The 72,089-nt window shown below is 38.0% G+C and overlaps 3 protein-coding genes and 1 pseudogene across 3 annotated transcripts in view; 3 read left to right on the forward strand and 1 right to left on the reverse strand.

Annotated features, from left to right (window-relative positions):
* The first annotated feature begins 7,635 nt into the window (after window positions 1-7,635).
* On the forward strand, window positions 7,636-14,177 carry LOC123640595 (liprin-beta-1-like). Its single transcript, XM_045555186.1, has 3 exons — window positions 7,636-7,772; window positions 11,182-11,321; window positions 13,923-14,177. Exons 1-3 carry the CDS (start codon window positions 7,652-7,654, stop codon window positions 14,175-14,177), a joined length of 516 nt encoding a protein of 171 aa, XP_045411142.1. The 5' UTR covers window positions 7,636-7,651.
* A 224-nt stretch (window positions 14,178-14,401) lies between these two features.
* Window positions 14,402-22,412, forward strand: LOC123640596 (liprin-beta-1-like). The gene is made up of 5 exons (XM_045555188.1): window positions 14,402-14,440; window positions 15,115-15,252; window positions 16,171-16,299; window positions 20,239-20,331; window positions 22,152-22,412. The coding sequence occupies exons 1-5, from the start codon at window positions 14,402-14,404 to the stop codon at window positions 22,410-22,412; spliced, it is 660 nt and encodes a 219-aa protein (XP_045411144.1).
* A 9,286-nt stretch (window positions 22,413-31,698) lies between these two features.
* Window positions 31,699-33,990, forward strand: LOC123640597 (annotated as a pseudogene).
* A 35,962-nt stretch (window positions 33,991-69,952) lies between these two features.
* Window positions 69,953-72,089, reverse strand: part of LOC123640698 (basic salivary proline-rich protein 2-like) — a 3,691-nt gene continuing 1,554 nt past the window's right edge. The window contains exons 3-4 of the mRNA XM_045555264.1: window positions 71,205-71,749; window positions 69,953-70,034 (exon numbers count right to left, since the gene is read on the reverse strand). Coding sequence (XP_045411220.1) covers window positions 71,223-71,749 — 527 coding nt within the window. The 3' untranslated portion in view covers window positions 69,953-70,034; window positions 71,205-71,222. The remainder of the gene's footprint in view (window positions 70,035-71,204; window positions 71,750-72,089) is intronic.

Genomic DNA, 72,089 nt, shown 5'->3' on the forward strand with positions numbered 1-72,089 from the left:
CAGCTTTCAAGACAATTCCACATATTTACTCTCCTCTTCTTTTCTTCTCCACTGCCCCCATTCCTTCTTTCCTAGAAGCTACAGGTTACCAGAATATTATTGAAATGAAAACAAAGTCTAGTTGATGCTCTAAGATGTAAAAGAGCCAAACAAGTTCATTAATGTACCATTCCTTCCTATTCAGTACTCCAAAGCATATGTGGTTTTGTTGACAACCTGGTATAGACATTATTAGGAGTTGGACCTTAGTCCTTAAAAAGCTTAGTCTAGTAGCGACAGCCTTCCTCAGACCAAGGAAAGTGAGCCCGCTTGCCAAAGACAGACCTTTTCCCTAGCCAAGAATAATATTTAGTAGCGATAACTAATGGTTCCTTACGGTACTTGGTAAAAGAGCTTGAGAGAGAGAGAGAAAATGCTTCGGGAGCACTTGATGTGGTCATGAAGTTTCCTTTGGTATTCTGCCATGACTTGTAGTTTTATGCATAAGATTCAGGTGTGTTGTCAGGTTTTAGAATAAAGGACAGTGGGGTGATGACTCACCCTGGATGATACTTTTACAGTTCCTCTTGTTCCTTTCTTTTGGTGGATGAAGGACATGCTTGTGATGCTCGGAGTTGGGAGTGGGCAGTTAGTGGCAGTTAGTTTCCTCAGTAAATGGCCACTCCATCCCTCTATGGTGTAGGCCACAGTCTTGAGTCTGTCCTTTCCCCCAAACACTATATCAATTTCTGTGAGCATTTCCATCAGAATAAACACAGGGTGATAAAAATGTGGATATCTTGTTAGGGGTGTGTTACTTAGATGTATGCATTTGTCAGAACTCATCAAACTGTACAGTAAATATCAATGCATTTCTCTCTCTACATTATTACGTAATTCATACACATACAATGTATCTCAGTCTACATATAGTAAGATACATTTTATATTTAGTTAATATATAATAATATACATTATATGATTATATGTATATATATTTTTTACTATATGTACAGTCACACATACATAGCCAGGGTCCAGTCACCACCTCCACTGCTCCCACTCTGCCCTGAGCCACCAACAGGACACCTCTCATGTGAATTATTGCAATGGTTTTCTGACTGTTCCTGTTTCTACCTTTGCTGCCCCTGCAGTGTGTTCTTAGGACTCATAGTTTTTAAAACAGAAGTCAGACCATGTTGTTCCTCATCTTCAAACCCTCCAATGGTTTCCCATCTCCCAGAGCTTCATTTCACTGTTTATATCACCCAACAAATAAGGAAACAAGGGGCTTCCTCAGTTTAAACTGTGACTTTGAACCCAAGATCCACCCTTTTGTTTTTGGTAGTTATTTTCTTTGTAGCTTTTTCTTCAGCAAGTATTCAAAGAGGTATGTATACATTAGCCATTTAAATCCACAAGTAAATCTTCTCCCTTGTAAGACTTGTTGGATGGTGAAGTTTTAATTTTCCAAATGGTTTTGTCTGCCCAAAAGACCAAATTATAAATAGCAGGTTTCTAGGTAAGTATAGAATGAGGATAAAGAGACCTGAATATTCTGTTATTTTGGACCTCAGGTACATATATTTGGATTATTCCTCATCCTTGATTTGTGACATATCATCATAATAGGTCCATGTGTGTCCTACCTATATTCATCCATCTATTTATTTAGTTCATTTTTTGAATGTGATTTTATTTATGATTTCTAATAATCACCTTCATTCCTGATGTTTCAAGTACAAAAAGTGTATTTCAAAAGTACTTGTAAGAAATACTGTTAGAGAAATGTTGGGAAGTAAAAGAAAGAAAAACTGATAAATGATGCATTATCAAACAAGTTACCAGTCTGAAAGGAGCTTAATCCTCTGTGTAAATCTGGCAAGTAGTGTAGATTACATGAATCAGGAGAAAATGTGCTCTGGGGTATTTAAAGTTGATGACTGCTCCCAGGGGATGGTAATTCCCTGGCATTTCAGACCACCATGTGCAACAGCAGAGGGCTCCCTGATATGTTAGTTAAAAGTTGGGCTGGTGTGCATGAAAATATGCATGGGGCACCAAAAACATCTGCCCCAGAAACTGAACAATGCTATTAATACATATGTTTTAAGGGAATTCCTGATTAAATAGACTGAGTGAATTTTATGCTTTCAACATTTAGCCAGCAACTAATGGTTCTTTCCCAGTTAAAATAAAGAATTTAGATGGGATTGACATTGGGATTCTTAATGCCTGACAAGTTTTAAAGACCATTGCTTAGTTTGATGAGTTGGAACAAATGTATAGACTTGTGTAAGCAATATCCCAATGAAGATATTGAACAGAAATTTCCCTAGTGTGTCCTTCATTCACTCACCCTTTCTTACAAGTAATTATTGTTCTACTTTCTATCATAGGTTGCCTGTTCTTGACTTTCTTATAAAAGGAATCATGCAGTACATAGTCCTTTGTGTGTGGCTTCTTTTGCTCAACCTATCGCTGTGTGTATTATTTGTTCAATCTTATTACTGTAAGATGTTATTCCATTGTATTAGAGTAATATTTCATTATGTTAATTAATTATGTGAGGAAGCCCAGGGAACTTCCTCTCAGAAATGTTTTTGAGGATATAGGAAGAGCATGGGGTTTTTTTGAAAGTTTTTTATTTTTATTTTTATTGAGACAAGGTCTCACTCTGTCGCTGAGGCTGGAGTTCAGTGACATCATCATAGCTCTCTGTAGCTGAAGGCTTTTTGTTTAGCCTTTTCATTTTAAAAAATGCTTGGACCTAGCCATGAAAATTGACATAGCTTTATCAACACAGATGCCTGCTAAATTAGGCTGCCTCTAGAATAGCTGAAGCCATGGGCAAGGCACAATTTTAGTTAAGTATGGACGTTCTATTCTTAGTATTAGTACTTTACCACTTCCGGGTATGGCCCTTACTCTTCTGTGTAGTTCTTTAAAACCCATTTGAAATTTATTTTAACTTAGCTTGTGGCCTTGTATACATACCTTATCCTGGTGAATATAACATGTGGACTTGAAAAGAATGTTTCTGCATTTGGGTGTTTTGTTCTATAAATTGAATTAGGTCAAGATGGTTGACAATATTGCTCACATCTTCTATATTCCTGGGTTTTTGTTTTGTTTCATTTTCTGAGACAGAGTCTCACTGTCTTGCCTAGGCTAGAGAAAAGTGGTGTCATCATAGCTCACTGCAACCTCCAACTTCTGGGCTCAAGCAATCCTGCCTCAGCTTCCCAAGTATTAACAGCTAGGACTACAGGTGTGTGCCACCACACCTGGCCTATTACTGTTTTGGTTTTTTTTCCCCGCTACCTCATCTACTAATTGAAAAGAAGGTTTAAAAGGAAGAACAAATGATAGATGGGACAAACAGTAAAAAATGGCAGGAAGTAGACTAAAATCCAGCTATGTCAACTATTATGTTAAATATAAGTGGACTAAATTTACCTAATTCTCCCTTAATTCTACTGGTATATGTATTTTGAAGCTTTATTAGTAGTTACAAAAACATGTATGTTTGTTATGGCTTATTGATGGATTCACTCATCATTATAAAATATCTCTCTTTCTTTCCTTCTAGTAATACTTATTGATTTGTAGTTTTTTCCCCTCATATTAATATACTTACTCCTGAAAAAAACCTACTTCTGCTTTCTTATGCTTACTATATGCATAGTATATCTTATTTTTCATCCTTATACTATTATATTTATTTATATTTAAAGTACACCTGTATAAACAGCATATAGTTCTTTTTGTAAAACTATTCTGATGATCTCTGGCTCTTATTACTCTTTATTCCATTTATATTTAATTTATTTATTTATATGATTTAGTTTAAGTTTGATATCTTGGCTTTTTATTTTTCTTCTATCCCAACCATCCATTGTTCCTCCATTACTCCATCTTTTGGACTAAATAAAATTGAAGTTTTTATTAATATTCCAGTTTATCAACTTAATTGGGTTTTTACTTATATCTTTTTTTTTTTTTAATAACATAGTCTCACTCTGTCACCTTGGTTAGAGTGCAGTGGTATCATCATAGCTCACTGCAACCTCCAGCTCCTGGGCTCAAGCAATCCTCCTGCCTCAGCCTCCTGAGTAGCTGGGACTACAGGTGTGCACCACCACACCCAAATAATTTCTTTCTATTTTTAGTAGAGATGGGGGTCTCACTCTTGCTCAGGCTGGTCTTGAACTCCTGGCCTCAAATAATCCTCCTACCTTGGCTTCCCACAGTGCTAGGTTTACCAATGTGAACCACCATGCCTGGCTTATGTTTTCATTTTACAGTTTTAGTAGGTTACATTATTTATTCTTATCACAGTCTACCATGAATTACTATTAAACATCTTTGTGTATAATGCAAGAATTTTACCCCCTTCTGACCTTTGAGCCAGTAAGTTTGGAGCCACTCTGCATTACATGATTTGGTGGTGCTCACAGGTAAAAGCTGTATAAATGTGAATCTTTTCCATTATGGTTCCTTTTTCTTAAGAGCTAAATTCCCTCTGGTTTCTACCTGCTTTTGGTCAATCTCCAGTTTCTTCAAAAAATGTTTTTGTATTTCATATTTCATCCACTGTTTTGAATCAGTATGTGGGGGACAGTTTGTCCAATAACATTTATTCTAACATTACCAAACTGGAATTCCCATTTTTTTATTTTTAGTAATGTTATAAGCACTTTTGAATTCATTACACCACTCAAAAACTTGGCAGTAACCTTGTTACTTGGTAAGTTGCATCGTTCTCATTTTCTTTTTCTATGGTTATATTGAATTTGTATATATTTATAAATTTTATATATATTAATATATAATTAATATATGTTTATAATCCATATCAATTAGCTGATATATAACCAATTTTTCCCATTATATTGTATGCATACTACACATATATTTCTTAAGTTTGTTTTGACATCTATATGTCATTCCATTGTGTGACTATCCCACAGTTTATTCATCCCTTCTCACGTGGATGGAGATTTGGATTGGTTTTATATTTTTGTTCTTGTAAAGAGTGCTTCTATGAATGTTCGTGTATTGCTCTTCATTGTACCTTGGAGTAAATATTGGCACATTGAAAATGAATGTGAATGTTTAATTTTAGATGCTAATACCACATTGTTATTGAAAGTGGTAGACCATCTTACATTCCCACCACCATTCTATAAGAGATTCTGTAAAGCTGAGCATGGTGTCACATGCCGGTAGTCCCAACTACTTAGGTGGCTGAAGCGGGAGATTTGCTCAAGCCCAAGAGTCTAAGGCCAGCCTGGGCAACCTAGTGAAACTCCATCAAAAAACTAGCAAACAACAAAAGATTCTGTGGATCCATATCCTCTACAATACTTGGTGTTGTCAAAGTTTTTTCACTAATTGGCTGGGTTTAAAACAATATCACATGGTTTTAAATTCCTCAATTATTAATGATATTAAGCATCTCCTCATATTTTTATTAGTTGAAAAATATTCCTCTTCTTGTAAATGTCTGTTCATATCTTCACTCCTCTCATTGCTTTTTATTGATTTGTAGGCATTCTACACTTGGAATACCACTGAAGTAGAACACCTATATTTGACTACTGTTAATTTATTAGAGAGATCTTTGGCCTTTGACTCTGTCACTGCTTCCTGGCCACCTATTGAATGTGCAGACCCCTCCAAACTGGACCCCCTTATCCTCCTCCATTTTTCTTCCCTTATCCCTACCACCTTTCCCATATTATATGTGTCTTTATTGCTTGTATTTACTTTCTTTTCTTTATTAGTACATGTGGGCTGCTGCATGATAAATATAGAGATTGAAAGTAAGCATTTATAAACTTTCATAGCAACTTAACATCGTCATCATGTTTTCCTTATGTTAAACAAAGCATTATTCTCTAATGAATTAGAAATTTTTATAAAAACTGGTTCTTCACTACTTTGAAAAGCATGGTCTAGGATATCTCATACCTTCATGTCTGAACATTTGAAAAGCTCATTGAACAGAACAGAGAAGAACTACTACTGTCATACTTGAAGAAGTGTTTGTACTTTACACAAAATATAACTGCTAACAAAGATGAATTTTTTTTTCTATTTTAGTGAGATGGTGAGTGTGTTTTTCTAATGTGGGTGTTACTTTGTTTTATTGGTATTCCCACGTTTAAAGCTGAGCCTGGTGTGTGTCTCTTTGTTTTCTCCATACACATATATCATGTGAAATCCAGCTTAATCATTTGTGCTCTCAATTTTTGTGTTTTGTGTCTTCCAGCCTGAAGTATGGTTATTAAATGTGTGCCCCACCTCTTTGGATTGTACACTGGCTGAGTGTGCAAGTCAATTTGTTAGAACCACCTCAGTTCATAACCTACTTGTTGATTCCTTGGTTTCGGGGTAACAGTAAATCCATACCTTGAGTATTTTTGTACAGTAGTATTCCACATAAAATGATATTTTATACCTTCCGAAGTGAGTAAAGTTCTAGAAAACCATTAGATGAAAGTATTCTAAAATCAAAGTAATATTTCCCAACCAATTTTTTGTATTTTGTTAAAATAAATGTATAGTAGAGAATTGAGTCAAGAAACTGATACCAGAACTATAAACATATTTATGAAAATAAAGTGGTAAGTGAGATCTGGCTGCTTGGAAACAGAGGGCAAAGGTTTCTGTTAAGCAGTGCGCCCTTTCTTTCCAGGTATTTGCTGTACTGCAGCATCTGCAAGGTAACGAGAGCCTCATTCAGGTCTGTTGGGAGATTTTACAAGGGTGCTTAGTCTGGTACCTGAAATGAGTTAATTAATGTCAAAAATCACATTATCTTATCTATTTCTTGTCTATCACCAAATGTTTTACAAGCATAATCTCAAAATATTTTTGACAGGTGAAACAATGAGTAGATTGTCACACAATTTCAGCATAGACCTGTCCTTCAGATAAAATCAGATAAGCAGAAATTCAGTGTTATACTGGAAGTCAGACAAACCTAGATTAAAAGCTAGTCTTTGCTATATTTTCTTGATGTGCTCCATGTAAAAATCGAACATCTTTGATCCTCACTTATAAAATGGAGATGAATGTATCCATTTTATAGGTTTGTTGTCATTATTAAGGATTATGGATAACTTACATAAAAGTGTAAGAATCACTATGGGCACTCAACTGATAGGTATAATTACATTACAGAATACCACTAGGGGTTTGTGTGTGTCTGTGTGTTTAGCATATATGTTAGTGAATCCTTTTATTAGAAAATTCTTAAAGCAAACCCTTATGCAGAAAGAAAAAAGCAAACAAGAGAGCAGAGATTGGTGGGGTTGGTACAGGGAGGAATGAGCCAGCACCTGTCATGCCCCCAGCAAGCTTCCACACTCATGCCGGGTGCGCTTCACAGAGTCCTAGAGCTCTGGAGTAGATAGAGCACGGAGACCATTCTACTGGCTGTAAAGGACCTTGAGGGCAAGAACTGAATCTTCTTTATTACCTGACACAGGTATGGCATGTGGTCTTGTGCTACAGATGATTGGCCACAGCTTACTAAATGGTTAGGTTGATTCAGCTCCACTACTTCTGAAGTTCTCTTTCCATATTTTACTGCGAAGTGTAGTTCTAATTGGAAGCTGAATTAGCAAACCCACGTGCAAGCCTGTGTCATTTAAAGGATACAATGACAACATCATTATTTTTTTCAGGTCTAGGTTGGAATTTGCTCTTCACATATAAGAAGATGAGTGATGAAAGTGACATGTTGGCTTCGGCACCAGAGAAGATGAATGGCATCGGAGCAGGTAATCTGCATCCTCTGAAAGACGGAATCATTGCTGGGCGTGGTGGCTCTTGCCTGTTATCCAATCCCAGCACTCTGGGAGGCCGAGGTGGGAGGAAAACTCGCGGTCAGGAGTTTGAGGCCAGCCTGAGCAAGAGCGATACCCCGTCTCTACTAAATAATAGAAAGAAATTATCTGGACAACTAAAAATATATAGAAAAAATTAGCTGGGCATGGTGGCACATGCCTGTAGTCCCAGCTACTTGGGAGGCTGAGGCAGAAGGATCGCTTCAGCACAGGAGTTTGAGGTTACTGTGAGGTAGGCTGACGTTACGGCACTCTAGGCCAGGCAACAGAGCAAAAAAAAAAGACGGAATCATGACATTTACTCTGCTTGCTTGGCTTTTTCATTACAAGTCTCTTATTACCTTTTCACTTTCTTACTTTCATTTCTTGGCTCTCTACAATGCCTTTGGGTTCCCATGGTTTCATTTCTTCATTTTCTCCTTGCTTTTGTTATCAATAATCTGGCAGAATTATTCTCAAACTTAATTTTAAAATATCAAAAATTCCACTCCCATCCTAGGTCTTGGGTCAAGGATAAAGTATCTGCACTTCAGGTGATTCTGGTGTAGATGGCCTGTGGACCACACTTTGAGGGACGCTGCACAATCCAATATCCATGAACGTTCTCATCTCTTCCCTTGAATCGACGTTCACTTTCCACCAATGACTCTCACACTTATTTTGTTATTCTTTAGAGACAGGGTCTTGCTGTGTTGCCCAAGCTGAAGTGCAATGGCTGTTCATAGGTGCGATCATAGCTCACTGCAGCCTCCAGCTCCTGTGCTCAAGCGATCCTTGGGCCCCAGCCTCCCGAGTGGCTGGGACTACAGGTGTGCACCACTGAGCCTGGCTTGTTCAATTTACATCTATTTACTATCCCAATTCTTTGCTAAGCTTCCAGTCCCTATTTCTAACTGACAACCAGATATCTCCCTGAAATGTCCTACAAGTACATCAGTGTTATCATTTAAAGCACTGAGCTCATTCACTGTCTTTCCTTGGAAGTTCCTCTAATAGTCTTTTTCTGAGTTCATTTCGTAACACTCCATCCACACTTTCCTAAGCCAGAAATTTAAATCATTTTAGACATTTTGTCCCTCATGTTCCCCATTTAGTTAATCAAGTTCTGCAAATTCTGCCTCCTCCCAGATTCTGCCTTTTCTTTTTATCCGCTCTAAAATCTGTCCTGTCTGTCCTACCATTATCGTTCTATGGCCAAGTAACCTTTCCACGTGACGCCCCTGAGACTCTTGCTTTCCTGCTCTAGTCCATCCTTCTCGACACCACCAGAATCTCCTTTCTAAAACACAGATCTCATCACATGACTCCCTTGTCAAGGATCTTCAGCAGGTGTCTATCGTGAAAGCAGAGCAAGGGCAGTAAACCAGCACAGCTTTGTCTCGCACCGAGGCAGACGGGACTGACTAGCAAGTGAACCCTTGAGGTCTCCAGGAATGCTGGCTACCTGAGGTCTCATGTCACATTACAGTTTTTGTCTGAAGAGAGGAACTTTTATGTATTTAGGAACCCATTATAAGGAGGAGAGGGATGAATATGTACCAGTAGGTGGGGTTGTCACCCCGCAATGGTCAAGGTCAGAATGCAGTTGAGCTCTACTCCTCCTGGATTCTAGTTGTGCTGGCCCCGCCTGCTTATATTCTCTGGTCATAAATTTAACCTTATTCTGTTTGGTTGTTCTAAGTCCCGTTCAGAAGGTTCTTTTTCTCCTGGGGGAGGTGGCATGCCATAGGTTGTTATACTTCTATGTGCTGGACACCCTACTTCAATTTAACCTCCTGTTTTGTGAAGGCAATTTAACAGAAGGGGCTGTCACGGACACATATATTTTTAATAATATCATCAGGTGATGCTAGTGCTCAAAACTGCCCGAAGAGAACACCGGAGACTCCCTGGGTTTTAATGCTCTTGTGTTCTTCCCTCCCCCTGACATACCCTTTTCAGCTGGTATTTTTCTGGGTTCTCATGTCAGCCTATGGGGCTCGTAGGGGATTGATTCAGAGGGTTGTGATGCAGCTAGCACTGTGCCTAGCGTGTCAGCAGTGACCATGATTAGAGTTTGGCAGATACTGGTCTAAATCATTTGGTCCAGTATTAGGAAGTTCAGTAGAATGGACTAGCTGAAAGAATTTCTGTTTCCATGGTCACAATTGATCAAGCCCGATGGCCAACTGGGGAGAGAACGCAGGCATTGGTTTGTGTGTATCATCCAATTGCAGCCCTTCAAACATGTGAGGTGATAACCTGACCATCACAGGACTGATCGGTTAGTATAAATGTAGTATGTATATCTGACGGACCAGAAAATAAAAATCAAAGCGATAGAGTTTTCATAATGGGTTGTGGGTCAGTCATGTGAATTTAAAAGTAGTGGAATGTTTTCTCCTTTAAGTCATACAAACAAAAGTGGCTGTAAAACTTTTTTTTTTTTGAAACAGAGTTTCCCTGTGTTACCCAAGCTAGAGTGCAGTGGCATCATCATAGCTCACTGTGACCTCAAACTCCTGGGCTCAAGCCCTCCTCCTGCTTCAGCCTCCCAAGTAACTGGGGCTACAGGCGTGAGAGCCACCATGCCCATCTAATTTTTCTATATTTTATAGAGACGGGGGTCTCACTCTGTTGCCCAGGCTAGTCTTGAACCACTGGGCTCAAGCAATCCTCTTTCCCAAAGTGCTGGGATTACAGGTGTGAGCCACTGTGCCCAGCATGTAAAACTATTTTTTAAGGCTAATATTAACAAGAGCATTTGATGCTGGGCTGCAAACGAAATCATAGGGGAAATGTTTAGACACACGTGCTTCACACATACATACACAAATACACACATGTAATTCTCGTAAGTTAAGTGGAAGGTGGCCTTCATGCCTTTGAACTTGTGCTATGCAGCTTCTACTTCAGTATAAATCCTTTTCAGGGATTTTTGAAGATTTTATGGTCTGTATATGCATGGTTCCACTTGGCCTCATCTGCCACCTTATCCATGGTTACCGTGAGGCCAGCACACCTCACACCAAAGCCCACCAGGCTCTTTATCTGTCTGTGCTACACAGTTGGCCGCCTTGCTAGGTATTGGACCATTGATATTTACCCCCAATTATATGGTTTTTGTTTTTGCACCAAATGGCTTTGACTTATAGAGATTTACATGATTGAATTATTGTTTTCTTGTTCCTTGTTTTGATTATTCCTCAGTGTGCTTAGACTGGTTTATCGCCTTCAGCTCTGGTATTTTATCTAATATAAATCCCATTGTCTCTCTCTGTGATTTTCCTTTAAGCTAGATTCTAAGGCTCTGGAATATTCCAATGGGTTTCTGATTGCCAGTCTTCCACTTCTCTGTTCACAGGAAGCTTGCGAGCTCTGCACCTTGTGGAAGACCTGCGTGGACTGTTAGAGGGGATGGAAACAGAGGAGAAGGAAGGCCTGAGATGCCAGATCCCAGACTCAACAGCAGAAGTGCTCGTTGAATGGCTTCAGAGTCCAATGGTAGATGTTACAGGCTGTGTTGTGAATCTTTTGTTGCTTATTCCAAAATTCAGAACATAGCATAGGTGACTACAAAAGAAAAAAAAAAGTTGTAAGGCAAGAGATTTACTCTGATTTTGTCCCTTAAGAGATTCCAATTTCATTTTGACTCTAAGGATAACTGTTTAAAAAGTGCTGTTAGGCTGCACTTTATGATTGCTGACAGGTCACCTGATTTTGCCCATCAAAATGGCTTTTAGACTGTGCCTGAATGACCTACAGTGGCTCACCACAAATAGTCCTGTACGAGAAAGAACCTTGCACATAACAGATGTTTTCTCAGTAATATTGGGAAGTTCACTCTAAAGCACCTGATGGCGATTCTGCATGGAAAGGGTAATGAACGGACACTTGAGAAAGCAGCAGAGGCTTGTGGCAGTGCTTGCTAGGAAGTGCCATCTAGTGGTTTGTGGCAATCATTTCAATTCTAGTTGTTGAATTAAACTGAGTTGAGTGTTACTCACTGAACAAGGCCTCTTGCTAGGCATCCTTGCCCCAAATTGATGGCATGGAAGAACTGCCCTTTCTCTGGTCACAGTGGTAAATACCACAGTTTTAATATGTGATGATCACATGAAATCTAAAGAATATCACAAAAACAGATTCGAAGAGAAGGGTAGGAATGATGTTATTTTGTAAGTGTTTAAAGGACCCTCAATTTTCAGTAAGATGCACTAATATGCTTGTGAGTTGATTGTGTTTATATAAAAACTAATGAACATTGTATGAAAGAATCAATTCTGATTTTGGATCTGTGGTAGAAATGAAGCCACTTGCTTTGGGAACCTTGATCGTACAACCTGTTTGCATGTGATGTGGCACAAATACTGGCGCTCCCAACCAGTCCCGTGCTAAGTTCTTATGTTCCCACCCAATTTACCTCTCCACTTCCGAGTGCAGATAGTACCATCCATCCTTTTATGCTGGTACAGCCATACCACCTTCACAACCGGAGATATTTTCCTTTTTAAAATATATGATAGCTTGCTATCATACTTTATATTTACTCTGCAAGTTTGTCCTGCAGAGATTTAAGGGGCCAGGTTTGGTGATTTCTTTGGGGATGGCCTCCTGCTCTGAACTTAGATGTTTCCTTAGCCCATTTTACATCCTATCTCACCCTTCTTTACTGCATGTTTTTCTGAATATTTTAGCATGTAGTGAGAAAGAAATTTACTATTGTTAGAGGAACCTATTCCCCTAGCCGACATCCAAAGGCCTCCAGTGACGGTAATAACTTAAGAGAGTACCTGTGATTAAACTGTTGACATTTTTTCAGAAATCATCAATGGCGCCAAATCTCATTCAGAGTGATATCCAAAGTGCTTACTGTAGGATGCAAGGCCTTATGGGATTGGTTCCCCATGACTCTCGGACCTCACCTCTCTTTACAATGCTTCCCCCTTTTCAATCCACTCGAGGCACTTTGGCTGCTTCACTGATTCTCAAACATGCCAGGTAAACTGGCCACAGGGCCTGGGCGCCAGCAATTCTCCTGCCTCAGCTTCTCGAGTAGCTGGGACTACAGGCAAGCACCACACCCAACTACTTTTTTCTATTTTTTCGCTTAGGCTGGTCTTGAACTCCCAACCTCAAGCAATCTTTCTGCCTGGACATCCCAGAGTGCTAGGATTACATCCGGCCTTGGTTGCTTTTTAAATTGAACTCTAGATGGCCCCATTTAACTATTTTTCATTCCAACTGGCTTTTATTCCTATTGTATTTGAATAAGGAATCAGGAAATCTACTGGGATCATATATTTTATGGTTATGAACCATTTAAAAGCTATTAAAAGGCACATAAACTACTACATGTTTCCAAATGATGTTTTTTATGTGTCTTTCATGACTTGCATATGACAGCAGAGAAAAGAAAAAATCTATACTTTCTTTCTCAATCTATATTTCCTGTGGCATTTATACCATGCATAAATATACCCAAATCATATTTAAAAGCGGGGGCAGGAGGGAGGGGAAGAAAGAGTGAGCATCAATATATGCAGATGAGCCAGGTGCTAGGGAGGGCACAAGACAATTTACAGGCTCTGCCCAGGAGCTGAACATGACATTGTACAGACAAGCAAACTCATAAGAAGTTAATGAGTTTAAGGCAGAAAGGGATAAAATGCTGATAAGCGTGGCTGGTCAGCGCTACCAGGGACGTCATTTGTGGACTGAGGGTTTGAGCTTTCTGGGGCAGAGAGAAGGGCTTCAACAGTTGTGGGTGTGCACCGCACACTCCCAAAACTTTGCCTGCTCCTGGGCGTGTGTCTACTGTCAGGGAAGAATATTACCAGCCGCTGTTGCTTTGGGGTCATTATTCTCTCCTTGGTCAGAAATTGTTGTGTACTTTGGCGAAAACATGCCTAAATGCTTCATGTGCCTGTCTTACCTATTTTGAGGTAAATGAACCGAATTCCATTCTCCTAATTTCTGTTTGGCAATGACAGCTGTGCTGAATTCAGTTCAGGCTCCTTGGATTAAAAACATGCGATTTTCATTTGCCCACAATACATGGATCTTAGGGAGGGTCAGCCTCACCCGTATTATTTCCTTTTCCAGACGAATGGACGCCTTCCTGGGAACGGAGACGCGTATCAGGAAAGGCTGGCACGTTTAGAAAATGAGAACGAATCCTTCGTTCGTCAGGCAAGTGATTTTAAAGTGTTGATCTTTCCTCACAACATACCTATAAAGACTATTTTCAATTGGGATGGCAAATTCAAATGCTTACAGCCCCCAGACTGGTCACGGCAGCAAGTGCGGCAGGGAATGGTGAGGCCTGGGGCAGCCCAAGGGCGTGTGGACGCAGTCTAGAGGGAGCCGCCCTGACTCAGCCTCAGCTCCTCCAGGGCCAGTCTGAATAGAGGCCCAGTGTCATCTGATGTCACTTTCTGATCTCATCTGTCATCTGATCTGATTTTCAATATATAGCAGGATTTCAGACATAGGAATATCTATAGTATAAAAATCTGAAAATTAGTATATATTTCTGAATCTGGATATAGACTTTTAATTTTTTAATTTTTTCAAATGATACCATGGGCCAGACAAAACACAACAGTGAGTGGATTTTGCTTGTGGGCTGAATTTGAGTTTGTTTCTCCATACTGTTTTAAAATGTTTGGCAGTTATTTGTCTTTTGTATTTTGAGCTAAATGAATTGAAGCATATTTACTAGGCTGGTGATGACTAAGGAAAAACTCAGAGGTTTGCAGTAAGCACTGAGGTTGAAGGAGTCACCCAATCGCTAGATCCTCACAGGCCTTTGAATGTGTTGAGTTCTGATCTGAATCATCTTGAAAGATCTCATGGAATTTGAATTTTCTGGTTTCTTTTCCTCATTCTTCTTGAAGTATCCAAATTGGAATAGTCCTTGATAATTTCTCTTTCAAACATTAACTTCATTTCCTCTCTGAACCTCTAATACTGTCGTCCCCTTCCCCCAGAAAGATAATTAGTATGCACACAGTCTCTCTCATAAATGGTTGAAATGGTCTTAACCTATAAAGCACTGTACATCCCTAATCAATGCTAACTTTCTCCGAAATTGTACAGGACTCTTTAGATCAAAAAGCTACATATAAATAGGAATGTGAAGGACCACTGTCACCTTGTTAATTTTCAGATTATTTTTCTTTACAACCATCTGAGTGGTGGGATCATTGCAGTGCTTGTTCCATTTAGAGAAATAAAGCATGCAATAGAACCCACATTCTTTCTAACTTGTTGCTGTATTTTACTCCAAATACAGATAAGTGTGTTAACAGACCAGCTGGAGGCTCAGCGAGAGAAGATTAGAGATTTGGAGTCTTGTGTCCAAGAGCACAGAGAGAAGTTGAATGCCACAGAAGAAATGCTGCCGCAGGCTTGTGCGGAAGCCAGGAACAGGGTGGGTTATTCCAGCTGAGTTATTTGAGATGCTACATTTCTGTGTTGTGTTTGCTGTGATGCAGGAGTAAATTTGGAGATTGACTTAGACCAGCACACTTTGTGCAAAAACCTAGAATAGCAGAGTCTCAAAACACACACACAATATAAAATATTTATGTAATTAGAATCTGGAATAAAATATTAATAGGATTGTAGGTTATTTTAATTTTTTTCTTTTTTTTTTGGCATTCAGGTGGTTTTCTAACTCTCATCAAAGAGCATATATTTTATGATTAAGAAAAAAGACAAGTACCACATATGACTTTTGTTATTGAGGAAAAAACTGATAATGTATACATACATGCGCCCACACACCCGGTGCTCACATATGAGAGGCTCTGTAATATAGCAGATAATGTACATACTGGAGCAAAACGCTCAGGTCTGAATTCCTGGTCTGCCATGTCCTTGCTGTATAACATTTGGAAAATTCCTAACCTTTCTGTTTCTCAGCTTCCTCATCTTTTGAATAAAGATAATAGGAATTTCTACCTCATAAGATTGTCAGGAGGATTAAAAGACTATAGTCACTATAATACCTGGCACATAGCAAACACAATGTCACCATCATCATCATCAATGTTATCATCAGGCTTAAGAACATATAAGGTTTATATATGTGTGTGTATCTATATAACATGTATAACTATGTAACTATATAACATCTATATAACTCCCCCAATAAACTGACATGTGTTTATTGATTCTCAAAGAAGGATAACTAAAGTTAATAATTTTTTAATTGTATATATTTAGTAATTATACTTTACTGCATCCTTTACTTGATTGGTGCTGGTTTGTAAACATAAACGAAATAAACTCACATGTGGCTGCTTCTAATAAAACAATTTTCAATGTATCTCTTAAATTCTAATAGGAACTTCTGAACAGGACTTGTTTAAGTACTGACAGACTGGATCTGCTGGCTGAAGTTTGTGACATGTTAAAAGTGATGGCTATGGAGAAGGTCAAATTGGATCATGAAGACAAGTCTAGAGACACAGAGGTGAACCTGTCTCTCTGTCTGTCTCTCTTTTCCCACCCCCACCTCTCACACACAGTCCTATGGCAAAGTTGAAATTCCTTGGAGGTGTGTGCAGGGGAGGTAGTTAATTACTCTATGCCCTCATCCTGCTTTGTTTTAAGAATAAACTTTAATTACATTGACATCTGATCACTAAATGCAAATGGCAATTTTTATTTAAAATTTTTTGTTAAGACTTTTGATATGCAATATTAATCTTTCCATTACCCTTTAAAAATACTCTTGACTTTAGGATATTTGGATCATCCATCCATCCATCCATCCATTTGTCCATACCGGTTTTCTTAATTTTGTAAATAATGCATTTAAATACATGGTTTTACTAGTAATTATTTAGGCATCCTGATTATTTACTAAGTCATTGGATTTTGCTTATTTGTATAGAGAAGATGCTTATATTATTAAAATCACAGAACTTTTTGGAGGTCAGTTAATTAGGCCTTCTACTTTTGGTCTATTCAACACACAAATCATTCCAGTTAAATAAGGCTTACTATACTTTTATTAATTTGAGGTGTATTCTACAACTTGAAGTACCCATTTTAGTGGCTAAACAAGCTTTTTATTTGTTCTCCCTATTTGATTGTTAATCTAGGCCTTCTAGTTTGTTTGTTTTGTGGGTTGGGGGAGAGAGCATATCCCTTTGAAATCTATTCATTTGAAATGAAATGTAAAGACCTGCAGCAATTCCTTCTGAGGGCCATCTTCTCTCCTTTTTTCTATTTCCTTTCTTTGGTTGGAATGTGGAGAGGTGTCACACTAGATTAGAAGATGGATACCAAGAAGGAGAGAGGAGAGGAAATGCTTTATTCTTCCTCTCTATCTTTATCTCAGACATTTATTTTATGCTGACTGTATGCCATCATGATACCAGGCACATTACCTATATTAACCACTCTATGAGAGGTCTTTATGGATTTGGAGATAATGAGGTTTACTCCATTGCTATTTTCAAAATCAAATTTTCTGTCAAAGGTCCACCTGTAATGGGAAGTCTTGGTATATGTCTTGCTTCCTCCCCAGCGAAAGGAAATCTCTTACTTGGTTCATGTTTTAATCTTAAAGCTCTTTGTCAATCACCTATATGAGCATGTTTCTCATCTGATTGAGACAGGAGCTGTTAAAATAAGACTTAGAAAGTTACTCAGTTTTAAAATTCCTGCTTTTGTGCTTTTTAAAAAATCTGCTCTGATGTTTTCCTCTTTCTCCTCTTTTTTGTCATTCCCTGATCCCTTAGTTGCTATAGAGGGAGTAGCAGAACTCAGTCAACAGATGAGCAACACGGCAGTGGGGCTAGCTCTGCTGCAGGGAAGAAATTACGTAGATGGGCACAGAGGTGGCCTTTCTCCGTGCGCACGCAAAGTCTGGTGGAAGTCTTAGCCTGATGACTGTTGTTAGTTTAACTTGGGTACAAGATGGTAACGAAATGTTTTTGGTTTTGTTTTGAGGGGTAAGTCTCCAGAGTGATATTTACATCCCTTGAGTTTGGCTGCCATTTGTATCAAACTTTTCCCCCACTGCTTCCTTACTTTCCCATGCATTCCCAATCACATGCAAAGTGATCTTGTCATCAAACTTCCAGTAAACTCAATGCCTGATCATTTTCTAATAAAAATTCAATGCTATTGGTAAAATGTAGTACGCATGTACTGGGAGATTATAGAATAGTTGATAAACTTTGTGATGTTATATATAAAAATAATTAAAATAGTCCTCCAAATTAAAACGGAATTGAATATTATTATGTTCCTGTTATTCTTTCCTTAATAAAAGCAACATATTTCCCTGGATATTTCATGAATTCAAAATATTTAACTTTGTCTTAGAATTTTAGATTATTTTGATATTAATTTCTAAGAAAATACTACCGTGAGGAAGAAGTATAGGCATTTCCAAAGGATTAGGAATAAAAGTCTTTAAACCTTGGAGAATTCAGGACTTGCCTGTCTCAGTTATTATAGATGGGAGATGGTTAGCGTCGCTCACCACTGCCCCCTTCTGGTGAGAACACACACGTCAGAGATGGAGTTCCTTGGGAGCTCTGGAGAGTTCTCTGAAAGGGAAAAGGGAAACTTCACAGGGATTTTATTTTTTCAAGAACTGAACTTTTGATAAGAAATTAATTAAAATAATTTGTCTTTTATTGTTAAAAGTTTCACATGAAGGTGCTATTTCCAGATTTTCCAGCTTGAGTTGTCATGGGCAGATAAGATTTTTTTTTTTTCAGGCGGGAAATCTGTATTCATGTTTAAAGTGTTGCTCCAAAAGATAATGAGGTAGTTTTTTTTAAATAGGAAAAGGATACCAGTTTATAACTCCATTTTCTTCAGTTGCTTTTTCTTTGCAAATTGTCACTATTTCGGAAAGTGGTAAAGTATAACTATATATGTATATGCAGTTGCCATACAAAGGAAAAATTTTATAAAATTGTGTAATGGCTATTTTGTAAATAAACATACAGCTAAGATTTCCCATTTTCCCTGTGTGTGGAGACCATCGGGACACCGTGTAAATATATATCCACACACCCCATATTGATGAAGGGGGATCACTAAGGACTCATATCATGCAAAAATGATTCATTTAAACAAGTGAGAGAAACTGGCTTTTTTAAAAAAATTGAATTCTGAGCTGTTAGATAAGGAATCACAAATAAAATGTTATTGAATCATGTGAAACAGTTCTTGACCTCATTCATAAAAGGAGAAAATAGATTTTTCTGTTATTGAAATATAATTATTAATGAGTAATTACATAATAATGGTAGGTAGTAGTTTTCCCCACTTTACAAGAGATCACAATTTAGAAGCCTGTGGGTTTGCTGGGAAGTGTATTTCATTGTAGCATCCCTTTCCTAGTGTTTGTGAACTTGAATTGTTACGCTTGGAAGTTTAGAATAATCCCTGTTCACAAAGTTTTACTTTTTATAGTATTGTTCTGTTTTTTATTTTTTATTTTTTTTTTTTTGCACTCTTGTATAATTCTATTATGTGGTTTATGAATTAGTAGCCCAGGAATAAATGTCTTGTAAAAAAAGAGGAGCAAAACATATTCACCATTACAGGGATCGATGTTGCTTATAGTAAAAAAATTGCCTCCTACACAGAATATTTGAGCTTCTCTTTTGGAGGAGTTGTTACTGTTTAGCACTCTAATTTCCTTTTCCTACTTTCTAGGCTCTGGACATAAATATGAGACTAATTCTTAGAATATTTAGGCAAGTTTTGCAAGTCAATTAGTCTTTTGTAAGAAGTGGCTATAGGAAAGGTGTCAAATTGTATTGTATTATGAAAACATCAGGATTGCTTTCTCTTTCATTTTCCAAATATAAAATTGTATTATAATACTGAATATATGTGTAAACTGTAGGCCCTCATCCACCTTGAAGTTGAAAAATCTGATTAAAGGATTCAAATTTTACTCCATTCTCCCAGACTGGGTTGATAAGCAATCTGTATTTTTGTAGACAAATGAAGAAATCATAAAAAATATTTTTATAAATACCCATATATCACTGAAAAAGCCCTAAAGGTAAGTGGCATTACTAAAGACTATGGCTTATTTTAAAAGACGGAGTTCATGTAGTCAATTTTAGTCTAGAAATATCTAATAGATGATAGGAAGTCAGATATTAAGCTACCTTTCTTAATCAAAATTATAGTCACCTTTTATTTTCATAAGCCCCTCACTTTAGAGCAGGGCATTGGGGATTTAAAGCAGTGTTTCAATGGAAAGATGTGTTGGTTCTTAAGGAGATACGTTCATTTCCATTTGTCTCATCTAATTCATACAACTTTAACCTAGGTGCCATTGACTTCTTTAGATTTCCAAACTGCTATTTTGGAATAGATAACTGTGTTACCACTTTCCTAATGTACTTCCTTGTTTCTTTTTGGACAGAGGCTAAATCAGGAGGTCAATGATTTGAGGTTAAATGTCAGTGAAATGGACAGTGAAAGAACTGAGTATGACAAAAAGCTTCAATCAACCAAAGTAAGTTTTCTCACTGGTTAAAAGATTTAAACAAATGGTTCTACTACTCATCTATAACCAGTAATATAAGTAAAATAGGTTTTCTGCTTAGTATGTGAGGAAGAAGGTATTTTGTAAGTGAATGAAGTTTTCCCCGGAGCTGGGAAGCTTATTGAATTTAAACACTGCTGTTCTGAATAAAAACCAAGGCTTAACTAATGTGACAGAACATAACCTGTCATTTCTGTGAGTGACAGCTAACCTCCTTTCTAAACTGATGCTATTTTCTTGGTTATTTAGCTTGTCTTTTTCTATTAATATCTATAGTTTTCTTTCACTCCTCTGTCTCTCTACCAGTCTTGAATGGCCAAACTTTCTATCATGAAAATCAAGGTGGGTCAGCAGACAGAACAAAAATGGGAGAAAATCAACAGATGGAACAAAAATGGGAGTCACTGATGGGGCAGAAGACTTGGGTCATGGGATCCACGGCCTGTTGCTTTCTGTCTTGTGTCTTTTTGCTGTGATGGTGGTTTTAGTGGCGTGTGCATTCGTTTTGTACGTGCGTCACCTGTTTATGAAAAATACATTTCAAGCTGATTAAAGGGATGGTGTGATCCCTAATATTGTTTTCAGAAAGATATGAAATAGTGAAAGATAATAAGCGGGTGAGTAAAAGTATTAATTTATAAATTAAATCTAACAGTCTCAGACTATCTGAGACCCAACCATGGTAAAGTAATTGTAGAAGCTCAACTATGAAAGAATTCTCTTGCATATCAACAGCAGAGACAGCTTTTCTCCTTAGCAACTTACTTGAAGGTAAATAAACATACAGTACTTTACTATATCATAGCAGTGAATAAAAATCACTGCTTAGAAACAGTACTGTGAGAAAAGGGCCGTACTTCTTGCTAGTGCTACTGAAAATTTCTTGTACTTGCATCCACTCCTACTGTAAGTCAGCCTAACTTTTTTGGAGAGCTATGTTTTCACATATTATTATGTGTAATAAATATCTTTAGAAACCTCTGAAAATGAAATGGGTTATTGAACATAAAGGTATACTTATTAGCATTGCATAACTCTATTTTTCATGTTAAATGCAGCCAACAAAAGTTAAATTTGCTAAAGCTAATTCTTTACTAAAGTAAAACTGAAATTAAAACATTAATAAATAGGTCAATGGACTAGGAATCTTTTACAGTTGCAAAGTTAAAAAATAAAAGGAGGACTTAAAAATGTGTTTCCTAAATGTATTTTTTCCCATTGTTTTTAGGAGATTCTGTTCTTTCATCTTAGTGATGAAGATGAATTATTTAGTTCTGAGATTTGGCTAACGTTGGTCATGACTTGCTACTTTACCCGCTACATAAGCTCTCTGCTTGTCCAAGGAGCATGAGTGCTATCTTGAAACGCTGAGTAAATGTCAAGCAAGTCTTTTCCAATTTGGATTTTATTTTGCTTTATGACACTGAGTATCTAATTTGATTATCTTCCTTGATTAACTTATATATATATACATATTGTTTTTTAGTATTTAACATAAGATTTAATCTTTAGGGCTCTCTTGGCCTTAATTACACTGTAAAAGATCTATTTTTAATTTGATCACAACGAAACTTGAAATAATTAAAGCATGACTATTATTCATTGGACTTCTATTAATAGTCTTGCTTCCTGCTTCTCATTGCCCCTGATTTCTGATGTTTGTGTCTAAATTCTTGTAGATTGTTGCTTCATCTGTAAAATCTAATTATTGATTTAAAAGGTTCAGATGCTTTCTGAATATTCAATTTTAGTCATAATCTACTATTTTAAAATGAATTTATAATTTATAGCATGAACTGGCATCTTCAAAAGAGCAACTGGAAGAAAAGGAATCTGAAATAAAAAGGCTACCAAAAAAATTTGTTTGCAAGATGAAAAGAAAAGAGATTGAAATTCTCGATAGAGGTAAGAATGTATGTTTAACATTTGTTATCTTGTTAAAATCCTCCAAAATCTGTAAAGAAACTGATGTTAGTCAATGTGTAATTTTAGCATCAAAGAGAGAGTACCATAAAACAGCTAGGCCCAGGACTGCAGGGGATTCTCCATAACTCTTTACTGTGCCTGGGAATCCATTACCTTCCTCTTTTGCAGCTGGGGAAGGACAACTCTGTACTTTATTGGGTGCTCCTTTAAGATTACTAAATTGTAAATTCTCATCACAAGAATGGCACACTGAATTGGGAATATACACATTAAGATACTGAGGCTGGAGAGAAAGTTGAGTCCCAGTCATTTTAATGCCACCCACTTATAAATGAGTAAAGCCATTATTTAGTGCTGAGCTTCTAGAGTTGGGTGAGCTTGTCAAGAGATCCTGCAGAGTGAACTTAGAACAGAATCTTGGAGCAGAATGCAGGAGGAGAGGAAAACAGGAGTGCTACAGCAAAGCAGGAACTATCAGTTGACAGATCTAGGAGAAGGAGAGTATCGTGACACGATGCTAAAGGAGATGATTTTAAAGGATGTAGGAAGTAGTTCAACGGTACCAAATGCCACAGCAATGTTGAGACTAATTTTACTAATATTATGAATTCAAATCACTTGAGGAAAGAATATGGCAATCCTTCACACACTTTTAATCTTCAAAGGAGTTGCAATTTTAAGTTTATTAACTTTACTCACAATAAACTGTAGAGCAGAACATACATTTGTGTTCCATGTTTAATATTTACAGGGTGCTCTTTGTAAATCACTGATTTATAGACCAACAGAAGAAGGATTCTTAACAATTGTAACACCAAGAAAATTAACACCTAATCCTGTTCATACCATATTTAAAAATTCATCAAGTCTTTGTTCTGTTCTTGGAACAGCTGACACAGAAAAGGAGACGGCAGAGCACCTAGATCGGGCTGCATCCTCTAAGAAGAAAGGTTCACAGGGGAACAGTACCTTTTTGGCATCTCCACCGTTTCAGGATTCCAAAAAGAAATTCAGAGGTATCACGAAACTCTTTCGAAGGTAAGTAAAAGAGTAAGCAAGTTGATTGGGCCTTGTCTTACATGTGGCTCAAATGTAGCGATAATTGGAAAACTGGCTAAAAATGGGTATGGAATTGTAAGACTTTTGTATTTTTCTTATGGAAGGAAGGTTGTGATTTGGGATTCATTAACTCATTGGGTCTCAGTTAAAGTTTCAACTTGTATGTGTAAGTTAATGACATACAAAGAGGATAGGCTGAAATATGTGTGCCAGCTAAAAATGTTCTGATTAGCAAGTCTAAGGCCTCCTTAGGTATTAATAAGGCAATGTGTGCTGTGTCTTCTTCAGATGTAGGAGAAGTTAGTTGTCAACAACATTCAACCCAGATGGCATGTCTGAGTCTGAATTCAAAAGAAGAGGGACAGGGGCAACTTCAGGGTCCCCATTGGATTGGCCTTGAGATTTGGGACAGTCTAGCAGATAAGAACAGCCAAACTAATGGACTTTTGCACCTGTACTATTCCTCAAAGCCTCATGAGCTCCTGCAGTAGTACTGTCATTGGGTTAAACAAAGTCATTGGTTATGCTGGGCCTAGTGGACGGGTCCATCATCTATAGAGTGGTGCAATTTGTCAATGGTTGGTGAACAATTATACAGAAGGTGAGGGCTATGGGAACTAGTTGAGGAGCCAGAGCTAAAGTGTCAACAACATCTGTATTAGAACAGTTCTTGGACTTAAATTCTACATACACAATAATTATAAGTGCTCTATAGCATAGCTTTGGAAAGATGGGATGGCATGGTGGTTAAGAGTAGGTTCTAAAATGAGACAACTTGGATTTGATTTCTGGCCTTATGACTTTCTACCAGTTGAGTGACCTTGAGCAATGACTTCCGTGCTCTGTGCCTTAGTTTTCTCATCATAGTAATTAGTCCCTACTCGAAAAGGGGATTGTGAAGATTAAATGAGTTAGTATGTGTTAAGTGTCAGGCAGACAATAGCTGTTCAATAAGCATTCGTAATTGATGGAGACTATGAAAGCACTTAAAGAAATAAATTCTACCAGAATTCTTAGATGTATCAACACTACGTAATGTTTTACGTATTAAGAATGGTGGGCATGGTGGCTCATACCTGTAATCCCAGCACTTTGGGAGGCAAAGGCGAGAGGATCACTTGAGGCCAGGAGTTCAAGACCAGCCTGAGTAACATAGCCAGACTCTGTCTCTACAAAAAATGGAAAAGTTAGGTTGTGGTGTCCACGCCTCTAGTCCCAGCTACTCAGGAGACTGAGGTAGGAGGATCACGTGAGCCCAGGAGTTTGAGGCTGCAGTGAGCTATGAACATGCCACTGTACTCCAGCCCTGGCAACACAACAAGACCCCCCTCTATTAAAAAATAAAAATAAAAAAGACTCTAAGAACTTACACACTCTTATCAAAGTTTAAGCTTAAAAGGGTGGGGTTGGCAACTATAAAGCACAAAGTGTTGATACCAAATCCTTTAAAAGAATAATGGGCTAGAAAGATTTTAAACACAGTCCCTCCCACACAGACAGAACACTGAACGCAGGTTTTATCAAGGAGGAAACTCTCCTTGTCTCGTTGGACATATGTTCTCTTTGGCCATAGCAGAGAAACTCCTTGTGCTAGTTTAAAAAAAATTGTTTTGTTCATTTTCACATTTTTTTCCCAAACAGAAACGCTATTTGTGTGTCTCAGTAAAAGAAAACAGGAATTGTGCTTTGATTACTCTTTCCTATACTCAGTGATGGCTTATTGCCCTCTTCTCTTCAATGACCATCTGTAGAAAAACCATAATTTTGCTAAAGTTAATTCCAATTTGACTTGAGTTTCTTTCAGTATGAGTTTCCTATTTGGGAATCCAGTCTTCAAACAACATTGGTTGAAACTGGCACAATGATTCATGTTGCTTCAACTTGATCTTTTTTCCAGAACAGGTCTTGCTGTATCATATTAAATCTTTTGTGGTTTCATTGAAATAAAGACAGTGGTCTTAGAAGGTAACTTTCAACTCTGGTACCACTTCCTCCTCCAATATATACAAAAAATTAAGCTTTTCGTGGTCAAATGTGTATCACGAGGAAATTTCCGTGTCTATTGAATGTACAGTTGTTCAGCACTCATGATAAGCCAAAGCATTGGCTTTGGATTGTTTTGCAATCAGGGTCCAAATACTGATTGCAGTTGTCCTGTTTTTCCTATGGATAAGTCAAATATAAGAGGAAGATTTCTCTTTGTGCAGATTCAGCTTGTCTGGTTTATAATTGACCGGCATTGTAAATCAGGAAAAGATACTTAAGAAACGATTCAAGGAAGACCAGCAGAGACTGGATATTTCCTAACTTACCTGGATTTGTGGATGCTACCAAATTCAGATTATTGTTTCTTCTTTGAAATCATTCCTTCATATTCTCTCAATGAACATGTTATGGAGATAGGATTTACCAGCTCCTCCAAAAATATGTAGTGGATTCTTTTTTTGTGTTTTTTTAAGCCCCTCTATCTGCCTGAGCACCTTCTCTTTGGATCGTTTTCTCCTTTAAAAGATGTGCCAGGTTTGAACCTCTGCAAGAGTCTCTTAAATTCTGTCATTAGCCTGGTCACCGTTTCCATAACAGACAGTCTCAGGGACCAGCCATTGCCTGCTATGGAATTTCTCTTCTAAGCATCACTGGAAGTTTTCTCTCCAAAAGAGTGAGAATTCTTTTAGCAGGCACTAGTCCTGTATGGAAGCAGAACAGGCATACAAGATAAGCATAGCCTCACCCAAAGAGACAATATAGTAAGGACCATTTTCTTTTGCTGATCTTTGTACACTGCACCTGCTAAGCAGGGATTATCTCCTTAGATAACTAAAAATAAAGATAATAAAATAATAATACTTTCAGATCACTTACTGCATTCCAGGTACTAGCCTAAGCACTTTCTAGATATTAATGTTCATGGAAATCTTAAGACATAGAGAGTGTTGTTATCCTCATTTTAAAGATAAGAAAACTGAGGCATGGAGAGCTGACATGACTTGCCCTAGGTCTCCAACCTGTCAGGCCGGTTCCAAAGCCTGTGCTATTTAGCTGTCTTATACCCTCTCAGTTTTAGGGAAATCTATGTATTGAAACAAGTCAGAAATGGACAGGTCATCCTAACCTTTTCAGATTAAACTCACGAGACTGCATATAGCTCTCTTAACCAGAACTCCTTTTGGTACTGTTACCAAAGTCATTAGACTAGATATGTCAGTAAAATGTTTCTTCTAATTTTTCCCTTCTGATAGCACTAATGAGAGGAGATTATCATCAAAAGTGCTCTGTTGCTCCTACCCCATTCAATACCATTTGAATTATTTCTTCTTAGAGTTTTGTTCATCTTGCTGTACATTTCTTGAAATTATGAAAATGAATATGTCATGTTGTGGTTTGTTCTTTGCAGATGGAAGATTCAGAAGTGAGACAAATAGATGTGTTCTCTGAAGGAATCGACAATCTGACAGTAAGTTAGTAAAATGAATTGAAAATGTTATTTTAAAAATGTCTTTCAGAATAACCCCAAAGGACTGCATGCATTTTGGAGAATGCGTAGTTCTGAGCTCCTGGCTCTCAGTGTGTGACTCCCTGTCTCCTTGTTTTCCAGCACCTGTTAAAAGAAGACGACAGGTTTAAAGACTTTGCTGCCCACTCCCCCAGAGCCCACATCACAGACAAAGACTCAGATGTTTGACCCTAGCACCTGGACACTTGTGAATGAGAGTGTAATTGTTTTTCCTCTATTTAATGTAAATATTTGTAATATATTGTATTTAATAAAGAGTTGCATTTAAGATGAGTCTTTTATTACAGTTTTTTCATTCGCATTCCCAGTATGGAGCATTTGGGGAGCAGGAACCAGTGTGTGAATGATTTTGTCACATCTGGGTTTACTGCAGCTATGTAAGTATGACATTATGTGCTTTCAAAATCAGTATATGGAATTCCTTTAAAAAGTATTCAGTGCACCCACTAAATGCCAGCCACGCCTCTACTTGCCTCTTCTTGTCTTTTTATATATTTTTCTAAATATATGTGTACATACGGTACGGAGAAAATAGAGCATTTATTTTGTGACTTAAGGAAGGTGGTGAAAAGATCACATTTTAAAAAAAGTATGGTGATCCAGATTTCTTATACCAGCTGGTTCCTGAAGAGGTCAGAATGATCTTTCTTTCACCACAACTGAATTTTAACAATGTTGATTATTGGGGCTAAATTACTATATAGGAAAAACTCCTCTTTTGATGAAACACCACAAAATTGTTGTGCAGTTAAAGAATCTCAGCCATGATCTTGTATCCTTTTACCTCATAAGGAAGAACTCGAGGGACATTAGTATACTATTAACTTGACTATATCCAGAAGCTCCTTCTTCCAAAAAATTTGTAGAAATAATTTCTGAATAATCCAAAAACAAAACGAAAACCTTTACAGTGTTAAGTTTCTTATTTTTGTCTTTTTAAAATACGTCATTATATCAAAACAATAATAATCTGTGTAAACATATTAAGTGTACATTTCTCAGGCTATCAATGAATGAAGCTTTTTAAAAATCTGAATATTTTTCTGAACATTTTGTTTCAATCAGAGTTCAAAACAATTGAGGCTGCAAAATGAGTTTTATAATGGCTATTTTGTGATGATAAAATGTAGTTCATGTTTTTCTGTAGCTAGCAATGGGCCCAAATATTCTTTGTAAAGAAAATAGAAAGCTGCAACAAATATCTGCCATTGTATTTATTTTTTTTTTAGGAATATGAGAAAAAATATTCTATTTTTTATTCAGTGCTACATAATTCCTCATGGTAGCCTACCATTCATTATTTGGTACCTGTATTGGCCTCTTACTGTATTTGCGTTTTATTTTAATATGACTATGTGTCACCACTTGAAAAACTCAATTTGTTGTTATGAATAGAACCCGACTGAGAATATCAGGAGACTGTTACAGATGCCAAAAATTCTTTATTCAGGACAATATAACATAACTAACTGATGATATATAATAAGGTTGAAAAATTTTTGATGATGTATTTTATCTACAAATATCATGCACTGCTGGTATTACCAGATGAAAGGAAAAAAAGTTGATTGTTAATTGCCTCATATTTTTATTGTGGTTAGTGTAAGTAATCTGCCCTCTTCTATAGTTGTGTGATTTATTAGTAATGGCTGTGATTTTTGTTATTGTAATTCTAATATGCAATTGGGGAGGGAAAACTGAAGGACTATTATTTTGGTAGTAAGAATAGAGCAATTCTAAATATGAACAAGTATATGTATAATTAGAACATTTCAAACTAGTTATCTTGAAAGATTCAAAATACTTATTTCTAACTAGATATTTTAACTTGGGAAAGTGAGCTTATTTAATTGAACGTTAAAATTTATGGTAAATATTTCTTTAGATGATGAGTTCACTGTATCAGCAATCACAATAAACTTTTTATTTAATTAACTATAGAATTTTCTTAGTATGTCTGACTTTTTGTTTTCCTAGATGGTTTTAGTCCTTGAGCTTACAGAAAATGGGTTATTGTCTCATTTTTATGTTACCAAAGATCTTCAATTGTGTTAGAATAACAGGATCATGATTGATGTTGAACAGTTAACTCTGTGTTGTAAAATTCTCTGTAACTATTGTGTTGTCTTTTGAACACAACAGAAAGAACATCCAAAACCGAAAGGCTTTCAAAAAGAAAGGCAAACAATTATATACTTCACTATATCCTATCTTAATGGTTCCCAAAGTTCTAACGTGAGACACGTATTCATTATGAGGCAAAAGGATGGTGTCAGAGAAAGCTTTATAAGGTCATGTTTACAGGCCCCAGCTCTGGTCGGGGTTAGTCTTTGACTGTTTTTTCGGTCAATACCCAAAGAATGGATCATCTTTGAGAGGTGGGCTCACTCACATACATGCTCCCAGGAAACAGGTGTATAAACCAGAATATAAAACTATTTTTGGTGAAGCCTTTAATGGTCTTGCGCCTGGGATGTATGCATGAATGGAACCAGTTTAGTCTCACCCTGTGGGCATCTCTGTGGAGGAAGCCAAATTATAAGGTCAGTTGGTGAGCGAGGAGTCAGAACAAAGGCACAGTAGTTGGAAGTTAAATGTTACCAAATTGGAATCATCTAGACCAGTCATTTTCACAGGAATATTACCTGCTTCTAGGACATGCACGACACTGGTTTTGATATTGCTCAGATGGGCATTGCTGAATTTTGCCACTTTAAACTCTACTTTTGTACACTGGCCATCCCGTCCTATTTAATAGAGTTTTGTTTAAAAAAAAGTTAATGTGATTGAGTAACTATCAAGTATTAGTTTTTCCCTGGGCCTAGGAGAGATATAATTTCTCATTATGGATGTATTCAATCAGTTTCACCCTAATTTACTTATTTCCATGTACTTCTTCTTTATACTCCATATTCCTTATTTCCAAGTTCACAAAGTTCCCTCTTGTACTGACTTCCATCAAAGTGGTTTTAGAAATTATTTCAAAAATATATTGACTGACTCCTTCATAAACAAAATGTAACAATTTTGCTAAAAGTGTAGTTAAATAAATAGAAAAAGTATTAGTGAAGGAAATGTAATTTGAAAGGGGATCCTTGCCAGAGGGTCTGAGGAGAGCGTGCAGAGATATTAGTGTTGTTTCATTTGAACAACAGCAGCTTTGTGAGAGGTCAGATTCGACACAGGTTGCAGTTCTGCTTTAATTTCTTGTAGTTGCAGCTTTTTGCTTTAGAATTAAAGAATGTTCCTGTTTAAAGTAGGAAATTATTGTATGTTTCTTAGGCACTCCCTCCTAGGACAGAGGCAATGGCTGTTGACCAGGACTGGCCTGGTGTTTACCCTGCTGCAGCGCCATTTAAACCCTCTGCAGTCCCTCCCCCTGTTAGAATGGGCCATCCAGTAAAAAAGGCATGCCCATGGCAAAGGAGGGAAATCTAGAACTTTTAAAGGTAAGATAAGTCATTGGTTCATTGGCTAAGACACCTAAATAAATACTGATCTTCCCCCCTTCTACCCTCCTTTATTTCAAGGCTCGGTATATAGTAGCAGCTTACTATATTTTAACTTAAAAATTTGTCCAGATCAAATGGATGTTGTAATTTGATTATCCATGTTAAAGAAGACGCAAAAAATCGTAAGCCTTGAAAAATGTAATTAATGAGTCCTACGCTTCCCTTGTGGCGTTTTCTACTGAATCTTTTCTTTACTATATTTTCAAGCGGAACTAAGAAAAGGGAAATAACCTAATTTGAGATGGAGATTTGGGAGGTGAAGTTTCCAGTTTTCAAAAAGGTATTTTAAAGCTTTCTGTCCAAAAAGATACAATATTATTCAGTAGTATCATTATAATCCACCAAATTTTACTTATATTTCTTAAAGCAAAATAGGTTATGCTCTCTTTGATAGGATCTACAGTGATTTATGAACTGTAGGTTTTTAGAAGTAAAGAAGTCAAATTAAAAACAAAAAACTTTTTTAGAGACAGGGTCTTGCTGATTCCAGGTTGGAGTGCAGTGGCTATTACCAGGCACAAACATAGCACACTGCAGCCTCAACCTCTCCAGCTCATGTGATCTTTCTGCCTCAGCCTCATTAGTAGCTGGGACTATAGGCACTCACCACCTTGGCTGGCTACATGATAGTTCAATTGTAATGGGAAATATGAGTTAAGATTTAAACATCTGCAGTTTGAGATTCCATCATGACCCATGACAGCCCACTTAGTTTTCTCATTGTATAAATGGATAAAATAATAGTACCTGTTTCATCAGGTTTTTAGGATAATAAAACAACAATAACATAATAACACTGGTTATGTAACAAGCACTATTCTAAGTGCCTTACATATTTAACTTTGATTATTCCTATATTACAGATGAGGAATCTAAGGCACAGAGAGGCTAAGAAACTTTCCCAAGGTCACACAGATTGTATGTGTTGGACTCAGGATTTAAACTCGGGCAGGTACAGCTCCAGGGCCAGTATCTTCAACCACTTCGTAGCGTGGTTCTGTCTTAGGCACATTAAAAGCCATTGAGAACTGTTGGTCAATACTATCCACATAAATATGTTAGTCAAGAGTTTAGAAATTTAGGTTTGGAGTCTAGGCAAAATCCTAGATTAATGGATCATTCCCACAGGGCAGTTACATAAAGAGTGACAATAGATGAAGTGTCCAAACAAAAGTATGTAGAATAAAAAGAAAAGCAAGCACACAGTCTTCAGGGAACTCTGGACATTTAGAAATGGTCAGGCACAAGCAAAGTTATTAAAAGAGATAGAGAAGGAACCTCCAGAGAAGTGGAGGACAAATGTGACCAAGGGAAGAAACACCCAACATGAGTGGACTGTCCATGTCATCCTTGGAATGTAGTGATCATCCCAAGGGTGGGTCTGAGAAACAGCTCCTGGTCCAGCTTCCAGGTCAGTTCATGAACTTGGAGAGAGCAGTTTTAGTAGCGCGGCAGAGGTGGAGTCTAGACTGCAAAAAGTTGTGGACAACATGGGAGATGATGAGTGGCAGGTGGGCCAGTTAGTTCATCCTTTCAAGAAATTGACGGGGGGGGGGGGGGGGGGGGGCACAATAGATACTTGGGTGTGAGGAGGGTGCAGGTAGAGAGGATGATGTTAAAGAAGCAAAAGGCAGGAAGGAGTGAGTGCAAGGTCTAGAGAAGGACAAAAATGAAAATCTGTGACTGCTTATTCAAAAAGCATCAAAAAAGTACTGTTAAAGGTACTAAAATATAAATCTTTTTCCATCTTCTACAGTCTTTCTCTTTTGACTTGTGTTTGTTTGCAACTAAAGGTCATTCTAGGTGAAGAAAAATGATAATTATACTGTGAATTAAATTTTATAAATTAAAAATGGCAATAATCAGCACGAATTTTACTGTTCATCTTTCCATTGTGGAATGCCGATTTTGAATGCAAATATGAGAACATTGAACTTGTATGCAGAATTGCTGAAATGCCACAATTTGTATTGTGTAGTTTGTACATACATATGTATGTTGTTCTTACGAAAACAGTAGAAACACTGCACAAAACTAACTCAGCTACTTTTATTTCACTTCTTGACATGCACACTGTATCAACACCCTACCTTTGCCTTACAGATGTGTAAGGAAGTACTGAAAGGAGAAGAAATTCAGTTGCCCTGTACTTTTCTTTTTTCGCTGTCATTTTTAGCATAAGTGGTTAGTTAATACAGGGAAGTGATATGAGTTAGAGAAGATATGATAGGGTTCCATGGTCATTAGTGTTTTTTAGAAAGACATTTTTATGTGCAAAGCAAGTTCTGATTTAAATGGAAGGCTGTTATATGTACTGGGTTTTAAAATTTCCCTAACTGACAGCTAAAGTTGCAGGACACAAATTATGGAGAGGTTATAGAAGGAAAAAATTGCAAAACAATGAAAGAGAATATGTCTTTATTTGCAAGATAGCAAATGAGAATTCAACTTTCACTTCAACAGCCATGGAATATTCCAGCTATGGCAAAAACAGACAGTGGATGAATAAGAGTTAATATGAGCTGTTTTGTAATAACCGTGTTTTCCATATAGACAGCATCGAACTCATCCATTGTTATACTCCGGTGCTTTCCTGCTTGATAGTGGACACTGAAATTAAAAGAAAAAAAAGAACATTACTGCACATTTAGGAATTAAGTGCACAGAGAATAGGTCAGGATATTAAAGGAATCACATGATATTATGCCTGCATTTTATTTCTTTTTTTTTTCCTCTTCAGACATAAGTTTATACCTATTATTTTGCCATCCTAGCACTGGTAGAATTTGTTCTTGGAAATTTTACCAATGGCTTCATAGCACTGGTAAACTTCATTGACTGGATCAAGAGAAAGAATATCTCCACAGCTCATCAAATTCTCGGGGCTCTGGCAGTCACCAGAATTGGTTTACTCTGGGTAATATTAAATTGGTATTGAAATGTATGCAATCCACATTTATATAATGTAGAAGTAACAATTATTGCTCCTATTGTCTGGGCAGTAACCAACTATTTTAGCATCTGGCTTGCTACTAGCCTCAGTATATTTTATTTGCTCAAGATTGCCAATTTCTCCAACCTTATTTTTCTTTACCTACAAGAGGAAAGTTAAGAGTGCAGTTTTGGTGATACTGCTGGGGACTTTGGTCTTGCAGTGGTAAACACGGATGAGAGTACGTGGACAAAAGAATATGAAAGAAACATGACTTGGAAGATCAAATTGAGGAGCACTGTACATCTTTCAAATAGGACTGTATTTACGCTAGCAAACTTCATATACTTTACTATGCCCCTGGTATCTTTTTGCTATTAATCTGTTCTCTGTGTAAACATCTCAAGCAGATGTGGCTTTATGGCAGAATATCTCAGGATTCCAGCACCAAGGTCCACATAAAAGCTTTCCAAACTGTGATCTCCTTTCTCATGTTATTTGCCATTTACTTTCTGTCTATAATCACATTGGTTTGGAATTCTAATAGGCTGCAGAACAAACCTGTTCTCTTGTTTTTCCAAGCTATGGGAATCGTCTATCTTTCAAGCCATTCATTCATCCAAAGTTTAGGAAACAAGAAGTTAAAACAGACCTTTCTTTTGGTTTTGTGGCAGATGAGTTGCTGAGTAAAGGACAGAAACCCTCAATGCCACAGATTAACAAGAGGGACATTACATGTTTTCCAGCAGAAAACAAACTAATGGTGTCTGAAACATTTTATATTTCCTGCTGGTTTTTCTATAGTGTATACATCTAAAAGATTTCCAAAAGTATAACTAGAAAAGTTCTTTCACCTAAACTGATTATAAAAAAGAATGTGTGTGTGCATGTATCTGAAAACATAAGAAATATTGACCATAACATATACTTAATCAATTCTTTTCACACAAACCATCTAATTATAAAAATATGGTAAAAAATTTCTCAGAATTATAAAGCCATTTGTATTTCATATATATTTTATGTCATCTTTCAATTGAAGAATTTATGATCCATATTTGTACATTATTAACTGACCATTTATCTCAGGAAATCATTGTCATATTCCATTGTAATTTATACCACACACATGTACCGCACTGTGTTTAGATTTCATTGCTTGAACTTCTAATTGTTTGGATGGTAAGAACACTAAATTATAAATTAATAATAAGGATGTATCTTTGGGGTAGGTTTTATCCCATCATGAATGCTTATTTTATGTTTAGCATAAAGCAAACAATTATTGTCAGAAAAAGATGCACATGAGAAAATTCAAGAGTGACAAAAATACTTAGAATGAATTTTGTTATGTGTACCATACACAGCATTGAGGAATATTAGATTTAATACAAGTATGTGAATACTTTAGGAAAAAAAATTCCTACAATACGAATGAAGAATAGGCCATCATTATGGTCTGTTTTCAATGCTGTTGTAATTTTCCTTGTGCAGTTATGAAAGTCATTTCCTCCAGTTTTTGAATTAAACAACACCTTTTCTGAAGTTGAGATCTGATGTCAAGTATTTCAGTTTTTTTCTAAATCACCTCTGAGTTTCTGAATTGCCAATCATCTCCTTTATCTTCCATCCATAAAATTCTTTTTAAACTTCAGATAAGGCAACTCAAATCTTCCTTATCTTATATTATAAAAATAATATAGAAATTTCAAAACATAATTCAATGAACCTTTCTGCAGATGTTAAATTGCATCTATGAAACTTATAAATTAATTATAGAAAATGTCTTAAAGATCTGTTTTATTATATTACTATAATATTTACTATATTAATTCTTGGTATTATAAAATGTTAACAATATTACCTAAACCTTAAGATAAATCAGATCTGTATCTGAGTTTTTTTTGTTTATCATATATCTCCCCCAGTACAATGTAAGCACTGTGAAAGTAGAAATCAGTCTGTCTTACTTCTAGGACCTAAAAGCCAGCACATAGCATAGTTGGTCAAAAGTGATATTTTGATGAACAAATAAATTGGTGGATAAATGAATAAATGGACCATATTAAGGCTGATAAACCAATAGAAATGAAATCCATCACAAAATCTGCAGTTGCATGAATTTTCCTTTTCTGATTTCATGCTGAGGTTATAGGCTTATTCAAGTGGAACCATTTCTCAGAGTAAATGTTTGGCTATTTCACAATTCTAGGGGAAATATAACTATAAAATAGCCTTGATGCAGCTATATCAGGTGTGGTAAGTGAAGACAATGTGTAACATCAAAACTAGACTGCACCTCTTACAAGAGTTTTTGAAAAGCATGTAAAAGATTTTGATATGTTTGCATTTTTATATTGTGAATGATATGTTTTTATTGTATTTTATACCTGGCTATGGTATACAAAAATGGCATTTGATTTTTTAAAAATTGACTTAGGAACTAGCTGCAGTTATTTTTATATAATATTTTTTCAGTATCCTTTCTAAATGAACTTTTTCATTGCTATATTATAAACTCATAGAAAAGTGAATAAATAATAATTGTACAACTGAATGAACATCTTAGCCTCAAGCTTTGAAAACCAGAGCCAATATCTGAGAGCAAAGTGATGGCATTTATTTGGGAAGGCAAGTACAGGGCAGCAATGGGGCAGACGTGGAAATTAAGGCAAGAGAAGGTGTGAAACAATGTGATGTGATGTATGACTCTGCTGGTGGCCACTTCACAATGAGGGAGCAGCATGGTGGCCATGGTACCTGTGCACTTGCTCCCCGGGGCTTTTCCAGAAGGGCTACAAGGGGGAACCACATCTAGCATTAGTCCACGGAAGAGAGGAGTGGGAATGTATCTTCTTGGCTCTCTTCTGTCTTCTATTTCCCATTGGGCCAGGGTTCACCTGAAGTAGAACTAACAACTTTGCTTTTCCGCCTTACATCATCCAGCTACTTGGTGGCCATTTAGCAAGTCAGGTCTCATGCCCACAGTGTGGCATTCCATTCAGTCCAAAATGGAAAGCTGGTCTGGACCAGGCAAGGTGCTGACCAACAGAATAGGAAATGGTCAATAGAATCTGAGGAAGCACACAAGTTTGTATCCAATACAGTTCACTCCTTGTGCCACTCAGGTGTACTTGTGCCCTCCAATAGTGGCTGGATTTGTAAGTATATAACTTGTGCAGTTGCACAGGGCCTTGTGCTTAGAAAAGCTGTGTGCTTGCTTTAATCCTCTGCACTTGCTGCTTTGTTTTTCAAACCGAGGGTACTCTCTGCTGAAGAGGAGATGGTCTTGCACTAAATCACTAGGGGTTTGCTTTCGCCCTCTCCTATGGGCTTGTCAGAGACATGAACAGCATCCTGTAACGCCCACTATCCATGCCTCGAGCAGATTTGAATCTGCTGAATCATCTGGCACAGTGGCAGAGGAGCTTGCACCACACCCTGTATCTGCTGTAGAGCCCTCTCTTCTTCTGAGTTCCACCTGAAGCCAGTAGCTTTTAGGGAAACTCCCTGCATGGGTCAGAGCAATGTCCTCAAACGTGGTATATGTTAGCTCCAAAATCCAAAGAGGCCCAACAAATACAGTGTCTCCTTTTTAGTGATAGGAAATATAAGATAGGACAATATGCCATTTACTTTAAAAAGGATGCTCCAACATGTGGACCAGACCACTGGACCCCTAAAAAGGTCACCAATGTTATAGGTCCCTGAATCTTCTCAGGTTTATTTCTCTTCTTCTGATATTTTACTCTTGTTTAATGTTATAGTATTTTATGATATTTAAGGAACTTGCCCCTTCCTGTTATGGGTACCGATTAATGTAACATTATTAATATATTGGATTAGCATGGTGTTTTGCAAAATGTCAAACTGAGAGCAGAAGTGACAGCCCTGCCATGAAACAGTACAGTAGTGCTATTGTTCTCAGCACACAAAAAGCATATTGTTTTGGTTTTCCCTCATGATGGGTGTAGATTAAAAAACATTCCCTGAATCAAAAGCCAGGTACTAAGTGCCAGAGGCTATGTTCTGCTCAGTAGTGATACCACATCCTGGAGAGCATCTGCAAGTACCATTTAAGTTTATGACAATCTGCATTCATCCTATAATCCATCTGGTTTTGGCAGAGGCCAGATAGGTTAACTTAATAAGGCTACAAGAAGGACCACCACACCCTCCCCATATCTTTCAAGTTTTTTATGGTGGCTTCTATTTCCTTGGAGAATGTAGTTATTATTTTTTATTCATTGTCTTGACAGGAGGGGAAGGTTTCAGAGGTTTCCTCTTGGTCTTGGTTACAGCAATGTCCCTTACTCTACTGGTCAGGCAGTAATGTGAGAGTTCTGCCAGCCGCCAACCTGGCCATCTCAATTATCCATTCAGGAAGAGGTAAATTACTACAAATGCATTAGGTCTGCCCTGGGATAGACATGAGACAAGCTCTAGGTAACATCTGATATTCAAAAACTCCCACTCCATCCAATGCACTGCAGCATGTTTTGGGGTACCCAGTTATTAGTGCTAGTTCAGGTCCCACACCTAAAAGTCCCAGAGAAAATGAATGCATGCCCTTTCCTCTGGGCCCTGTTATCTGGTAAATGGCTACAGGTCTTGGAGAAAGCACCATGTGAATACCCCCTGAATACTCTTGTGAATTATCAAGGGGACTTAAACTTCCCTTCAGTCTCTGAACTTCCGTTGTCTGTATTGGCTCAGTCCTAAGAACTGGCTGAGAGACTTTGATTTGCCACTTCACAGACTGACTTTAGGAGTTAACTTTTCAGCTCTTATATTTCACTTGGTTTATAGTGTTGATCAAACTATGAAGCTTCTTCGGCTATTGGCTTATGAACCCACTCCAGTGAGGCTGTTGCCTCATTGAATCTGATCTTTGCAAGATCACCAGTGAGTCTGTGTAGTCAATAGTCAGCGTTCATCTCACGTGAGCTATCAGCAGTATTGGACAAAGTTTATTCGCCTTCCAGGACACTGCTTTCTCCTGGTTTTTATCCTCATTCCCTGGGCACCACTTCTCAGTCTCTCTTGCTACTTTTTCCTCTTCTTCCTAAAATGAAAATATCGAAATGAGGGCTCAAGTTTTCAATTTCTAACCAGTTATGCTAGTTTTGTTGGTGATCTCATACAATCTCCTTACTGATAATGTAGCCAAACAATTCAACTGAGATGAATAAGGCTTATCATTCATAGATATATTCATACTCGTGTATACTATTTATTTATTCACACATATTTACATATATCACATTACTATTTTTCCTTTCAATGTCAAAATTACATTCAAAAATAATACTACCAAAAAACTAAGGAGAAAAAGGGAGCTTCAATAATATCTCTCATTGAAGTTCTGCTAAATCAGAGTTATGTTGACCCAGTATCTAATTTAGTTTTATTTAAAATAGCAATATAAGTATTGATAAAGTGATGGGCAGGGGATTATCATTATAGATATTATGATCCAAGTAGAGAAATGCTTAGCTAGAATTATCAATGATTAATCCATTATTGATTACTTGCATTTGGTATAGTAGTACATAAAACTTTTCTCAAATGCCAAAAATTAAAATGAAATACAATAACCTGTTCCACATACACCTAAACACCGTTTTGACACTGAAATGGATAAAGGCGCCGCTCATCTCAGAAACCGATTTCTGGATATAATGTGTGGGATTTATTCTTGTTGCCATTGTCAACTTGTCTCAAAAAGATTGTCACTCCCTAAGAACTATGGTTCAAATGAAAGCCTGGTGCTTCCAGTCTGGACTGCAGATGTTCAGGGGTGGGGGCCTCCGAGCCAGCCCCTCTGGGATGAGTGGAGCTCTCACTGGGGAGCTGAGCTCCCTCTCAGCACCAGCACCCCCCACCCCCATAGTTGTTTGCATTTCTCTTCCTCTTCTTTCCTGAGATCAACTTTGTTACCTGGACATAGCCAAATCAGGGGACCTTCTTGCCTCTACATTGATTTTATGTTTGTGCTTTTATTCTTAGGATTTTTTCCTTAAAATTGGCCTTTTCAGTATGTCTCTTTTTTAAACATAGGGTATTTGTGAGAATTTTCAAAATATTTTGGTTTTATTTTCTTTGCTCAATGTCACTTCAGGGGACTGAGAGTGAGGGTTAGATCTTCACACTGGAATACCCCACATCTTTCTCTGTCATCTTTGAAATTTATGATTTATGTTTTTCTGCTTTCTTTGGTAGCTGTTGCTGAATTTGTTTCATTGGCCCCTTGCTTACTTTTTTAGCTGGGAAAGAAGAAGAATCATGTCACGATACTTAGTCCCTTACCTTGTGACAACTCAAAATTAAGTGACTGAGGCAAAGATCTCAATCAATGGAGGATTGTTAAGCCACAATTTGATGATTCACCTGGGAAAAGCACAAGCGACAGATGCATCTGTGATTGTTTTTTTCTGAAGAGGAATTTGGGAACTCATTTAATAAGAGAGGGTGTACAAAAAGAAAAGGGAGGAAGGGGGTGGGCAGTGGGCAGCAAATGGTTACATTCTTGTGTGACTTTAGTTAATGCCCAGGAAATCTACATTTTACATAAGATAAGGTGAGTGTTTGAAGAGGAAAAGGGAGTGAAGGAAGAATCAACATGTAGATAGATGTCCCTGAGTAGGTGGAAGAATGATTGACTCTGTCTCTGTTCTACACCTGGAAAGATAAACTTACAATCAACATTATTAGTGTGAAATTGAACAGACTTTAGTTTTGGGAGCTGGTCTTGTCCTGTAGAACTAAAGTTACAATTTGCATGTCCTCTTTTAAGGGAGGCCAATAAGGAATTTCCTTATAAATGATCTGTGGGGGAAGTCTCTCTAGATGCCTGAGGCCTTTTGCCTTTCCATGGGGATCTGGCTCATGAATAATGTTAATAACAGGTATTCATTTGGAAGGAGGTGGTGTGTGACTCAGCCTCCAGGGTTGACCTTTTGCATAAGGAGTTGTTGAGGGGCAGGGGGTGGTCCTGAGATTTTTATTTTCTTTTACACTTGGCCAGGTAGTGTGTTGTCCATCATCTACATTGGTTCCTGTTGTGGAGGTCATGGAGAAGTGTTGCTGGAAGGGTGAGTGGATGTGAATAAACTCAGAAGGTATTTGGTACTGACTGAGGAATGTGCCCTACTAGGTAGGGGAGATGCATGGAATGAGGAGAATTCTTGCTTTTTGGATGAACTCATTCAAACCCAGTGACTGCTATATGGGACAACAGAAAGATTTCTCTCTCTTTTCAAATGCATAGAAAAAATATTACCAAAGTTTACTGAATATTTACATTTAATATTATGTAATATAAACTTGTAAGCCCTTCTAAAACAATGTCTTAACTATCACAATACTAAGCATGAACAAGATGCATAATAAATGCTGAAGAAGTAAAAAACCTGAATTATTGGAAAAACAAGGGGATTTAGATCCAAATAAATAAATAAATAAATCTGTGTGTATGCACGCACTTGTAAAAGGTAAACAATAAATAAATATTATTCTTGGTAACCAGCATTCTAAGAATGATGACTTCTATGAAATTAGAAAACCGTTACTTTGTAGGAAAAGCTTTGGATAACTATGAATAAGTCCTTTTACAGAACTAACTTTTTTTAAAAAATCAATTCTTTTTAAAAAAATTTATTGTAAATTGACAAATTATATACTTGTATATATTTATGGAGTATTAAGTGATGTTACGATTTATGAGTATAATGTGGAATAATTAAATCAAACTAAGTAACATATTTATCACTTCAAGTACCTAAGTTTTTTTTTTGGTGAGAACATTTGAAATATACTCTCTCAGAGATTTTGAAATGTCCAATACAGTATTATTAACTATTTTAACCATAGTGTGCAATAGATCTCAAACAAAACAAGGCTTATTCCCCTCTGAGGCTTTGTACCCTTTAACTGTCATCTTCCCATTTTCCCTACCCTTAACTTTAATGTGTTTACAAAACCTCAGTGCTTAGGATGTGCTTAGGAGGTCACATAAACCAATTTAGATTCTTGTTGCCTGCTGTATGTGTTAGAATTTTGTAATAGTACTTACCCAGAACTCAAGTTGACAGACTCAAATATACAGATGAGCCAAAAAAAAAAAAAAGAAGAAGAAAGAAAGCAAATCAATGAAAATAAATAAATCTTTATTTGCATATTAGCAAATGAGAATTCAGCATTTCCTTCATCACCCACTACAAGAAACGTCAACCTACTGTATGTAAGGCACACAGTATCTGGATGAAGCTCAGCTGAGCTGTCTGGGGAACTACAAAAATTTTTATGAAGAAAGCTATCAATCCAGTCATTAGCTAGTCTTGATGGTTGCTGATTTAATATTGTGTACACAAGTTTTTTAAAGGGAGTTTATTATTGAATTTTCAAGAATCAGATAAACATAATATTTTGAGATAAATGCATTAAGAAATTTTCTGCAGTGATATTAGACATTGGAGCATTCTCTTGCAGACAATGGGCAGGGTCATAAATAACACATTTACATTCATTTTCATTGTGGAATTCATAATTGGAAATTTGGGAAACGGATTCATAGCACTGGTGAACTGTGTTGACTGGGTGAAGAGAAGAAAGGTCTCTTTGGCTGATCGAATCCTCACTGCTTTGGCAATCTCCAGAACTGCTCTGCTCTGGTTAATATTCTTAAGTTGGTACGTATCTATGTTTAATCCAGCTTTATTTATGTCTGAAAAATTCTCTAGAACACTTACTGTCACCTGGACAGTGGCCAATCATTTTAGCGTCTGGTTTGCTACAAGCCTCAGCATCTTTCATTTTCTCAAGATAGCCAATTTTTCCAACTCGAGTTTTCTCTACCTAAAGTGGAGAGTTAAAAAGGTGGTTTCAGTGATACTTGTGGTGACGTTGGTCCTCTTGTTTTTTAATATTGCACTGATAAACATCCATGTTAATACCTGGATTAATGAATTTGAAAGAAACAGGACTTGCATTTCCATTTCAAGTAACTTTGTACAATTTTCCACTCTTCTTTTATTCACCAACACTACGTTCACTCTCATACCCTTTACTTTGTCCCTGACAACTTTTATCCTGCTAATCTCTTCCCTGTGGAAACATGTTAAGAAGATGCAGCATGGTGCCAAAGGATCTGCAGATGCCAGCACCACGGTCCACATGAGAGCCATGCAAGCCGTGATCGCCTTCCTCCTACTATACGCCGTTTTCTTTCTGTCTTATTTAATACCAGTTTGGAGCTCTGACTTGGTGGAGAAAAGTTGGATCATCACGTTTTGTCAGGCTTTTGGAATTGCTTATCCTTCAGGCCACTCATGTGTCCTGATTCTGCACAACAGTAAGCTGAGACAGGCCTCTGTTTCGGTGCTGTGGTGGCTGAGGTGTAGGTTCAAAGATGGGGAGCCCTCAGGCCATACACCATTTAGGGAATCCTCTTGAGTATTATAGAGGAAAATCAGTTTATAAGAAATTCTTGTATGTTATATAAATGTATACTTTCCCAATATTCTCTTATTATGTATAAATTATGAATTTTATAATAGTATACTTGAAATAAACAGTATCCAAACATATTACAACTTGGAAGAATATATACAAGAATGTATATTAACATAGTTATACATAGAAGGATATGAATATGGACCACTTAAATATAAGAAGTCTTTATAGTAACATATCAATCTTGTATCAATCATTAACCTTTTTGAGATTTTTTAAATAAGAATGCAACCAGGTTTTCATAGGGACAGAAATTTAAAGTAACTCATGAGTGATCAACAAATGCATAATTAGCAGCGATTTGATCATATGCATGTGTTATTAATATTGGTTTTATGGCAGAAATAAAAACTAATAGGTGAAAAATATAAAATAAGTTAAAGGTGTGAGATAAAAGGGAGGGAATCATGGTCATGTGCCCTGTGTTTAATATTGTTAAATCTTCTACATAAGAGAATCCTATATATTTTTAGAAGTTATGAATTTACTCCTAGCCTATGTTCACAAAGAAATCCCTTCACATGCAGGCTCTGTGTTTGGAATGGATTGTCTTGTTGTCTTAATGTAGTTCATCTACTCATTTATTCATGGAACATATCTGTGCTGAACATCTTTTGGATGTGTTTTTTAAAGATATTTTACTAAGAAACATACGCTATAAAATAAAAAGTGGGCCTATGTCATAGGTAGCCACTAAAAAGATGAAGATATAATATGTATGAGGCAAATAAATCTGTAATCTGTATACTTCATAACTTTCTAACACTCACATGGGAGTAACAACATTTTTCACGTGAAGAAACTGAGGTTCTGTGTTACCCAGTAGTGCATGGAGACACAAGCTCAGAGCAGAGTAACAGTCCCCAGCAGAGGGAGGCTCTCCCCCAAATTCAGATGACGCATCAGCAGGAACAGGCTGCTCATAACCACATCTCAATATGGTGGAAAAAACACATAAAAGAATATATAATTTTGGTGGTTATATTAACTGTTCTTAATTTTTTTCTATAATATTTGGTACCTAATTAATATGTTTCCAATTCAAGTAACTTTGTACAATTTTTCAATCTTCTTTTAGTCACCAACACTACAAACCAAAGTGACTGTTTCTGTTTGTTTATTGAGTTAGAAGCCAGCTTCTTTGCTAAACCATTACACGTGTTAATGTTTTCAGCTCACAGTTTGTCTTTTGCAGATAGAAAATTACATTATCTGCATTTATTGATTTATGATGATTATTTTTACTTCTTCTTTTTAATTATTTATAATTTAATTTTTTGGTGTTGGTTTGTATAATGAACTGACTTGAACATTCAAAATGTTAAGTAACTGTGGTGATAACTGATATCTTTGTAGATGGAGTGTTTCTTAGTGTTTCAACAATAAACATACTGACTTTGGCTTTGAGATACATACTTTTAAAAATCTTTTTCAGAGAGAATCTTGTCTTATTTTTCTGCATGTGGCACTCTAATAAAATCTGTGCTAAAAAGCATCAAATGTATTTTGTTATTTACTAAGGTGATCTCTGACCAATTAAAATAATGATACTTGTTAACAGTGGCACCTAAAACAAAGGTATGTTTTTCTACTCTATGCATTCTTGATTTAATGAAACACCATATACACATTCACATTTAGATATATTGTAGCAACATTTCACCATCAGAGGCAAACTGGAATTCGGAAAGTACCTGCAAATAATGAGATAATCTCTAAAGGAGGAGGAAAACCTAATTTGAATACCAAGAGAAACCTTATCAAAAAAATTATGTGCCAGAAGACAATTGATTCATATTTTCAATGTGCTAAGGAATGTAACTATAATCCTGAATTCTTAGCTAAAATTTGGGATTGAATTAGATAATATTTCTGAATAAAAAAGACTGGGGCTATTTACTAAAAATACCTCCTCGTGGAAAATGCTACTAATGGATCTACTTCAGAAAGACTACCATGGGCTGACTTACATGCCCCCAAAATCCATATGTATTTTGTTTCAGTTTGGTGGAAAAAGCACATAAAAGAATATATAATTTTGGTGCTTATAGTAAATGTTCTTAATTTTACATTTTAAAGTCCTCATCCTCAGTGTGACTGTATCTGGAGATAAGTCCTTTAAGGAGGCATTCAAAGGTTGAATGAGGTCATGACGATGGGCCCCGAATTCAACGGGACTGGAAGACACCAGGAGTCCGTGGGCACAGAGGAAAGACCAGGTGAGGACACAATGAGAAGGTGGCCTGTCTGTAAGCCAGCAAGAGAGGCCTCATCAGAAACCAACCCTGCAGCCCTTTGTTAACTAAAAATATACTGAGGGTTATACTTTGGAACAAGGAGAGCATTATTTCCCATAAAAAGGTCTTTTTACAACTGGCAGCAGCCATTCTGGCAAGCCTGAAAACACGCTCTTAGCCACAAGCCAGGTACACATGCTTAAAGGGAGAGAAAAAGGGAACAGGATTTTATACTGAGCAGGGTGGCTAAATATCCATATTTAACAAGCTACAGGAGTTGTATTTATGAAAAGAGTAATCATGTGCATGTATAATTGTGCTTTATCTCTCCCATCCTGTCATGGCTGGGATCTCACCTCAGTTTTAAGGTGTTCTGGGATTCCTAGGGCTGAGAGGGGTCCATTCAGTTAGCAGAGGGCTTAGGATTTTATTTTTAGCTCATATCCTTCATCTTGGATTTCCAGCCTCCAGAACCATAAGAAAATAACTTTCTGATGTTTAAGTCATCCAGTCTGTGGTATTTTCTTATGGCAGCCTGAGTAGACGAATATAAAGACAAAAAATAAATTAAGATGGGAAAATTGGGATGAAAGAAGTGATGTTGAGCAAATAAAATGTTACATCTGCTGAGAAAATAAGTAAGCATTGGCTGCATGTAAGTTGTAATAAAATTGATATTTTATAGTATAAAGCAAGCTAGTGTTCAAATCCAATATATAAACTGCATACTCAAAATTGCTAAATTTTATTCTACATAAATTATGCAGTTATACTTCAATATCGATGGTTAATAAAACAAAAAAATCTGCATAGCACATATTGCAAGGGATTGATAGTGCAAAGAAATTTTAAAACATGTCAAGAAATTTGCCTGGATTGAAAGAAGACAGTGATTTAATTGAAACATGATTAAAAAAAGAAACACGTTATGTATATTAACAAATGTATGTTTTGTAATAAAAAAATAGAAAAAGTAAGTAAACATCTAAATAGATGGCTTGGAAAAAGCAATAGCAACAATTCCATCAATCCAAGACAAAGCAGACAAAGAGAATTAGAAAAGAAAAGAGAAAGCATGATGAAAACCACAAGTAGGACATTAGAAATGAGTTCAGAGTTATCAAAAATCACTACATGAATTAAGTTGGTCATCAAAAGGCAGAAACTCTCAAATTTTAGGTTAGTAAATATATGTTATATGTATATATAACATATTAATATTAAATTTTATATATTTTATACATTTATAAATTTTATATATTTTAATTTTGTGTATTATATCTTATATACAAGAATCACACCTAACAGAAATAAATAAAAAATAGTAGAAAGTATGTGGGTAAAGATGTAAGAATACCAATGGTCAAAGGACTGCTAGGGGCTTTCTAACATTCATTGTTCCCTTCCTGGTTCATGGCAGACCCCCTATATTATCATGTGCATTTTGGCATCCAAACTTTGGATCCTTTTGTTAGATGAGAGATAGACAAACTTCCATCTAATTAAATCACTAGTATATTTTTACTCATTTCTTTAGCTTTGTAATATGAAGCTAAATCGTAAACTAATATATCAACCAAACAAAAGCTGATGGAGCAATATTAATATCAAATGAAATGCTTTCTAAGGTGAATTGTATCAGTATTTAAAGAGAGATATTTAAGTTAATAAAACAACAAAAAATAAGATATAATAATTATGGCCATGACTGCTTTTAAAAATATAGTATCAAAATAAATAAATCGAAGTTTTAAAAATGGACAAAATGTTGAATCAATATACAATAAAAATTCAAGTATTTCACAAGCTGACAGATTAAGCAAAATTAGTAACTATAAAAAGGATGTGAATAACACAAGTAATAAGTTTAATTTACTAGATAAATGTAGAGTCCTTCAGTAACAGAGAATGCACAATCATTTGAGTGAAACTTTTAACTTCGTCAAACCATAGACCATGTACTAAGCCAACAAATTCTCAATAAATGCCAAAGAATGGTTATTACACAAAATATATTCTCAGATTACCATAATATGATACTTTAATGAAATAAGATTAACAATAATAATATGCCATAAGTTGGGAAAGTAAATTACTCTCTAATTCAATCATAGGTACAAAATCTTAAAAAAAAACCCATACACATTAGAGTTAATCTCAAATTTAAAACTGAACAACAACTAAAGCACTACCTAAACTGAAGTTTGAAAATTTCAGCCAAAGCTGAAAAATTCATATCTATGAATGTATTTATTAAAAGAAAATTAAAAGATGAATGGACCAAAATTTAACTCAAGAAGATATAAGATTGGTGACAAAGTCATCTTTAAAAAGTAGAATGAAGGTAGAAACAAAATAATATTAATAATAATGTTAGTGTTAACTTAGTTTTATTGTATACAGACAGCTGTACATCGGTTTTCTACATATGTTATCATGATTAATCCTGAAAACAATCGTACTACGTTAAGTACTTAAGGAAACTGAAGAATGAAAGAAGTTAAGTACCTTGCACAAGGTTACACAGCTAGAAAATGGGAAAATTGAAATGTTAGCACAAGCAATTTGGTTTCCAAGCTTGTATTTTTAACTATTTTCTAATTTTCATATAATAAAGAAGAAATTGATGACACCGAAAACTAAAATAAAATACAGATGAGGGCAGACTAAAGGATTCTTTGTAAAAAGCAATAAACAGACAAAAGTAGATATATTAATAGACAATGTTGGAAACATAATACTAGTACATAGTAAAAAAAAGGTATCTAAATACACTTTTTAAAAATTGTCTTTAATTTCTTGGCTTGGTAGCATGGGCACTTTCTGCAATACCAGGCTCTGGACTAAAAAGCTGAGTGTGAAAGAAAAGGATTTAAATCTAAATGAGCCCTCTGAGACTCATTTTCTATTTTGGAAACTACAGGACAATAATTTATGTCTTATGGCTCCTTAGAATTTTCTGTAAACTACATGAAATGTACGGGTGATGGTGTGTGTGTGTTGGTGTGTGTCTATGAGTTTGTAAGCAATAAAACTAAATATAAGGAGTAGTTATCAGCTCCCAATGTGAGGGAATATTAGTTTTCCTGGGGATTCCTAGGGAAACTGGGAAGCTTTTGATAGTAAAAATTTGAAAAACCTATAGATGAGTTCCTTTAAGCCTTTCTACATGGATCTAATGTTTTTGTTAAAATAAACCCTTAATGGTAATGAGCCATTAAGGTCATCTCCGGATTACTAATCTCCATCTACCAATTTAGCCATTTCCTGCAGATTCTATGTATTAAGTTTAAAAATTTTAATAGCTAACATCTAAACTTCATGAACCCAAATTATGTAGAGGTTAGACAAGGCAAAAAACTGCAAAACAATGAAAGCGAATACACCTTTATTTGCATGCTAGCAAATGACAGTTCAGCTTTCATGCCAACATCAGCTATGAAAGATTCCAGCCTGTGTGGTAAGGACATGAAGTATATGAGTAGTAGTTATTCTGAGCTGCTTTGGGAATAAGAATGTTTTCCATAAAGACAGCATTAAATGTAGCAAATAGTATACTCTGGTGCTTTCCTGCTTGAGGTTGGTAACAGAATTTAAAAGAAAACAAAAACTTTACTGCACAACCAAACCAGGTGCCAGTAGAACTTAAGGTTAATATATTAAGGGATCACAACCACTAATAATAGGTTTGTCTTTTTTTTGCTTCCAGACACAATAAGTTTACTACTGAACAACATGTCCACTGTAGTAGTGCAGAATTTGTTCTTGGACACTTGCCAATGGCTTCATAGCACTGGTGAACTTCGTTACTGGATCAAGAGATGAAAGATCTTCTGAGCTAATCAAATTCTCACTGCTCTCGTGGTCTCCAGATTTGGTTTTCTCTGAATAATGTTATTAAATTGGTATTCAACTGTGTTTAATCAGCGTTATATCTTCTAGAAGTAAGAATTATTGCTTATATCACCTGGGCAGTAATCACCTATTTTGGCATCTGAGTTGCAACTAGCCTTAGTATGCTTTATTTGGTCGAGATTGCCAATTTCTCCAACCTTATTTTTCTTTATCTAAAAAGGAGAGTTAAGAGTGCAGTTTTCGTGAAACTGTTGGGGACTTTGGTCTTTTTGGCTTGTCATCTTATAGTGGTAAACATGGATAAAAGTATGAAGACAGAAGAATATGAAAGAAACGTTGACTTGAAAGATGAAATTGAGAAGCACTGTATACCTTTCGAATAGGACTATATTTACTCTAGCAAACTGCATACTCTTTTACAATGTCCCTGATAGGTTTCTGCTATTAATCTGTTCCCCAGGCAAACATTTCAAGAAGATGCAGCTTTATGGTTGTGATGTGTGGGCCTGCAGAATTAATACCACACACACATGGATACCACCACGGCTCACCATTGATGCTCTCTGGAGCAGCAGCACCTGAAGCTGCAGCTGCATCTGGTGCTGTTTCAGCCAGGGCTGCTTCAAGAGGATAAAATGTGGGGAGCAGCGCCTTGAGGTGGTGGAGGGCAGTGGCCTGAGGCCTGCACCTGGAAACCATTCTGTCCTCCTAGACCTCTGGGCCTGTTGCAAGGGGCAACCTTGAAGAGCTTGGAAAGGCCTTCAGGGCCTTTTCCCCATTGTTCTGACTATTAGCACCTGGCTCCCTTTTATCCTGCTAATCTCTTTATCAAAAGGTCTCTCTTTGCATTCTAGGAGCCTCTCCTGAAAATGTTCTTCCTCTCTATTCCATGTAGCCAGATGGTGAATTTTCCAAGTTTTTACACTCTTCTTCCCTTTTAATTATAAATTTGGCTTTTAGGTAATTCCTTTGCTATAATAACTGAGCAAAAGCTGTTAAAAGTAACCAAATCACTTCTTGAGCACTTTGCTGGTTAGAAATTTCTTCCACCAGACACCCCAGGTCATCACTCCTAAGTCTGGCCTTCCACAAATCCCTCGGGCATGGACACAATGCAGCCAGGTTCTTCCCTTCCTTCCGTGTAGCATGGGTGCATTTGCTCCAGTTCCCAGTGAGTTCCTCCTCATTTCCATCTGAAACCTCATCTGAACGGCCTTTACTTTCCATATTGCTATCAGCATTTTGGTCACAACTACTTAACCAACTCTAAGAAGTTCCAAACTTCCCTCCTCTTTTTGTCTTCTTTTGAGCCCTCCCCAGAATCGCCCTAATGCTCCGTCCCCAGCAACACAGTCTTCTTCCGACCTGCTTCCCCAAACTCTTCCAACCACTGCCCTTCATGCAGTTCCAAAGCTGTTTTTGAAGAACAGGAATTGATAGTAGGAAAATGTGTGCTCTCTTTGATTCTAACTGATGATATTTGCTTCTGTGACTGTGCTTGCTTTTAGTTGTTTGATAAATATAGTTAATCAGAATGAAAAACAGGTATAAGAGCAAGGGCAACTCCATGATCGGCTAGGCTTCCTGGATGTGAGAAGCTAACAGCCTAGTTCTGCTTCTGTATACGTGGCTTGCTGGCTTGGCGCTTAGCTTAGGTGGAGCCATGACAGGCTTCACTAAAGTTAAGGAAAACAAGGCCCCGGGGAGATAACCGCAAGTTACTTCCTGATAAAGGGCTGGAGAGTCCCGGGGCCTCCAACCAGCTAATCAGATAAGAAGGGCAAGGCATGATCAACGCATGAACAGCTTGTGCAGGGCGTGTGTTGCCAGTATTGCTTGTAACCAAAAACTAAAAGGTATGCAACAACAGCCTCCCCCCCATCTCAGACCCTCCTCTTCCCCTGAATGACTTTGACCACAACTGGCACCGGCGCAAAAAGCCCGAGGCTTAGAGTCAACCAATCAGGAGCCAACACTATCAGCCACTTTTAAAAGAACAAATAAACTAAAGGGGGATAGAGCGCCCAATATGTCATGTGCAGCAGCCCAGTGTGTCGGTGCAAACTAACGTGTCGTGTGCAAACTAACGTGTCATGTGAAAACTAACATACACAAAAGTATAAAAGCTTAACCTTTACCCCAGAGCGGGGTCCTAGTTCGTGGAGAGGACACTGCGTTGGTGCTCTGGGACTTGGGCCCTAGCTCGAGCTAGTCAATAAACTCCTTTGCCTTTTGCAGCCTCAGTGACTCTGCCTCTCTGTTCCTGGGGCCGAGGGGAACCAGCTCTAACACTTTCATGTTTTCATTTATCTTTATAGCAACACCCCATTCCTTAGTCTAAGTTTCTGTCTTAGTCCATTTTGTATTGCCATAACAGAATACCTGAAGCTGAGTAATTTATAAAGTAAAGAGGTTTATTTAGCTCATGGTTCTGCAGGCTGGGAATTTCAAGAAGCATGGTGCTGGCATCGCTCAGCTTCTGGTGAAGGCTTTTCTGCTTCATCACAACATGGCAGAAGGTCAAAGGGTAAAGAGACACAAAGAGGCAAATCTCAAGAGGCACCTTGTAACAGAAAATGGCTAAAAAATGATAAAAATATTTTGTGTCTCTTTAAAACATTCTAAATCTTTTTAGGAACAAAAACTTGCATGCCTGCCTCAGGCCACTGGTCAGGAGGAGCAGGGGAGAGTCCTTTCTTCTTTATATTACAGGAGATGCCTGGCAAAACTGTCCTTGGGGGTGGAGGTCCAGGTGGGCCTCCCAGATGGGTGGAGGTCATGAGATTGTCTTCCCAAGAGATGGGACTGATCAGAATATAGCCTGAAGCTGAGAACTCTCCCTTAAAAACTTTGTATTTCTGCTTATTAGGAAGATGATGACATTTTTAGACAGGAGTCTCCATCCTCCTCATTTGCCACCAAATTAATAAACTCCTCTTTCCTTCTCATCTATTTGTCCTTGTTCTTCTGATGTGGCCTCAGGGACAAGTGCTGAGCTTTTCAGAAACACCCTGGCTTTATAAAAACACATGCTTGCAGGAACATTCACACGAGAACTAATTCAGTCTCTCCAGAATGAGAATTCACTCCCTGCTGCAAGAACAGCACCAAGCCATTCATGAGGGATTTTCTCTCATGACTCAAACATCTCCCAATAGGGCCAACCTCCCAACACCACCACACTGGGGGTCACATTTCAACATGACTTTTGGTGAGGGCAAACCCAAATCATAGCAGGTTTATTATATGAAATACTGTGAAACATCCCAAACAATATTTTAAAAGAATAAAAAAAAGAACATTTTTTAAATAAATGCATAATACACAGGTCTATGCGCTTCTATGTAATTATTAAGAAAGATGTTACAAAGCAGTACTGCTCAGCGCGTTTCCTGAGGATCCTTTGTTAACATGATGCTGATAAATGTTGTGTAGAAACAGTTCTCATTTTCAAAATAAGTTTGGTAAATACCAGACGAAGCACATTAAACAATGTTCTGTGCTGAAGAACATTTCTGAGCACTTAATATGCTAAGGTATTTTGTTAAAATCCAAGAGAAGGATATAGTACGTGCTGTCCGAATTTCTGTGATCATAGAAACTTATTTGCCTTATAAAACAACTTGAATTTCTAATGTTTATGACTTATTCATATGGAATAAGTTTTTTATAGCATATTTGAGGGTGTTTGTGTATGCATACTCATATGAACATGCATTGAAGCTTTGTTTAGATGAAATAGAATATATTAAAATGGCCAAAACAGTGGAATAAATATGCATGGTATTTATTTTTGTCTTTTAGACTACCAATATGTTTTCTGAGTGTGAACAGAGTACCTCTGGGAGAATGAAAAGTTAATTGCTACAGAGGTATTTATGACTAATGGTATAAGGGGTCGGATTTTGAATCCAAAGTGCTGGTTTTGAGTTCATTCCTGCTAGTAAATGATTTAAAATCTAATAAATAATGATGCTGATAGGGATAGTGATGCTGATTGCCATCTCTTAATTCAGAAATCTGTCAATTCCATTCTTCAAACTCCTGCTAGTGTCCAAATTGAGGACTGTAATGTGTTCATAAGTTGCATTTAAGGGTGAACCAAACAGCTAAATCAGTGAGAGAAAACTGTCCATATTTGTATCTGAGAACACTAGACTTCATTGTTTGGGTGCTATTTTGAATATGGAAAATTATCACCTGTGGCTCTTATATAAGAAAGAAAATATGTGTTAGTATGGAAATTGCTAGCTAAATCATTTGAATAGTGATAGCTATGATTTCATAAAGACCAATATGGCCCTATCCTACAGTAGAACTGATTTCTTAATGGCATTAAAAGAAATAGTAACAGAGAAGTACTGAAACAATAAAAATTATTAACCCCTTATTATATCAATCCCTTAATTAAAAATGAGAAATTATGATAAAATCATGGATTTTTCTGTCTGAAGAGAAGCCTAGTACAGAGGAGGACGTTTTTGTTGTAGCACTAACTGTGGGATTCACCACTGCCTCGGCTGAGGAAAGAACAGGGTATCGACTTCCATCACCTCAGTCATTCTCACCAGCTTATCTCCCAAACGCATTTCTTGATGGTAACACTAATCCATTGCTATGGGAGTTCTTTTAAGATCTTCACAGAACTGGTAAAATGGCAAATGATAGTTTACTTGGATTTCTGACTGGTGCCTTCACGCATTTGTTAGGTTTGCCACATGCCTCGGTTTTTCTCTTTCTTGGTGATGGCTCTTTCCTCCCACTTACCCTTCTCATAGCTAACATAAGGGTTATGCAGTTGGCACTGTTACCTTTCTAGGGTCCTATAGCAGGGGCAGGTCTCCTTTCGGGCCTGCGATAGTTGAAGGTGTCCTGAGAGGGAGGAATAAAGTAATAGTTATGTTTAGAAAAAGATGTACTTTTAGAACTAGAAAAAAAAGTTTTATCTTCACGAGATCCTCATATCTTCTGTGGTCTCCCTATTATCTTCATAATACATTTGCTATATTTCATTGCTTTTTCACCCTTGCCCTTTTCTCTCTGGACCTAATGTCAGATGCATTGAGCATTCTGAGGCTTTATCAGGAAAATCAGATATTTAATCTCTGTGCCTTGAGTTACTTTTTCAAACTGAAAGAATAATTACTATTAGTTTGTCCTTTATCTGTATATGAAATATAATCAGAACTTTTAACAACCATATCTTTGAGATAATCTTAGCCTGAAGGTTGAGTTAAAACCAGACTTTAAAACTCAAACACTATTTGGTGTTGAGAAGCTATTGCCTCTTCCATTCAAAGATCCCAAGTATCTAGACTCTGGTAATTCTTGTTCCTACTTGCAAAGTAGTGTAAAAGTTGTCAGAATCAAAATGGAGTCACTTGTGCTAAAACCCTGCCATGGAGCCTGGGAAGGCCAAGAAGGAGGGATTCTCATGCACTTATGACTGATCACAAGAGCTATCACAGAAGACTCTACAAAAATCACAACACTGCACAAAGGCCATCTCCGGCCTTATACAACAAAAATACTTCTGCAAGGACATCTGCCCAGGAACTGCTGGTCCAACCTTAGACTGGCACCACCCTTGTTAGTGATCCCTGTAGTCAAGGATAATCATTTCAAAACAATTATATAATCCCCCTCACTTTTTCTGTAAAAACTCTTGTCTTCCTTTATCTCTCTGAATAGACACATAGTTTACTATGGCACACATATTCCCATTGCAATGCTAGTTCCAAATAAACATCACTTTCTTTCAGAGAGTCTCCCTCTCGGTTTGCTATTTAGCTTGACCGTAGATAATTATTTTCAGACACCAATTAAAAATATGTTGTCAAATGCACTATTAATATTATTCAATTATTTTCTTTTCCTAAAGTTACAAAATCATCAAATATATGATCTACCTTCCAAGTAATCATAGGTGGCAGGTTATTAAGTGTTTTGATACTTTGCAGCTTGCTTTTCAGTAACCAGTGATGTTTTTCTTGCCACTCACTGCCAATGAAGCCAATATTAAGCTAATGTCACATGTATCAGGTGTTTTGTTTCAGCAGCACCCCATTTCAAGTGGCCAGATATCTTACGCTGTGCTGAGTGAACAACACTGCCAAATCTCAGGGACTTCACCTAGGAAAAGTTTTTGTTGTTTGTTTGTAGTTTCTATTACATGTTAAATCCTCATAGTCACATGGGAATCTAGAGTGACAGAGACTTTCTTGACCTTGTTTGAGTGTCACAGTAAGAAAATGAGGACTTTGCAGTGTTTTGAACGGGCAAGCAAGTGCACTCGCTCAGAAGCAACATGTCATTTCCAAAATATTGGGAAACCAGAGTACCAGAGGCCCAGTTCTTGAGTCTGTTCTGGAATCCCTTCCAAGAAAAGTCACTCAAAGCCTAGGAATAAATAAAAAAAATACAAAAATGTACAGCCTTACCTGGTGTTCTAGTCATGGGTTTTTCAGAATAAACAGTCATGATATCTAGTAGAAATACGGGAATACACTTCTTCATTTAAAAGATAAAATGCTCAGGCAAATGACTCTTCCTATTAAAAACCAAAGAACTTTGGGTTGTGGATATTTGCCACAAACCATGTGTTGATAGGCAGGAGTGGAAACAGGAGAGGTCCAGTCCTCTAGCAGAAATGACCAGATGGATCTGGGCCATGAGGCTGCCTCTTGTTCTTGAGTCAAAAATGAAACTTTTTCTGACACCCCATGGGTTGGAAAGGAAAACACAGCTGTGACCATTTACTACATGCTGCGTAGCTGGGATGCTACAAATACTGAGGGTGAGCACCATTCTGCAGGGGAGGTGTACCCTGCAAAGGAGACAATGAGAGGCAGAGCAAGAATTTAAACTCACTCCGCAAACCCCATTTTAATAGGCTCTTCAGCCTCCACTAAAATACAATGTCTAGATTTCTCCAACTACTACCTGCAATTCTCCAATACACTCAGAGCAGTGATACGATATAGTTAGCTATTACTTGTAGACATAATCAAATTATTTAGAAATTTGCTCTTGTAAGGTCCAAAGCTTAATTTTAGCCAAAATTTCAGGCATCTCTAAAATTGTTGAGGTTTGCTGGGGTAGAAGGCATTCAAATCTTAAGACTCCTTGACTAAGTGAGAGACAGAAAAATGAAAAAATATTTAGAGGCTTGAGAGAGGGAGTGGGCAGAGATAGGACCACTGCTTAGTTCACGGACCTTTTAAATACCTTTTCCTCATGTTCAGTTTAAACAGGGTCTTGGAAGTGGCCAGTGCAGATAAAGGATCCCAGCTGTCCTTGTGCATTCAAGCACCCTGATTGGATATTGCCATAATGGAAATTGCCCTGCCCCAACTATGGGTGCCCTCTGGCCAAATTGATTTCCCCACTGGGTCTTGAAAGGAGAGACCATTCCCAATCTCAGGTCATAACTCAGTGGGCATGGGACTGAAGAATTATTTCTAATTGTGCCTTCCCCAGCCCCTCTCATGGTGCAAAGATGCTGGCATTGGCAGCAGTGGCAGTTGCCCCAGGCCTAGCTCTGTGTGGGGCTGCTTCTTGGCCCAGCCACAGGGCTCCAGTAGGGGCAGGGGCCACAGTGAATGGGGCTCATGTGTGGCCAAGCCCACAGTGCCTTCCCTGGTGGTGGGGAGCTGGCAGTGGGAGTGAATAAAGGGCATATGGGATCCAACCTGGTTAATTCCTCCCCAATTTTATCACACAGCCTTTCAGCCTCTTTATAGTACAATTGCATGAAAGACTGTTTATATGGAAATTCATCCCATTTACCTGACCTTTAACAAAATAATTCCAGTTGTAAGATAGTATAATAATTTAACGTTTCATTCAATGGCCACTTCTCCTCACACTCCAGCATGTACATTGGCCACACAGTATTACAATAACACCATTCTCTTTCAGATATAGACTTATAAATATAAGTTGACCATTTAGCCAAGATTCTCCCCAAGGGGCTTTCAGATGGGATAGAAATGGAGCCTCCCATGTTGAAACAAAAACTCATAAACAGCAGTGAACCAAACAAGACAAGTAGACAATACAGGGGATTCCCAACACAAACCACCTTGATCTCAATGCTAAGACCTACCAAACAAATGGGAACCATACAAACCAGAGCCGAATTCTCCAAATCCAAAAGGAAACGAATTCCCCAGGTTCTCTATTTCCACTCAACTGTGACTTTCACCCCCAAGTGGCACCACAAGCAAATGCCCTACCACAGGGATGGAAGGTCCAAAATCTGCCCCAAGATGGGTGGAATCAATGGTATTGGTGTGCACACTGGGAACTTACCAAAAAGGCTGAAGCATCACAACACTTCCCAAATCCATTTCCTTTTCCTCAGCAAGGTTCAGGTTGTGGGGAGCTGTATCTAAGTTGGGGAGGAGAGACAGGAATTCCCCAGAACTAAATATGCTCCGGTAGATGCTGGGGTGGTCGTTCACTCTCTTACCCTGAAAAGATGGTGAATACCCACAGCTTGACCCAGGGCTGCTCCCCACCTCTTCTAGCCACAGCAGCGGCTACAGGGTGCTGTACCACTGGGGCACCAATGGGCCTACCCAGTGATGCCAAATTCTGTTACTGACAGTTCAGTACTTGTCCACAAGGCCAAATCTTAAAAACAAGGACAAGTGGTTTGAGGAAAAGGAGAGAGGTTTACTAATATTCTGTCAAATGAGGAGGATGGCAGACTCCTGTCTTAAAGAGCCATCATCCCTCTGTTAACCAGAAATGCAGATCTTATAAAGGCAGGTTTTCAGTTTGGGGCTATTGTTGTTTAACTCTAATTGGTGGTCTGGGTCAACCCCATCTCTGGCGAAGATCATCACTTGACCTTTGTCTGGTCAATTCCGTTGAGCCATGTCCTGTGGTTTAAGATAAAAGAAAACAAAGAACAAAGAACACTCCTCTGCTTCTCTGGTTACTGGCTTCAGGCAGGAATTCGGGTTTTAATTCCCAAAAAGGGGGAGAAGATTTTAAAAAGACAGGTTGTAAAGCATTTTGCTCTTTTTCAGACCTTTAACTCTGTTATATGTTTACTAACCAAAAGGCAATTGAGGTACAAGCTCTGCTCCCTGGCATGTCTAAAAATATGCACCCTATGTGATTAGCTTGCCCTTTAGGGACTTTTGTTTGCCTGGTAAGACAACTCTTTTGAACTCTTTTGTGATGATCTGTCAATCTACTGCCTCTTCCACTAACTTATCTCACTGCTGGGTCAACTACCCAAACTGTTTTCATAAATGATTAGGCAAATTATAGGGTGGAGATTTCATCTGGGGAACACTGGACCAATATTTGCTGGTAGGGATCCCAGACGCGGATGGGTAGTTCTTTACATATTTTACATATACTTTACTACCTTGGTGGAGAGAGGGTGGCAACTCAGCAACATGTGCTAAAATTTCAGCTAAAGGCCCAACATATTCGTTCTTCCTCATAACACAACTATGTCACATTTCAGCAAAAAGAAGCCAGATGAATTGACATCCTTATTCGTCAAGACTGAAAAAAGAACTAAAAAAGGGAGGAGTTGTATATGGTCCCCATTAAACAAATATCAATGATCCCTATGTAATGCTCTCCCTTAACTAAGTACTTGAGCTTCTGAGTTGTTTCCCAGAAATAGTGGATTTTCTGCGAGACAAAGGAGCTGAGATTCTGAAGGCCCCTGGGGAGACTTGCTGACAAGATTCACCATCCCCCGCATCCAGCCCTCAACGCACATAGCCCTTTGTTGGTTACACCATGCCCTGACACAAGGCACCTGGCTGCTCCTTTAAAAGTCCATGAACTCCATGAGCTGGATAGTTGATTTGAGGGAGCTCCTTCTGTTCTTCCTACAAGATGTCTGTCATATTAAAAATTCATTTCTTCCTTGGTAATCTTCACTGTCTCAATAAATGGACCTGGGTGTGATGAGCAACTGGACCTAGACTGAAAACCCCTTGTGGTTTTGATAAAATAATTTTCTAGCAGCTCCCTTTATGAAGATGACCAGAACAATGGTACCTTTGAGCTCCTTCCTGAGTGGACCTCCTCACCGGACAGAATAGGTCTTGCTTTGTTCACAACAGGTCAACTGCATCTCTTATTACTTTTTGGGACTTTAGCCATTCAGGATGGGTCAGCTAGGACGTTGTTAGTGTCTTATTTCTAAAACATATGTATTGTCACTTGGGCAAATTTTTTGAAAGAACTTGATCTAAGCACTCAGCACAGATATTTGAATTGAGTCATTTGATCATCAATCTGTAGCACGTAGTGCTACACAGCATGTAGTGAATGGTCAAAGTTAGCTGTGTCTTCCTTCTTTACAACCTCTGGGGATGGTGATGAAAATTCTCATGTTTGACGACAAGAGAAGGAAGCAGCCTCGTGGCCCAGATCCACCTCATCATTTCTGCTACAGTTCCTGGTCACTTAGGAGTGGGAACATTTTGTGCCAGAGACTCAGTGGAATTCTATGTTTACTAACCACACTGGAGGCTGTTAACACAACGGTAGACTCATGGGGAGTGATACCTGCAGACAGTGAATTGAAACCATTTGTTTCCTTAATTGCTGACCTGCCCAGAACCTCCACGGGAAGCAATGAGTCAATCTCCCAGCATGTTCGTGGGTTTCTTCCCTTTTGCTTCTGATATCTTCTGAGATATTTCATACTCTTCAATATTGTTTTTAATCCACTGGAAAAGAGTTCCCATCTCAATGCTTTCCAGGTGCTCCATTCACTTATAAAATGTAATAAGGAGGTTAGAGACAATCCCTTTTCTCCCTGAGGTCTTTCACATCCACTTTAATTTTCACTAACCAAATAGCCACAGGATACACAAGGCATCTGCCTTGTGTTTTCCAAGATTCCTTCTGTCCTGACTTTTTTATGAGGTGAATTGCCATCCAGTCTTTAAAATCTTATCTAAGGGACAGCTTGAAAAATTGCCATCTGGTTTTATGATACATTGAACAAATATTAATAATTTAGCTAAAAACTACAAAGCCTACGACTTCTGAATCAGGTGATTCCCATTTTAGTACCTCTCCATAGTCTTGGCTTTTCCAGAAGGCCCTAAAGTGGTTTCTTCTTAAAACAAAAAGTGTATCAGGACACCATGTACATATCTCACATAAGGCACAAGGAGAGGGAGTGAGGATTGGAAATTATGCCATGAAGTCCCAAGCACAAGACACAGTGGTAAATGAGAGACGGTGGGGCTGTTCTTTTGAGCCCTAGTTTTCTTGTTTCTCTTGGTAATTCCCATTTCTCTCTCTCGCTTTCTGTTGTTAAGGAAATGAAGCAAATTCTTCATTATCTGTGTCACACACTACTTTCTAATCTGAGCTTCAGAACCAGTCTCCCCTTACACAGTAGAGGGCCGCCTAAGGGTAGGCAGACAGGGATCTTAGGACGGTGTTCACAGCTGAGGAGAAACAGCAGCAGGGTGGAGGGATCTGTGCACATGGGAGGAGGATATTATTTAACCATTTCCAATTCAGTGTAGGCTCATTAAATATCCATTTGACCTGAAGTTCAAAATGGGTTCTTATTTCACCAGAGAAAAGATTGCCTAGTTACCTTGGACTAGCACCACCAATAATTTTATTCCCTTCCCTTAGCCTTCTTAAAAACAGCCTCCTAATCTTGACAGGTACCACAGACACCATCATATGATGCTAGGAACAGCATCGTTCTATTACTGGTGTAACAAATTAATATAAGTTTAGTAGTTTAAGACAAGACAAATCAATAATCATGCAGGTCTGTAGTTCAGAGGTGGAAAATGGCCTCACTGGACTAAAACTGAGATGTGAGCAGGGTTTTGTTTCTTTCTGGAGGCTCCAAGGAAGAGTCAGTTTTTGTAGCTTTTCCAGAGTCTAGAGGTCACCAAAATTCCTTAGCTTGTGGTCCCCCCATCTTCAAAGATAGCAGTGGCTGATCTCTCTCATGTCATTACCCTGGGCCAGAGGCTTCCGCCTCATTCTGCCACATTTGAGGAGCCTCGATATTGCATGGGCCCCACCTGGATAATCCAGAATAATCTGTCTTTTCAGGTCAACTGATCAAAAAATTGAATTTGAAAGGTAATTTAACTTATTCGCAAATTCTCCAAATCAGGATATGGGTGTTGTGGAAGGCCCCATTCTTTCTACCACTGGCTCCATCAAACCTCTAGTCTCAAAAATTTTCTTGTAAGTATAAAGGAAGTTTGAAGTCCTCCACTGATTTTCTTTCACATTTAGAACATTTTGTCCTGCCAGTCAATATCTTCCTTGTTTCTCTTCCCATCTTCTCTTTAATTTCATACAAATTTCAGCATCAAATTTTATGATGAACTGATAGGTTGATTTAAAAAATTCCCCCAGTAAAAAGAGTCAGTGGACTTCACGTAGTCACTCCTTACAATCTATCTGGAATGGAAAACAGGCTTATTTCACATTCCGACTGATCAGTTCGAAGAGGCTGCTGAAAGAATAGTGAGGTGGGTGACAAACCAGGAGAGTTGTAACATGTGTGGGAGGGGCAGTTGAACCCCTGAGTTTGGAAGCAGTTTCTTAGGAAAAGTGTGGCTCTCAGGAGGAGTGAGGCCCCTGAGACAGCCCTGGGGAACTTGACACAGGGACCAAGCAAACGGTGGGGACCCCGGCCCATGATTGTGCTCACAATAGCAGCGGCCAGTGAAGGCTTCCCTGTGCCAGGCATGGGCTGAGCTGAGAACTGTGCATGGGCTATTTGCAAAATGTACATGTTTTTTGTAATATTATACATTGTAAAAAACTAAATTTATATAAAAAGTATTGTATAAAATATTAATTAAATTGTATTTACAAGTTTGACAACTTCTGTCAAATATAACTCCAGTGTAGGGCTTGATGATGGTGTTTCTGCAATCCAGTAATCAATTTTCAGCCACTGGGTTTACTTTAGACCATTTACAGTTCATGTAACTACTGATATGTTGCCTCATAAATTTGCTATTTTACTTCATGATTTCTTCTTGTCATGTTTTTTCTCTGTTTCTATGTCCTGACTTCCTATGAGTTGCTTGAACATTTTGTTTAGATTTCCATTTTGTCTTATGTATCTATATGTATGAGTGTATCTCCTTGTACATATTCTTTAATTGGATGTAATAAGTATTATCCAGCATGTATGCAAGTAATCAGTCTAATAGGGTCAACTTTTTGACAGTTTCATTGAAGAGTGGAAAATATATCCCCGTATGTCCCTTTGCCCTCCTCTGTTTATGATATAATTGTCTGCAATGTTTCTCTCTATGCACTTAGCAGTATATCAGATAGTGTTATAATATTTACTTCAATTGTCAAACACATTCAGAAACTTAGTATTAAAGGTGAGATGTATTGCATTCACTGATCTATTTCTTTTCCGTTGCTCTTTCTTCCTTTTTGGAGTTTCAAATTTCTTCATCTATTATATTCTTTCTGTTTAGAGAAACTCCTTTAGCCATTCTTTGAACTGAAGTCTGCTGGTGACAAGTTCTCTTAATTCTCCTTCATCCAATGTCTTCACACTTCTTTCATTCCTAAAGGATTAAAAAACCAGATAGAAAAATCAGGAATGACACTGCTTTTATTTGAACATATAAAAAGTCCTTGTGTCTTTCATGTGTTTCTGATTATGTTTCCTTCTATCGCTTGTAATGTTCTTCCCTCATAGACAAATTGTTTTTCTCTAGCTGTTTTCAGGATTTCTTCTTCTGTCTTTACCGTCAGGTAGTTAGTTGGCTATGATGTATCTTAAAGTCAATTTCAGTATGTTGATCTTGGCTGGTGGATTGAAAGTTTGTGCCCCACTCCCCACAACTCATCCATTGAACTCTCCATCCACAGTGTGATAGCATTTGCAGCTGGGGCTTTGGGTAAGTAATTAGGCTTATATGTGGTCATGTGGGTGAGAGCTTCATATCGAGATTAGTGACCTAATAAAAAGTGGAGGAGACATGGGATCCCTCTTTCCGTTCTCTGTCCCATGAAAACATGATGCGAAGATGTCCTTTGAAAACCCACAGAGGCGCCTCATCAGAACTCAACCATGCTGGGATCCTGATTTTGGATTTTGAGCCCCTAGAATTGTGAGAAATAAATTTCTGCTATTTATATGCCATCCAGTCTATAGTATTCTCTTACAAGTGCTCAAACTGACTAAGAAAATAGGAGTTTGCGTACATTTTGGAATCCCTAGGTTTAAGTCTTTGGCCAAATTTGGAGAATTTTCAGCCTTTATTTCTTTGATTTTTTTTTTCAAGTCCAACCTATTTTTCACTCATCTTAGAATCAGGTATTATAAATATCAGACCTTTTGGTACAATCTCACAGGTCTTGGAGGTTCTATTATAATTTTTTCTCTGTTAGTCTAATTGGGTAATTTATATTCTTTTTTCAAGTTTATTGACTCTTTCCACAGCTGATGAGCCCATCTATTGAGTTTTTCATTTTCTTATTGTAATTTTTACTTCTAAAATTTCTGATTGGAGCTTCTATGCATTTTGAGTTTTTGCTGACACAATTTTAAAAATTTATTTCCAACATGCTTGCATTCCCCACAGAATCATTTTTATAATGACTGCTTTAACAACTTTGTCAGAAAATTCTACCTTCTGTGTCATATTTGATCTGTCATCTACTCATTGTCTTCTTCATTCAAATTGAGATTTTCCTGGCTTTTGATATGACAAGTGATATTTGTTTGAACCAGGACATGTCAGGTATTATGAAACCCTAGATCTCAGTTACGCCTTCTGTCGGGCACCACTCCAGCAGGGGAAAGGTGTGAGCAGACACTGCATTACTGCCAGGTGAGGGTGCAAGTACATATTCACTCTCAACCTCTGTTGACTCCCAAGCAGGGCAGGGTTCTGCATTATTTCAGCTGGGGGATGGATTCTGGCTCCCCACGAGGTTTCTGAGAATCGACCCTGTTTCAGAGGTGTGGGAGTACCTTGTTCTTGTTTCCCCTGTGGCCGCCACTGCCATAACCCCAGAGGGGAAAGCAGGGGGGTTCTTCTTCATTGCTGGGTTGGGGAGAAAGTTTAGGCCCCCCAGTATGATCTGCAGTGAGCGTGAGGGGCTCATTACTGCCAGTGGGAAATGAAAGTTCCAGTTTCTACTCCTCTGATGCTACTCTGGAGGAGGGTTGGGGCACCTTGTCACAGCCTGGCAAGTGTGACGTCTGAGCTCCCACTTGGCCACAGTGATTTCTATGGTGTTTGGCTTTAATAGAGTGATCGTTGTCTAAATATTTTCTGTCCTCCTTGGCTGTCTGTTTTCTGGTCTCTGGCCTTGAAACAATAGACTTGTTGGGTATTTTTTCACCTGTGCCTGTTAACATTTCTGTGTTGGTGGCTTATTTAGCAACAAACCCACTATCTATGATGAAAACAAACAAACAAACAATAAACAACCGAGGGAGCTTACCACCATGTGTTTTCCTGGGTCCCTAGCATGTCTACTTTGTGTTTGTCAAGTTTCAGAGTTTTTTTAATGTTTGTTTCATATTAATATCCAAATAATTCACTTGTACTTCCTAAGAGGAAAGAGGTAAAGTACATACACTCCGTTTCTCTGGAAGCAGATATGGGTTTACTTAGACATGAAGAAGCAGCAGACTAATTTCTGTCTAGAGTCATCCCCAAATAAAAGAAACAAGAAACACAAATGCAGATATTGTCTTTGATGAACCTTACATTATAACCCACAACAAATAACAACTGAAATCAGGCAGAAGAATGGTCCGTGGCAAAGCAGAAAGGAGAAAGGTAACGGTAAAGTGCCTGTGAGGATCTGTTGGGAAACGGCGCCACGTCAATGGGTGCTGATTGGTCTCATAGCGCCGTGGCCATGCTCGGGGACTGCAGGCCCCAGGAGCTCTGAACATGATGTGGGAGGGGGCAGGGTGACGATGGTGGTGCAACAGGTGCCGGGAAAGTGATTAGCTCACATGCTCCCTTGTTCCTGCAAGAGTGCAAAGGTTTACTTAGAAAAACTCAAGCAGAGAGGTGCTGGACTTGGAGAAAACATGGGGTCACTGATGAGAATATGAATGAAATTCTATTCTGAAAACAGAGCAGTGCAGTGAAAGTCTGTGACATGAATGGAGGGAGGCCCTACCTCTCCTGGGCAGCTGCAAAGGCCCAGCAGTGAAGATTGCGTTTGCAGCCCGTGAAACCAGAGGATTATTCTGAAGGGTCAGTGGTGTCTCAGAGGCAGCTGGGCGTCTTTACAAAACAGCTACCAGAGCCTCCAACCTCCTACCGTGAGGCACATGATCCTGCCAAACCCTTGCAATGCACGTAGAGCTTCCTTTTTGTCTAACTCTTAAGTATGAAGAAAAATCAAAGAATCACCAGACAATTGAAGAAAATCTTCATAAACTAAGATTCAAGGAAACAGGGGGTAATTCAGATGAAATAGACACAAGATCAGAAGAAGTAGAAACCTTTAAGAGATTATAATCAATATATTCTGAAAGATAAGAATAGACACTGTGACCGTGATACAGAATAGAATGCTATTAGATAAAGCATTGACCACAACATACACAAAAAAGGTTAATGATTGTAAATTCAGTTAATGATGTGTTCAATAAAACATAAAGTTAAAGAACTGTCTTATAAAGTGCAACAAAAAATCAAAGACTTGATACATAGCTTAAAAGAAAATGTAAAATATTCTACTAACAATTATTTGAGATGAAACAGAGAATGTCTGGGAAAGGAATCATGAACCACTACAATACGTTTCCTGGGACTTAGGGGTGAGTTCCCATGTTGAAAGAACCCAGTGATCATCCTGGAGTCAAATTTAACATTTGCAATGCTCAAATACAAATGGTGGCCCACATACTCTTATCTCTAAATAATCAATCATTATACACCAAGCTGGACACTAAGTTCAGGTCACATTTCCACCCAAGTCCTACAGCCTGTCCCTGGGACATTGCCCTTTGACCTTGCCTAGAGACTAAAGGAGCATGTGTTTTCCTGCATCAATCCTGACCCTGCAAGCTGAGAGGTGGGAGGAGGAGGCAGGGCAGGGCTGTCTGCTGACATAACAACAGGGTGGAAGCTGGTTGGGGTCCGGGACTGGCCTGGCCACGGTCCTGTGGGCACCTGCCTAGCCAGCTCTGCTCCCTCCTGCCTCACTTCTGATTTGGAATTTCCAGGGGGTCCTCAGCAGCTCCCCAAACTATACTGTTGAGCATAGGAGTGGTAGGGGGGCAGTTATGGGGGGAGTGGCCAAACCTGTCTACCTATATGAACTACTTTTTGTATTCGAGCTAAGTTTAAGCAAAAACAAGCATTTTCCCCCCTCTGGTGGCACATATCAGAAACTCTTAATTTTTTTTTTTTTTTTTTAATTTTCCAACCTGCATCATTAGGCCTGGAGAGCCCCGTGTCAGCCTTTTCCCTCTTCTCCCACAATTCCTGATTTATTCTTTGCTGAACTTTCAAAATATTTTCTAATTAGAATAAAAATCAGTAACCATGCCTTTGGTTCATGTGGAGCCCCATATAACGTGCAGGGCCCAGGACAGGGGCCCTTAGAATACTGAGTGCCAGTACAATCTGTGGCAAATAGTTCAATCTCAGCTTGTACCTAATTAATTTAGGGATTACGAAGTTCCTGAAGATTCCGGGCACATAAAACATTGACAATTCAAACAATAGTGGAACAGTAGAAGTCAGAAGACAGAAGAACAGTAGTAAAAATACTAAATAAAAATAATATGGAAACTAGAATACTATATCCAGTTTATCAAACAAGTGTGGGGTAGACTAAAATCTCTCTCAGACATGAAAGACCTTAAATCTTTTGTCTCTTATTCAGTCATTGGCAAAAGTCTACAGTAGGATGTGCTTTACCAAATAGAAGAACACCAAGAAAGAGGAAGACAGTGACTCATGACATATATCATCCTTCTTAAAAGGGGCAAAGGGAATTTCAAGGATAAAAGCAAATTATTTGACATGGTGAGAGTGAGGAAACTTGTACATAGAGGGATTTTGCTAGTCTTCTGGAAGTTGTAAAAGGACATAGATGTTTAAAGAAAAGCAAGTAAGTGAGGGAAAAAAGATAGTTATTTACATGAGGAGGAAAAAAAGATTGGCGAGGAAGAAAATATAAGAGTAATTGACAGGTGATTATCAACAGAGTATTGCTGACATTAGTGACTACAGGACACAACTATGAACACTGACAGTGAAAAAATGCCTCCTCATTTTAAGAAAAAAAAAATCAGTATCCAAGAGATAGTATTTGGAGGTGGACACCTCATTTCCTAGCAGGGGCTACTAGGAGAGAGCAGACCCACGCCTATCATTCACCCCACCTATGTACGGTTAGGAACAATTTGGGGAGAGTGGGGTTGTTACAGAAGTCAGGTGGAAAGTGAAGGACTGGGGAGACGGTGACTTTTTTCCTCCTCTCCTCCAGGCGCTTACCCCACTGTGAGACCAAATGAGTGAGACTCTGAGAATTGCTCAGAATGGGTGGCCTTTCCTCAGTGCATTTGACATAGCAGCTGGCTTTTCCCCAAATGAGAGAGAGACAGAGACAGTGAGAGAGAACCTGAAGAACAAAAGATGAAGCCACACTTTCTTGTGACACATCACCACCTTGGCCATGTTCCACTGGTCACACAGACCAACCCTGATGTAATGTGCTGGGGATTACACAAGAGGGTCACTATCAGAAGGTGGGGACCTTGAGTGCTGGCTGTCTCATAATGACAACTGTTTTGATATTAAAATAAAGCAAGTTAGGGGATTCAAGCTTTTGGTGTGTTCAACTCAGACATTAAATATAGGTTTTAATAAAGTAGGAAAGGCTTGATAAAGTTAGGAACAAGGCTTGGTATATTGGAAAAATATTAAGAAGGCCAGTGTGGCTAGAGAAGAGTGAATTAGGTATGGACAAGCCTATAGGTTCAGAGATAGGCAGGGGCTCCACTTTGTACAACCTTAGCCATTATAATAACTTTGAATTTTGTCCTTCAGGAACACTTTGTTGGCAAGCCACTGGACCATTTTGAATAAAACAGTACTATGATCTTAAATTTTTTGCAGTGGAGAATGATGGTCGGCGTAAGAGTAGAATCAGTCTTTGGAGTAAGCTAGAAATGATGCTTGCTTAGAAGGGTTGATAGAGATACAAGTCATGAGAAATGTATGCATATAAGATTTATATTAAAGGCAGAATTTCAAAATGATAGAATTTTGCTATTGGGCCATATGCAGTGTGATGTGTGACAAAAGAGGAGCAAACTAGATGACTATAGGTGTGATTTATTGTGACAGAGATTTGGGGGAGGTTTAACTTCATGGCTGCAGGAGGGAAGGAGGAGAGTTAGAAGAAACCAAGGAGAGAATGTGAGATTGTGAGGTCCCAGGACGTATTGTGAAAGTCTTCCAAAAGGAAGTGTGTGATCAATGGTGTCCAATTACTGAGGGATCAAATGAGGTGCAGGACTGAGAACTGACTCTTGATTTGGGTGGAATGGGGTCACAGTTGACCTGGACAGAAGTGGAATGATAAGTACAAAGGCCTCTATAGGGTGGGTGGAAGAGCAAATGGCGGGGTGCCAATAATGATAGACATACTTTACAAGAACTCTGCAATAAAGGTGGCAGATGGATAGTGTTGTAGACGGAGAGGTTTCAGGGTGTAGGAAAAGCTTGGTAAAAATGGGAGATAATACCGCAGATTTACATTTATTGTTCTGATCCCATAAAGAAGCACAGATTGAAGATTCAAGGGAGAAAAGGGACATAACTGAATGAGCAAAATCCTTGATTAGCTGATATGGTATGAAATCCAGTGTGACAGCCATAGATGGGAGCAGGGAGGCTTCACCTGGGATAACAGGAGAGAAGCCAGAGAATAGGCTTCAGGTGCATGTGGGTTCATCCACTTGCTGGTGCTTATGGTGAGGTCATTCTGATCTGGTTTCTTTCAATATCTCACTTAAACTTTTGTGGACTTCATTTGGGAGTGACCAATGTTTAATATCAAACCAACCCTACAATCCTCTTTGAACATGGTGTATTATTTTGAGCCCCATGCTGAGTTGTTTATGTACTACTGAGTATTTTTCCTAATAGAATATCTGCAGTCCTACATATTTTATTTAATAAACACCCCAGAATAAATTCAGAGACTTGTTATTGTTTTCTAAATATTAGAAAAATTAAATACATTAAATATGTGTTCTCTAATGATATAAAACGTTAAATATTAAAATATACTGTTTCCCCTGACATTGGAAGTGACTGTGAGAGGTGATTGAACGTGGATTCCTGTTAAATTCTTTCTTCTGTGAAATGGTTATTTTTTTAAACTTTTCTTAGCTTAAGTCAAGTTTGGTAATTTACATTATCTACCAATAATGCCTATTTAAAAAGAAATTTCCAATTAGAATAAAGTTTTACTATAAACTCTTTTCCCCATAAAATACATCATGCTGGATTATTTACAAAACCCACTTTTTCTTTCTTTCTTTTTTAAAGAACAATGAGAGACATAAGGAGGGAGAGAATTGAGCAATGAAAAAAAATAGAGACAAGAATATAGTGAGTTTAGGAAGACTCGTTCTATTTCTCCCTAGAACAGTCATTCTAGTCATAGAACAACATTCATTACTCTAAAAACCAGTATCAATTACTTAGAAATTTTCAGGATTCCTCTTCCTCTGCGCCTTACTCTCAATTGTTTATCTATTATTTGTTCTGCCGAAATTACAAAAATATAAGTAAGGGATCTGAAAACAATTTTTCAAAAAATTTTGGATTTGTGCTATAAAACCCCAAAGTGGGGAGGAACGATGGAACACTTCCATGTGGCAGGTGACTAGACTAGGATAAAGGAGGAGGAAAGCTTGCCGGGAGTATCAATGGGAAGGATTCCTGGGTATTCTTAGATTGTGTTCATGGCCCTCAAATTCCAAACTCATAAACACCCAGAAAGAGAAAGAGCAATAAGAAATTGCATGCTGATTATTTTATTGGTATATTGAAGTGATAGTTATGATTACATTATTCCAATGTCACGGCTTCTTGAAAGACTGTTATCTTCTTATTCACTCTCTGAAACACACAAACAAACAAGGAATTTTATAAACAAGACATAAATAACATGGCAGGAAGTGTCTAATCCCTTGCCAGAATTGTGGAAGTGAGGTAGGTGAGAGCATGCCTCCTCACCCTGTCTCTTTTCTGCCAACCTTCTTTCCTTCCTAATTTCTTTTTGTTCACTCTTTCTGCGCACCAAACACACAATGTGCTGTAAGGTGTTGTTTACAAGATAGGGAGATAAATTGATTCTTAGGTTGCTTATGTTTTGGTTGTTGTTGAAAATGTTCAATGTTATATTTAGCAACATGCTCCCTGCAAGATAGCCTATCCCAGTGAAAAACTAACACCAGCCTAAATGTCAATTGACACGGGCTGTTGAAGAAATTATGGTATATCCACACAACAAAATAGTATATTGTTATAGAAAATAACTAAAACCACTGAAAAGATCTCTATGTCTCCATGAACTTATGACAAGTTTTCTAAGACATACATTATTAAAAATCAACAACATACAAATATGCATATAAAGTAAGATCATTTGTGGGATAAATTATATATACCGTATGTACATAATTATTTTCAAAGACAGTGTCCAAAGGAATTAGTGGTGGTGGCTTTTGAAGATGGATGTTGGTAGACAGAATGTGATATGCCTTTGAGACTTAATTTCTTATCTTTCTGTTAGGGTAGGTGTGTTTTTTTAAACTTGAGCTTGAATTAAGTAAAAACTATTTTAAATACTATACAATACACAGTGGTAGCAAGTGAACTATCATTGAGTTGAGATCTTGAACCTGAGAGGTGTGGGGTGAGGCAGGACTGAGCAGAGTGCTCAGGTGGAAACCTGAGATGGTGAGTCAGTGACTCTGAGCACAGAACACACAGCACCAGAGGGACAACATGGCTTTACTGCTACATGACTACCCAATTTAGGACAGGTAACCCTTAAGAAAAAGATTGAGTGGTAGTGTTTCTCAGCATCAGAATTACCTTAAAGAACTCATTAAAAATGCAGAGACTTTCAACCCTATCCCACAATGTCTGAATAGATATGTTTATAAATGGGTCCAGGACTAGGACTATGAAATCTCAACATGCTTACAGTCAATTGATTGACACAATAAAGTTTGAGAAGCATATCAGCGAGGTACTTTGATAGAGAATAAAGGTGAATCATACCTGTCCCTGAATTGTAGATTACTGGGGTCCTTGGCCTTGGGGAGGTCCTTGTTGTCGGCCACCTTGGGGAGGTCCTTGTTGTCGGCCACCTTGGGAAAGTAATTGTTGTTGGCCCCCTTGGGGAGGTCCTTGTTGTTGGCCGCCTTGGGGAGGTCCTTGTTGTTGTTGGCCCCCTTGGAAAAGTAATTGTTGTGGGCCCCCTTGGGGAGGTCCTTGTTGTTGGCCACCTTGGGGAGGTCCTTGTTGTTGTCGGCCCCCTTGGAAAAGTAATTGTTGTGAGCCCCCTTGGGGAGGTCCTTGTTGTTGGCCCCCTTGGGGAGGTCCTTGTTGTTGTCGGCCCCCTTGGAAAAGTAATTGTTGTGGGCCCCCTTGGGGAGGTCCTTGTTGTCGTCCACCTTGGGGTGGACCCTGTTCATTGCCTCCTTGTCCGGGTGGTCCTTCAGGTTTGCCAGGACCATCTTGTTGCTCTTGGCCTTCCCCTTGGTTTCCATCCTCAGCAGGTTGTTCCTGGGGTTCCTGTTGTGGGCTCTCAGCATTTCCTCCATCTGCATGGGTAGGGCACAAAAGTAGACAAGCTCAGTGCTGGAAGGCACTTCTCCCTCTTTATCTCTCTCACCTCATCACACAGAGCTTTTCTCTCAACTGCCACCCTCCCTCCTGCCCACTACTTCCTTATGCAGGTCCCCTCTTCATTCCTACCCTGGTGATAAGGAAAGTCTAACTTCATGGACCTGGGACAAGCATGTGTCCTTCAAATTGGTAAGACAGGAGGTCTTGTACATCTCAGAATCTCCAGAAAGTGTGTCCAAGGATAGAAGAAAAGTAAAAAGAGTACAAATATCAGTTCTGTCAGCAGTTACATCTTGACCACTATGATAATTTGCT

This window comes from Lemur catta, chromosome 6 (genome assembly GCF_020740605.2).
Source record: "Lemur catta isolate mLemCat1 chromosome 6, mLemCat1.pri, whole genome shotgun sequence".
In the NCBI taxonomy this organism is placed as follows: Eukaryota; Metazoa; Chordata; class Mammalia; order Primates; family Lemuridae; genus Lemur; species Lemur catta.

What these genes read in the sequence shown, in the direction of transcription:
- LOC123640595 (XM_045555186.1), top strand. Translation starts at nt 7,652, where the DNA reads ATGACAACATCATTATTTTTTTCAGGTCTAGGTTGGAATTTGCTCTTC. An exon ending in GATGAATGGCATCGGAGCAG is followed by an intron (nt 7,773 to 11,181) that starts GTAATCTGCATC and finishes CTCTGTTCACAG; the next exon opens with GAAGCTTGCGAGCTCTGCAC. An exon ending in AATGGCTTCAGAGTCCAATG is followed by an intron (nt 11,322 to 13,922) that starts GTAGATGTTACA and finishes TTCCTTTTCCAG; the next exon opens with ACGAATGGACGCCTTCCTGG.
- LOC123640596 (XM_045555188.1), top strand. Translation starts at nt 14,402, where the DNA reads ATGGGCCAGACAAAACACAACAGTGAGTGGATTTTGCTT. An exon ending in ACAGTGAGTGGATTTTGCTT is followed by an intron (nt 14,441 to 15,114) that starts GTGGGCTGAATT and finishes CTCCAAATACAG; the next exon opens with ATAAGTGTGTTAACAGACCA. An exon ending in ACAAGTCTAGAGACACAGAG is followed by an intron (nt 16,300 to 20,238) that starts GTGAACCTGTCT and finishes CTTTTTGGACAG; the next exon opens with AGGCTAAATCAGGAGGTCAA.